Below are 72089 nucleotides of genomic sequence, written 5' to 3'. Positions count from 1 at the left end.
ATTCAATATTACTTTGCAATTTTCACATGATCTATGTTAATAAAACCTTCCTACTGATTTATAGTGTTGTCCTCAGCAATTGTGCTGTAGTGTTTTGCTGTCTGTGCTTTCAGAGACCAGATGAGCATTAGAGGCCCATTAACCTGGAATTCTGCAAGCTAACTTGCATTATAGAGCAATGTGTTCTGCAGTGTTGCTGAATATGGACATACAACTTCTAGACATACACATTTAATAGCAACCATCTTATTTAATTTGTATCACTGGGTTAAGGAAATAGAAGGTAATATTATTACATTTAACTTACTTTATTGAAGCCATGAGTATTATAAATGAAAAGGAAACATGGCTTTGGCCATACTAACTCATATACATCTCTCTTCGAGAGCATCCATGGTGCTATATATTTTGCATAGATATACAGCTCTCCCGTTATAATACAAGTCTCTGCAATTATTATCAGGCTTTTTCTTTTCTTTTTTAGCAGTCCACGCTTGTAGTTGTAGTTCAACATGCACTGAAATGATTTTCAAAAAATACCATTGAAATATGTGCTAATGTGCCATTTGGGTTTGACGAAGCCTGGTGTCTCAATATTATCTTTGCAAATATATGGAAGCAAAGGGTTCAATTTCCAAAAGCTTCTAAAAATGAAGAGAGGTGATGTTACCTATAGAAACCAATCAAACTCTCTCTATCATTTCTCTATTGTTTCCTAAAAGGATAGACAGCTTCTGATTGGTTGCTCTGGGCAACATCACCTTTTTGTTAGAAACTGTAGTAAATTTACCCCTAAAGGTGGCCATACACTACTGCGATGTATTGCATCCAACCTTCCCGGGCAACAGGATCAGATGCGATCACATGTGATGTATCGCATGCAAACCCCATTCTCTGCAGCCAGTAGGGGGTGCCAAGTAGGAGGTCAGAGAGGCAGCAGGTCCGACCTACAACTCAGGTCCTATGCGTACAAGATCACACATCAGACCCAAGGTGGATGTCAAACGGGTGCCGGATGACTGCCCGACAGTCAGGATTCCAACGGTCAGTACTCTGACATTGGAATCCTGACTGTTTAAATGCCTGACAGTTGGGATCCCAATGACAGGGCTATTCTTTCTTGTGGAGGTCCACGACCCCCATAGAGGGAGAGCAGAATCTGTGATGGGTGAAGCGAGCCACCGAGCCTGCAAGGGGCTTCTTTGCACTTGCCCCGCTGTTGTAGCACCAGCAGTCGGGATTCCGATGTCGGGATACTGAAGGTCGGTATCCCGATTGTCGGACCGCCATGCCACACCCATGTCAAACACATACGATTTGTGCCGATTTCTTTGCCTGATCTGTTGGGATCAGGTGAAATCGGCGCAAATCAGTCTAGTGTACTGTATTAACAGCCTTAAGATCTCTGAATTCCTGTTATCATGTAGCATTCCAATTTCAGTGCTGATCCTTTGTAGTGTGCTTGGGTATTATGTAGCGTTAGAGCCTGCCAAAGCAGAAATACATTGATGCAGCCTGATGGCTTAATGATATCTATACAAATATATGCAAACTGAGATCTCTGGATTTCTAGTATTATGTAATATTCAAATCTCATTGCTGATCCTATATGGTGTTTTCTTGTGTCGTTTTACAGGCAAATGTTGTTGGAATAATACTGGAGTTACTTACTACGCATAGTAAACACCTATATCATGAGCTGACAATTAGGTCCTCAGATGTTGTTGCCCCATTAGTAATGGTAGTGATCAGCCTAAGAGACTATTGTCCTACTGATGTTATTTTATTAGAATACTCCAGCTTGTTTTATAGTATCACAAGAGTGTTACTGGTTCCTATTAAATTGATAGCTGATGCTGGACATGCACTGTTCAATTATTGGCCCAATCAGCCAATAATCAGCGGATCAGGCTAATCATTTGTGTATTGCAGCAGCCACAGAGTATTAAGCACTGTTATAAAGTAGTATTGTAACCTTGGCCCTTATTCTGGCGGATCTTATATATCCGCGTGCGTTCGGGCCGCCGATGTTTTGTGTCTGCGCATGTGCAGAGGCGTCTCTGCGCATGTGCGAGCGGGGCGTACGGCCAAATCCCGCATAATATGTGAACACTCCGAACAGGGGGTGGAGAGGGGCGTGAAGGGCTATTTGTGCTCATTACCATATGCATACGCCCCGCGTTTCATGGGCGTTCCCATGCAAACGCTGGGCGTACGTATGGTAATGCGGCCGTGACGCACGTGTAGGGGGAGGACATATGACATCGTCGGATGTCAACTGCCCGCCCAGATCCCTGCTTTTGCACGGAAAAATGTCCGTGTGGTCTGAGGTTGCGGGAGCTGGTGGAGCACTCGGTCCTGCATTCGATGGTCTGCGACCATCGAATGATGGGGGAGGTTCCCTGAGATGGAGGAGGCGTATTCCGTGTAAAATACACGTGCGGTCCGTTCGGCCAGCTTCTTACCGCGTACGGACGGAGTTGGCGATCCGTATGGAAGGCGGGGTTTCGCACGCGCGGTCCTGGCCGCATAATCGGATCCGGCCGCACCGACCAGAATAAGTCCCCTTGTCATAATTGTGGTGCCAGCATAATGCTGCCAACATTATTGTCAATAATTTTACCTTTGACCTAATGATTGTATATCAGCAACGCCATTTACAGTATTGTCATTAAGTGTTCATTGTTATAATTCTGGGACAAGTACAGTACAAGTTTGATAGATAGTTTAATAGATTGACACACTGTAGTAAATACAAATAAATTAGAGATGTGCAGAACCGGATTTACCCGAATTTCAAAATGGGATCTTAATGGCTCCAAAACATGTTACAGCTGGATAACAAATAAGATCCCGTTTGAGATCTGGGTAAATCTGGGTGGATCCAGTTCTGCACATCTCTAAAATAAATAAATACATGTTTGCTTCCACCTTATTGTACACTAAATAACTAAAAAAATCTTATTTTCAAAAGAAAATAATAATGTTTCAGTATTCCCTACCTGACTAAAGTCCTATACACACTAGCCGACCCAGCGGATGCTGATATAGGTGACTACAGCCGCGGGCGGACGATATTGAACGATATTGGCTGCCAATATTGTTCATTGACGTCACAGAGATCCGCTAAACATGCAGGTCGATTAGCTATATAGCCAAATTGACCTGCATGTTCATCAGACATCAATCATCTTTAATGACACAATGGAGTGCTTAGCGTTTATGATATTGATTGTACACACTAGACACGATATTGTTAAAGATATCACTCAGAAGCCCCTTTCTGAGTGATATCTTTCACAATATCCTCTAGTGCAGTGGTCAGGGAACTCGGTCCTCATTACCCCACACAGTGCAGTGGCGTAACTATAGCACCGCAGCCCCCGCGGTCGCGGGGGGGCGCTGTGCATGTGGGGGCGCCGGGGGGGGGGGGGGGAGGCCGACGGGGAGGGGGAGAGGTGCCCCCTCATTAATGGCGAGGGGGGGGCCCAAACCAAGCTACGCCACTGACACAGTGCATGTTTTGCAGGTAACCCAGCAGGTGCACAAGTGCACTAATTACTCACAGACACATTTTATAAGGTCCGCAGGTGGAGTTAATTATTTCACTTGTGATTCTGTGAGGAGACCTGCAAAACATGCACTGCGTGGGGTAATGAGGACCGAGTTCCCTGACCACTGCTCTAGTGTGTGTGTGTATGGGGCTTATGATTCGTAACCACACAAAAAATGTATTGATGTGAACCACTATAATGGCCAATTACCAATTGGACCTTTAATTAAATTTTTGCCACTCCCTTCATTTAATATTAGTCTGATTCTACAGTTTAAGCAGTCAAAAAAAATGCATGTACTGCACCGTAATCCATCTGGTAGCGCTAATACAATTTCAATTACAGCTTCCACTTTAACAATGTTAAATCAAGCCTGGAGGATTCACATAAAGCTCCTCTCATATAAATTACACCTGAATCTGTTTTTAACACTTACACAAGCATCAGTTATTAACCTTTACAAAGATATGCAAACTTTAATTTTATAATGAGCCATCAGCGTTCTGCCCCATTAAATGTTTTATTGAGTTATCCCCATTGCCAATGGCATAATCAGATTTATTTGCATTGTGACATTATTCTCTCTATTTAATTTCTTAAGCAATATCCATTTGAAATGCTCAATGTGTCTTTCACTGTATTTTATTTTACCTTTGTTTCTAAAGGGAACTATCTGGATATTTTTGTATGAAGGTGTCAAAAGTTCCTGTATGAATCTCAGGATCATCTCAGCATTACAAAAAATGTGCTGTAAAGTAAAGGACCCCATATATTACACAGACTTGTCCGAAGGACAAGTTGGACCTAATTTCCCCTAACCCCACCCCCTGCAGCAACCTGGGTGAGTTCACTACATTTTGGCACTTGATGTGCCATTTTTCACATGAAATAAATCTCATGCAATTTATCCCATGTACCTGTAATTCCTGGGGAGCTGCAGGGGGCAGGAGGTCCGGGTTGTGGGTGCTACTTCACGCAGGGCAGGCAGTTTGCAGTGTCTGGGAAGCACTGAGCGGACACTGTGGACAGCGGTGGCAGAACGTGAATTTAAAAAAAAAGGGCGGGATTCTCTAATAACCCTGGCCGCACATTGCCAGCATTCGCATATGCACTAACATATACGATTATTAACTCAAAGGACAGCTCTTTCGTTAAGCGTTGTGCAGCAGGTCCCCCCTTTCTCCCTGGACCCTTATCCGGCTCTGCTTCCTCCTCCCTGCAGGGAGGAGGAGGTCACTGGTCCGGGCAGCACAGCAGGAGGCTGCCCGGACACAGGTGAGGGGAAGGGCAGCATGGGTGGGCGTGCGGGGCAGCGGGGGATGTGAAGGGAAGCCCATATGCTTCTATGGGGTTACTCCATCTAGAAATGGCCTAACCCCATCAGTGATGCCCCGGAGATGGGGCGTTGCTGCATATGAAAATGCGGTAAAATCCCTGGGGTTTTTACCGCATTTTTTGTTTGGAGCATCTCGCCCTGGTTTATCCCTTGTCCTTCTAGGGTGGTTTGTGTCAAGGTGTCAGTGTTGGTGAGGTGGTTTTTTACTAGTTTCTGTCCTACGTCTTTGGCTTTCCTGAAGACGATGTCTGGTTTAGGTGGCAGAATGGTTTGTGATTTATCGTCAAGGTGTAGTAGGTGCCAGTGTCTATTCATGATGGACTTGATCTTGGGGGCTAGATCTGAATAGCCAGTGATGAAAAGGACTTTGTCGTTCGTGGTCTGTACTGGTTTGGTTTTGTATTTGAGTCAATATAAATTCATGCCTATAATGAGTAAATTCTGTTGGTGTCATTTGCCTATTTTTCATTGAATGTCCCTATTTACACAGGTGTGCTCATGGCAAAGTAGGAGAAGATGGCAGTGACTGCAGTGGTGGAATGTTAGTTACTGAATGTGGTAAGCCATGAAAGAATGTATTTAATACTTCATAACACAGAGCTGAGAGTCAATGGGAAGGAATATATACAGATGAGCAGTGGGATCCTGAGGAAATCCCAAAAGAGGCCTGGTAAGTATACTTACCTTCCCTTTGACACCCCCCAACCCTAACTCTCCCTCCCTGCAACCAAGTGGTAGGATGGGCCAGGGGGAGGGTGCCATATGACCCCCGAACCATTGAGATTTCAGTGTTCTGGGGCTGGCTTACACATTTGGTAGCTTGGATATATGAACAGGCTGCTTCCTGGCCACTCAGTTAAAAGGATCGGTGCCACCAATCAGGTGGATCTATCCTTTGTAGCAGACTGTGCAGCCTGGGAGCGTCCGCTGGATTGGGTAAAAAAACAGAATCTGACTGGCTCCCTGCAGCACTGCCTACATCAGCGAAAATGTCCATGCTCCTGCATGTCCAGGTCAGGGGTGTAAGTTCAGTTGGGCTGCCACAGGCTACCACACAAGCTGCTACTACCAGACTGAGAACTGTCAACCCTGTGCAGGAAAACATGACAGCCTCCTTCCTGACCTACTGCTCCTCTCTGGGAGGGTGTGTATGGTCCAATTATGTTATACCTTTCCTTTTTTTTGGGGGGGGGGGGTAAGCTTAATATAGCCTAACCCCAATCCGCCTTCCACACCACGCAGCCTAACCCTAGGGCTCCAGCTAGTGCCTTTAGCCTAACCCCCACCCCCACCTTCAGTCTAGTGCTAACCCGTCCTCATACTTACATTCGGAGATTCCGCCAGTCAGGATTATGGCATCGACATCCTCATCTATGTTGGGATTCCAATTCCAACCTTGTGGCCTGCAAGTCGGAATAACTGCCGGCATCCTGTCCACCGGTATGTTAATCGCATCCCAACAGGAAAATTGCTGGCAATCATTTATTTGGCTAAAACAAACAGAAGATGGAGAGAGGATTGAGCAAAGTAGAATTTACATTAGTATTATAATAATAATATTCATACAGTATAGTACTTTTCGCCAGCAGAAGTCGCTCTACAGACTTCAGAGATTTAATTTTTCCCCTATTTTTTTGCACACAAATTTTTTTTTACAGTTTAGGAGAAAATACAGGATCTAGGATAAGTTCTCAAACCTTCCTCAGGCAGGTAAAAATTTTTTCCAGATAAGTGCTGACTTCGGAGCTACTGTATGTACATAGCCCTGGGCTGGTGAATTAGCCACAGTAAATTACCGTGGCTAATTGAATACCCCCCTTAGTGTGGTTCTAAACTTGAATTGTACCTGTTTCTTATTCAAGGTTTTATTTCATTATTAGGATTTCCATTTCTGTGAGAGTGTTTCCTATTTAAACCTTTTTCTAATTATAAAAACACCAATGTTCAATACTTTAAGTATTTGCTTAGTGTCATATGTGGGGTTGTCACCTTGGTGTGGTATAGCGGTCTGACAGGGGGATCCCGTTGGTCAGTATCCCGACAAAGAAGCCCCTTGCGGGATCGTCACAGGTTCTATCCTCCCTCTGTGGGGGTCATGGACCCCCACAACGGATAATAGATGGAGAATAGCCCCTGTCAGTCAGCATCCCTCTGTCAGGCAGTCATCCAGCATCCTTGTCACCTCTGGTAGGTCTAGGTCTTCTTAATCTGGGAAAGGACAAAGTGTCTATCTGGAGGGCTAGAATGGTGTCCTGTTGACTTTTACTATAAGGGCCTGATTCTGGTTCACTTGCAAAAGCAAACTCTCTATTTAATGGACAAAACCATGTGCACTGCAGGGGTGGGGGGTGTAACATATGCAGAGAGAGAGAGAGATTGTGGTGGGGTTTGTACTTCAAACTGATACTGTATCTATATTGCAGTGTAAAAATAAAGCAGTCAGTATTTACCCTGCACAGAAACATAATAACAACACCCAAATCTAACTCTCTCTGCACATGTCACATCTGCCCCACCTGCAGTGCATATTGTTTTGTCCATTAAAGAGAGAATTTGCATTTGCGAGTGAACCGGAATCAGGCGCTAAAATTGTAAATGTAGGAATGACCCACTGATGGTACTATCATTCCAATTTACCTTTCATAATGTGAGTACAGTAGGTTATTAGTGACAGGTACAGTATGTTTGGTAAATACACAAAATGTATAACACTTGTGTTATTGTATTTCTGCTGAAATGATCAGCAGACATATAGGTATTGCTTACTATTTTTAATGGTTTAATGTGAGGTATCAATTTTCTTGTTTTTCCAAAGGAAAATATAATATTGAATAATAACTAAATACAGACTGCGACTGACAAATGCCCACAGCGTTATCAAAGATGATTTTACAGTAATATGCTTATTATGAAAACTGGAACTTACTGTAAATATGCTATAAGCCATGTCAACCAATCAGGTGCTGTTACCCACTGAGAGTAAATAAGTGATTAGTTGCTGTGCATTGCAGCTAGATTTCCTCGTCGCAGAAATCTCCCTGTTTATCTTTTAAACAAAGCATTTGGCTGTTATGCAACTTCTGTTGCTTTAATGTCCATGTTCCATTAAACAACCCACATATGCTTATATAAACTTAATCAGAGCTGTAACTGATGGAGACATTCAGTCTGTCAGGTTAAAAACACACAATTTCAAAGGCCTTTTTGTACTTATTCCATTTTGAAGGTTAAATCTTGCAGTTTTACTGTAGGTTGTAATTGTCCTAGTTTCAAAGAGTGGCGGATATGAATAGGCTGCAGGGTAAATGACTAGAACATTATTAAGACACATGCTGATTTACAAAAGGAATATATAAGGCTCCAGCTCCTCTCTCCTAGTGAGAACAGCAAATAGATCTGCACCCTTCCATAAATCCAACCAGTACAAAGACAGGGTTCAGATTTATCTCAGCAACAAAAGAAGAGAAATGGCCAGGACGTGTCTTCCTCTTGTTACTCTTTTGTTTTCAGTCCCTTATTATAAAGGGAATCACAAACAAAAACTTAAATTAAAAACACACAACAGTAAAACAATGTAATATAAATAAAGTTATAAAGATTGGAAGAATAAAGCAAGATTAGTCTAGAGCCATGATCTTTTAGAAATCGAATCTTTATTCACACTAGCAAACATTCATCAGGCTGTTACCGGAAAGTCTCCTTCTGGAATTGTACTTGTACAGTATTTAGCTTAAACAAATGGAACTTTGAGGAGTAAAAACATGGCACTTGCAAAGTACCCAATAATATTTGATTATAAAATGATTCTATTATTAAACTAGGTACACACCACACGATTTGTGGCACCACCAATGAAGATAATGATATTGAGGGTGCTTTCGGACCACCGATCTAGTGCTTACACATCGAAAGATATAATTAACGATATTGTTCAACGATGTCGCCCCGGACCTCCACTGAACATGCAGTGGCAGGTAATGTAGATGAGGGGGGTGGGGGGGGGTTGTTAATGATATAGTGCAGGGGTCTTCAACCCATGGCCCGCGGGCCACGAGTGGCCCGCGGAGCTGATCTCAGTGGCCCCCTGCCCGCCGGCCCGCCATGCACAGGATTATTTTTTTTTTTTTAGTAAAAGAAAATGCTGCCGAGGGAGGTGTGAGGTTAGCAAACTGACCGTAAGACTGTAATTATGATATTTTATTAGGTGTAGTAATTAATGTACTATTTTAGTCCGTCTGTACCCTCTTATTCTCCATAGATGTTTCTATCCCCCAAATCTGTGTGTATTTCCAGATCATATAGTATTATGCTGTAGAACTCCACAGTAATTAATGTACATTTTAGGTCTCTTGTTCACTGCAGATGTTTCTATCCCCCATATCTGTGTGTACCATAGTATTAGATGCTGTTAAGCAAATATGGTCGGACAGGAAATACCCAGGAAAGAATTCACCAAAAGGTTATGTCCAATTACCATACTTTTGTTCCTGCTATCAGAGGACGGTGGTAGCTGAGGGACAATCTTCACAGGGGGTGATCCAATTCCCCTGCTATCAACAGGAAATGTTTACAGGGGGTAATCAGGACATAATGTAATCAGACTGTGTTTTGTATCTTGTGTTGACACTGCTCTGCATATCTCTGGCCCCTTCCAGACTTTCTGGGGCCTGACCCAGCAGGGGGGGGGGCAGCAGCAGTACCTGGGAGGGGGGATAAACCTGACTTGAATCCACCAATAGAGATTGAGTGCAAGCCCACTGATGGTATGGAGACGCGTGGGAATTTAGAAGTTTTTAAAATGACTGGCACACAAGCCAGGGAGAGATTTTTATGGACTGTCCTGGACTAAGAGGTTATGCTCTGTCTAGGTATCGTTTGGACTTATCTGCTTTCACTGCTGTGTGGAGGAGTGATAGTTTTGTGCTTTGGAACTGCTGCTACAAGGACTGCCATTGGACTGCTACCCGATAACATTTATATGCTACATTTGACTCTTGTTCCTGTCTTTATCTACATGTGTGTGCTGTGATAAAAATAAACCATATTTTGGTTTCATCTGCTCGGTGTCTGAGTGATTGAAGAACCCGTATCTTCACATTTGGCGGCAGCGACAGTGGGATCATTCAGACACCAACCTTCAAGCACAGAAAGCACAGAGAACAGAGGATCAGACCATATGTAAGGAAACGGAAAATGCAATAAGGTGATGTTCAGCAAGTGAGCAGGTGTCAGTCCTGTGAAAGGGAAAATGTTTCCAAGGAAAGAAAATCGATGCCTCAAGACCCCTGTAGCAGAGGAGCTCAGGGATGGAGGTTCTTCAGTGTATCGGCAGGCTGGGAAGCCGGATCTGTTATTTATTGTCAGAAAAATGCAGTATATCTGGGAGTACTGGGAAGAAGCTCAGCAGATGATCAGCGGGTGGAGAGTATCCAGCATACAGGACAAGTTGTGTTACCTGGGGGATGCATTCCTGCACTGTAAAGGTGAGGCCACCTCGTGGAATCTGCTGGGGGAGCCAGAGTTTGTAGAATTTACAGAGGAAGTGATTGCTACAGTTACCCAGATGCTACAAAGAGGACAATATTCTGAGGCTGAAGGACAAGTCCAGAATAAATTGATGCCCCAGATAGAACCAGAGGAAAGGTCTAGAAGGGGGCTACTGCAATCTGGGCAGACAACCGAGGGGTCTGCCACGGAATTAATTGTTACCGCAAGAGAAGGGTCGTTGTCAGGGGGGCCCCTAACTGCCCTTGAAGAAATGAGTATGGAGGAGCTGATAGCAGAATGTCAGCTGCGAGGTATACCCATCCAATCCTGCACTCGCGGGGAAATCCTTCAGCAGATCCTTCACGATCAGGGAGATCCTACAAATGCATTTGCTGATTATCGGGCATGGATCCTCCATTTCGGTGCACAGTTGAGTGTGTGGGAACAATTGCAATGTCTGGAGGAGTGCTTCGTGGTGGCAGAGGAAGAGGCGATTGATCGCGGGCTCCTGGATACCCCAGCATGGCAAGATCAGTGTCGCAGGGGGCGTGATGAAAGGCACCGTTTGCAACTGCTTCTCCCCCATCCTAGGGAGGAAGCTGCTCAGTGTTCTCTGCAGGGGGAGGTTATCCCCAAAGTGAAGGAAGTGAGGCCTCTGAGCCAGGCACCCCGGGAGGAGCTGCACTACAGCTTCCCTTTTGCTGAGGTGGGAGATGCAGAATTATTAACCTGCTGCCAGGGGATCTATGAGGACTGCGTCCAGGAGGAGATCACCGTGGTTAGAGGAGTATCCGACAACATCCAGGCCACAAGCATACCAGTCGCAGATGATGTCGTGCTTCAGGCTGCCCAGCATATTCAGCTGGGGAAGGTGGTTATCCTGGAGACTGAGGACTGCGCAGAGGAAGCGGCAGGTGAGACCCAGGCTTTTGAGGGGGTAGGACTGGCCTTGGATCAGCCTGCCCTGCAGCCACCAGCGGAATTGTTCCTGATGGAGGGTCCCTTCTCAGCCCTGGGCATTGAGACCAAATGCTGTACTGAAATTTGCCATGCCCCTAGTTTGGGTTTGAGGGAGGAAGGACTTGACAGAGTGGCGGAAGTGCCAGGGCCAGGGCTCCGATATTGGGCTGCCGTTTGGCAGATGTTCCTTGGGCAAGAGGGGGAGGTGGAAACTGCTCCCTGCCCCATTGTGCCAGAGGCAAAAGTATTAGCACACCCTATAGGTGTGCCCGGTGTGAAAGTTTACGATGTTGCAGAGGGGGGGTACCCAACATTTGAAGACGGGGGATTGCTAACTCACTTGTTAGTTAACATGCATAACTTATATTGTGATATTGCCCTTGCTGCTTCTGCAAACCAGCCGCCTTTTACAAGATGGGTTTGGTATGATGTCACTCTGTGGGACTCAGGTGGTAGATCCAAACCTCAGATTCTCTGCTCTGCATCCCACTACAGGTTGTTATTGGTTCCAGAACAACTTGGTACAGGAACTAAAATAGTAGGGGAAGGAATGTGAGGTTAGCAAACTGACCGTAAGACTGTAATTATGATATTTTATTAGGTGTAGTAATTAATGTACTATTTTAGTCCGTCTGTACCCTCTTATTCTCCATAGATGTTTCTATCCCCCAAATCTGTGTGTATTTCCAGATCATATAGTATTAGGCTGTAGAACTCCACAGTAATTAATGTACATTTTAGGTCTCTTGTTCACTGCAGATGTTTCTATCCCCCATATCTGTGTGTACCATAGTATTAGATGCTGTTAAGCAAATATGGTCGGACAGGAAATACCCAGGAAAGAATTCACCAAAAGGTTATGTCCAATTACCATACTTTTGTTCCTGCTATCACAGGAGGGTGGTAGCTGAGGGACAATCTTCACAGGGGGTGATCCAATTCCCCTGCTATCAACAGGAAATGTTCACAGGGGGTAATCAGGACATAATGTAATCAGACTGTGTTTTGTATCTTGTGTTGACACTGCTCTGCATATCTCTGGCCCCTTCCAGACTTTCTGGGGCCTGACCCAGCAGGGGGGGGGGGCAGCAGCAGTACCTGGGAGGGGGGATAAACCTGACTTGAATCCACCAATAGAGATTGAGTGCAAGCCCACTGATGGTATGGAGACGCGTGGGAATTTAGAAGTTTTTAAAATGACTGGCACACAAGCCAGGGAGAGATTTTGATGGACTGTCCTGGACTAAGAGGTTATGCTCTGTCTAGGTATCGTTTGGACTTATCTGCTTTCACTGCTGTGTGGAGGAGTGATAGTTTTGTGCTTTGGAACTGCTGCTACAAGGACTGCCATTGGACTGCTACCCGATAACATTTATATGCTACATTTGCCTCTTGTTCCTGTCTTTATCTACATGTGTGTGCTGTGATAAAAATAAACCATATTTTGGTTTCATCTGCTCGGTGTCTGAGTGATTGAAGAACCCGTATCTTCACAGGAGGCAGTGTAATGGAGTCCCTTTGGGTGCCGCCTACCCGATTTCCATTGGCTGCAGGCAGGGCAGAGGAGTGGATCCAGCGCGGCTGAGGGAGGAGGAGGCACGTCTGGTCACGAGCTGGGGAGTTGGGACCCGGCGAAGCTGCGGGAGGAGGAGACACAGCTGGCGGGAGCAGGGTACCCGGCACTGGAACTGCAGGAGGAGGAGGCACAGCTGGCGGAGGGGACCCGGCGAAACTGCAGGAGGAGGCATGGATGGTGGAAGCAGGTGACCCGTCAAAGCTGCAGGATGAGGAGGTACATCTGGCGGGAGCAGGGGACCTGGCCAAGCTGCAGGCATTACTGGGGGCATTGTGTGTGGGGCATTACTGGGGGCATTGTGTGTGAGGGGCACTGTGTGTGAGGGGCACTGCTGGGGCATTGTGTGAGGGGCACTGCTGGAGCATTGTGTGAGGGGCACTGCTGGGGCATTGTGTGTGAGGGGCATTGTGTGTGAGGGGCACTGCTGGGGCATTGTGTGTGAGGGGCACTGCTGGGGCATTGTGTGTGAGGGACACTGCTGGGGCATTGTGTGTGAGGGGCACTGCTGGGGCATTGTGTGTGAGGGGCACTGCTGGGGCATTAGGTGAGGGTCACTGCTGGGGCATCATATGTATAAGCATAATGGGGATCAGTGTGGGTCATAATGTGCAATGGGCATAATTTTTTATGGATTAATGTGTAATGGGCATCACGGTGCGGCATAATGTGTAATGGGCATTATGGTGTATGACATAATGTACAACAGGTATTACGGTGTGTGGCATAATGTCTAATGGACACTATGGTGTGATGCACAATGTGTAATGGGCATTACGGATAAACAGTGTAACAGTGTATATTGATTTAAGTAGCCTTTCATTCTTTGGGTTTGATCTGTGAGGCATACTATTTCATGTGGGCCTTCATGTTTATATGTCATTGTGCAGCCTTCAGTCAACTTAAGCGTGTGAGGACAATGACCATTCCTGCGGTAACCAATGTCTGGTCATGCAGGTTGCAAAAGAGGTGTCAGGTAATTGTTTTCCTGCTAGTTCACACTCGTTATAATTAGACCATGCCCCTTATAATTAGGTCACACCCGCGTGCAATTTATTCAATATCAAATTATATATGGGGGGGGGGCACATATTTTACTGTTTGCACTGGAACCCAAATTGGCTGCTGATAACTATTAGGGTGTGTGTGTGTGGGGTTATGTGCTGAGTATGGGTGGCTGTGCCAACTATCTATGAAGGACTGTGCTGACGTTATAGGGGAGCTGTGATTCTATGGGGCTGTCCGAAATTCCGTAGGCGATTTTAGTGGCCCTCGGGCTTCACTGGATTTTTTTAGGTGGCCCACGCTGTCTTAAAGGTTGAAGACCCCTGATATAGTGGGTATACACTAAACCAGGCATGTCCAACGTTGGCCCTCCAGATGTTGTGAAATTACACATCCCAGCATGCTTTGCCACAGTTTTGCTATTAGAGAATGCTAAAACTATTGCAAAGCATGCTGGGATGTGTAGTTTCAAACATCTGGAGGGCCAACGTTGGACATGCCTGCACTAAACGATATGCACAATAAAATCATGTTTCCAAACTAATATGCTTTCCTGTTAGAATTGCTGTGCAGGGCCAAGGTGGAAGTTGAACTAGCTCCCTCTAAACCAGGGGCGGGCAATAAGCGTCCCTCCAGCTGTTTATGAACTACACATCCCAGCATGCCTTGCCTTAGTTTTGCTATTTGGCCATGCTGAAACTGATGTAAAGCATGCTGGGATTTGTAGTTCATCAACAGCTGGAGTGCTGATTATTGCCTACCCCTGCTCTAAACCCATTGTTCATCTGTTGTTCTGCAATGTCTATTACTATGCCCACCTTCTCTGGCTCTCCTTTTATCTCCTTCCCTGGCTTGCTTCTCTGTCACCTCTAGCTGTCCTTCTGTCTACTGCCCCCAGCTGCCCCTCTGTCTGCCTTCCCTGGCTGTCACTCTGCCACCTTCCATATCTGTACCTTCTTCTAATGGCAAGTGGCTGCCAATCAGAAGTGACATGGATGAATGGACACACAACCATGTTCAACATCACACTTAGGGATGAGGGAAGGAAAGAACATTTACTTTGAATAAATCCTTTATTAGAATTTTATATTTTTTTACATTATTTAGTAAAAAATATTTACACTTTTTTTTCAGTTTTTTATTTATGTCTGCATGTGTGTGCGTGTTCATACTTCCACTGGTAAAGTTTTATGGCATGTACAGCAAAATGAAATATGGTGGGCTATGTTAATAACATGTGGGGAACTCTGCAGTAGATACAAGGGGCATGTGGTAGGAATGATGGAATGATGGGAAATATGGGGCCATGTGGAAAGTTTTTGAGGGCATGTGTCCCACAGCAATACTGTAATAGAGACTTTGGGTGACATTCTATGGGTTGTGATAAATAGACTTTTGCGTTTTTTTTTCGCAAAAACGTCCGAAATCGCATTTTTTTCCATTTTCGCATATTTAATGAGCTCCGAAAATGTGAAAAAAATGCCATTTTTGCCAACAAGTTGGACACACTGGAAATGCGATGGCTGCTTTTCGCAGCACATCGCATCCAGATGTTTTCACATGGAAAAGTATACAAATCGCATATTTAATGGTATGCGATTTGTATAAAGTGTGTCTATAATTCGCCCAAAAATCAGACCAGGTTCTGATGGGCGAATTAGCCAGAACCCTGCACAGATCGCAATGTTCTGTGCAGGGTTCTGGTGTAAAAAAAAAAAAAACAGTTAAAAAAAATAAAAAACGAGCGCGGGGTCCCCCGCCAGAGCATAACCAGCCCCGGGCTCATTGAGCCGGTGCTGGTGACATAAAATCAGGGTCCCCGACAAATAGGGGTCCCCTTGATTTAATGAAACCAGCACCAGGCTCAAGGTCCGACGCTGGTTCCCAAAATACGGGGGACAAAATGACTAGGGATCCCCCGTATTTTAAGAACCAGCACCGGACCCAACCAGCCACCAGGGTAATGCCACAGCCGGGGGACACTTATTATATAAGGTCCCGCGGCCAAAGCATTATCCCCGTGGCTGGTCAGCATGGGCAGGGGTCCTGGGGAAGTGGGGACCCCCCCAATGAAGGGGTCCCCCCCCTCCAGGACTTACCAGCCCATGCTGAAAGTCCGGGGCTGTCCCCGATGCCCCTGGGCGGTGGGCATCGGGCTGATGGATAGTGTAAAAAAAATAAGATAAACTATTGTTTTCTACTGGCGAACTATGAGTCCCAGCAAGCCTACCCCGCATGCTGGGACTTTGGAGAACCACAAGTCCCAGCATGCGGGGCATTAAAGGGCCCGCTGGCACTTGTAGTTCTACAGTACAAAAAATAGTGAAATAAAACACACTGACACCCTGAAAAATAAAAGTTTAATACACACATAACACACACATACTGATACTTACCTACCTTGAGCCCGTAGGTCGGTCCCTGGGTCCGGGCTCCGGGGCTCCAGGGCTGAAGAGTCCGGTTCCGGGGCCTTGGTCTTGGTTCCGGGGCTGGTCCTGGGGCTCAGGGGCTCCAGGGCTGAAGAGTCCGGTTCCGGGGCCTTGGTCCTGGTTCCGGGGCTGGTCCTGGGGATCCGGGGCTCCAGGGCTGAAGAGTCCGGTTCCGGGGCCTTGGTCCTGGTTTCGGGGCTGGTCCTGGGGCTCCGGGGCTCCAGGGCTGAAGAGTCCGGTTCCGGGGCCTTGGTCCTGGTTCCGGGGCTGGTCCTGGTTCCGGGGCTGGTCCTGGGGCTCCGGGGCTCCAGGGCTGAAGAGTCCGGTTCCGGGGCCTTGGTCCTGGTTCCGGCGCTGGTCCTGGGGTTCCGGGGCTCCAGGGCTGAAGAGTCCGGTTCCGGGGCCTTGGTCCTGGTTCCGGGGCTGGTCCAGGATCCGAAGAAGTCCACAGGGGTACCTGAGGAAGGAAATCCTACTCACCTGGTCCCCGGGGACGACATCGGCATCCTCTCCGGCAGACGCGCTGCTCCCGGCTGCTGTGGTACCCGCTCTCGGACTGGAGAGGCGCAGATATTTTCATCTTCCGCGCCATTCCTCTGGATGATTCTATTGGCCGCCTAGCGGCCAATCAGGAGCCGACTTTCTCGGCTCCTGATTGGCCGCTAGGCGGCCAATGGAATCATTCTGAGAAGAGGCGCGGAAGATGAAACATCTCTGCGCCTCTTCAGTCCAAAAGCGGGTACCACAGCAGCCGGGAGCAGCGCGTCTGCCGGAGAGGATGCTGATGTCGTCGCCGGGGACCAGGTGAGTAGGATTTCCTTCCTCAGGTACCCCTGTGGACTTCTTCGGATCCTGGACCCCGGACCAGCCCCGGAACCGAACTCTTCAGCCCTGGAGCCCCGGAACCAGGACCGAGGCCCCGGAACCGGACTCTTCAGCCCTGGAGCCCCAGGACCAGCCCCGGAACCAGGACCAAGGCCCCGGAACCGGACTCTTCAGCCCTGGAGCCCCGGAGCCTGGACCCAGGATCCAGGGACCGACCTACGGGCTCAAGGTAGGTAAGTATCTAGTATGTGTGTGTGTTATGTGTGTATTAAACTTTTATTTTTCAGGGTGTCAGTGTGTTTTATTTCACTATTTTTTGTACTGTAGAACTACAAGTGCCAGCGGGCCCTTTAATGCCCCGCATGCTGGGACTTGTGGTTCTCCAAGTCCCAGCATGCGGGGTAGGCTTGCTGGGACTCATAGTTCGCCAGTAGAAAACAATAGTTTATCTTCTTTTTTTTACACTATCCATCAGCCCGATGCCCACCGCCCAGGGGCATCGGGGACAGCCCCGGACTTTCAGCATGGGCTGGTAAGTCCTGGAGGGGGGGGGACCCCTTCATTGGGGGGGTCCCCACTTCCCCAGGACCCCTGCCCATGCTGACCAGCCACGGGGATAATGCTTTGGCCGCGGGACCTTATATAATAAGTGGCCCCCGGCTGTGGCATTACCCTGCTGGCTGGTTGGGTCCGGTGCTGGTTCTTAAAATACGGGGGACCCCTAGTCACTTTGTCCCCCGTATTTTGGGAACCAGCGCCGGACCTTGAGCCTGGTGCTGGTTTCATTAAATCAAGGGGATCCCTATTTGTCGGGGACCCTGATTTTATGTCACCAGCACTGGCTCAATGAGCCCGGGGCTGGTTATGCTCGGGCGGGGGACCCCGCGCTCGTTTTTTTTTTTTTATTTGCGCTTTCCTGCAAACGTGCGATTTTCAGACATGAAAATCGCACATTTTCAGGACTAAAGACATCGCACCACCTCGCACCTATTCGCACTATTTGGCCCGTTTTTCGCATCTCATTAAATATGCAAAAAACGGGCCAATCTTGCGATTTTAAAAAGGGCGAAGTGGTGCGATAAAAAAAACGCGAATTTAGCACATTCCATAGAATGTCACCCTTTATGTCTTCATGCTACACCTCTGGTGAGGGGCTCTCCCTGTATAATTTGTGGGTAAGATGAGTAAAACCCACATATTCAATAAGTTTTAGTAATATATATATATTCAACCACTGTATTACAAGTGTTTATAGAGCAGACAAATTTTCTGCATTAAATGTCAAAACTGGTCACAAACAGACAAGCAGAGGTGCCGAGGGTGGGGGTGTGAGTGGGTACTAATTACCCAGGCTTGCTGGTGTGGGCTCATGTCCCAGCTCCCCTCCTCTTCGACTCTCCCTACGCTGTGAGTGCAGCTGTCTCGCTGATCAAACTCCCCTCTCCTGAATCTGAGGACTAACTTTTTCTAGGCTTGTTTTAATGAGGTGTGGCCAAAACTCAGTGATTAGGACACCTCATCTTCACCGGGACCCGCCCAAACTGTTTACAGCCTGCAGAAATGAAGTTGGTCAGGATAGAACAACCTGTAGCCTATCAGGCCTGGGAATTTTAGATGAAGCACAGAAAAGTTTTCAACTACAAATAGAAGTCCTTAATGTACATTTTCAAGCAAGTATGATGTAGAAGGTTGTAGTCCAACATTTATCGAATTTGATCATCTAATGATTAACAACAGTAAAGAATAGTAAAGAAAAACTTTCTTCTGGTCATACTCAAGCCATTCTACAAAAAATTCAAGAAATCAGTACAAACATTAGCCAGAATGTCTCTTCTTTTTAATTGCTTGAAGATTAAAGTGAGCTTAAAATTGAGAAAGTCCAATAAGTCTGTTTACTTGATTCAACTATAATTCAGCTTAAATTGACAAATTTTAATTGTTTATTATGGTAAGTGAGGTATCTTGAATATGAATTGTCATGGTGTCCAGCAGCTGCGACTCTGGGCTGAACTATAGCACTTTTGCAAAGGGTAGCAGTGAGAATTGCTGTTGGTATTTATTTCAGGTAATGAACCATCAAGTGGCTCTATTCCAGACTGGCTACCGACTGAGAAATTATAAAACACCCAGACTGAGTACTGGTTGAAGAGATGCTACCGGCTGTGGAGATGCTTCTGGACCCGAGTGGCTACCAGCTAAGGAGATACTGCAGGACCATACTGGCTACTGGCTGAGAATACAGCTGAACCAGACTGGCTACCGGCTAAAGAGTTACAGCTGAACCTGGTAGTTCTGCATGGAGACAACATGCAGGTTCACTAGTAGCACTAACAAAGTAACTAGTTGCACAGGCCCAGAATGCTGCAGCTAGAGTTCCTTTAAACCCCTTGTTGCAGGGTAACTGGCAGGCTGGACTAATGCTGGGTACACACCTAAAGATGTATCTGTCCAATCTATCTGGTGAGAACAAAAATCTGGTAATGTATAGCAGCAATTGACAGTCAACCATTTGCTCCCAAACACTGGAAAAAAGACAATCGTCATTCAGAATTTTTTCTTAAATCCATTTGATTTAACAAACGTTCTAAACAATAATTTTTGTCTGTTTTCTGATGAATCGAGAAATCCAAATTGGATGCCTCGCTGCTGAATGGCTGAGAGAGCTTTCTCAACTAATCAGCAGCAGGCCTATCTTTTGAAAAAAATTACATTCTGCCGCCACTGTCCGCAGTGCCCACTCACCAATTTCCAGACATTGTGGACTGCCCGCCCCGCTGTTGCACCCACAGCCCCCGGGCGATTCACACAGCCGGGACCTCCGGCCCAGTAGCTCCCCGGGAATTACATGGGATAAATTGCATGTGATTTTTTCCATGTAAAAAAGGGCATATCAAGTGCCAAATCATAGTGAGCTATCCTGGGCAGCTGCCGGGGGAGTTCCGGGGAAATTAGGTCCGACTAATTAGGTCAGCCTAATGTAGGGATGGGGAACATTTGGCCCTCTAGCTGTCAACAAAGCAAATTGTGTGTTGCACAAGTAGTAGCAGCTGGCACAGGGTAGTCATTCCGCAATAGTAGGTAAGCAGATAAGAAATGAGAGTGCCAGCGCTGGCTGAAATATTACAAGTTGGTTCAATAAAAAAAAAATTGACATTTATTAAAACATTTATACATATAACGCTTTTCCCCGGATGCTGAGGAAGCTGGAGTGTAGCATCCGGCAAAACGCGTGGGGCACTATTTCCTCACACTTCCAACTATATATTTTACCAAATATTGGCTGACATTCCAGAGAACTCACCCCTCTACTAAGACCTGGACTTTGCATATGGGACGATTACCTTGTTCCTAAATACCAGCTGATCAAATGGGAGTTGGGATCTCTAGGAGTCTTGAGCTATTGCAATTATGGAGCAACATCAAGGGACCGGTTGGAGACACGTCTGTGTACGTGGGACGGTATCAACATCTTCTTTAACTATCCATGAATCCCATCAGCCACTACATCCATCTGGACTGGTAATATTCATAAACCATCAAAATTTATACAGTTGGGAAGTGTGATTCATCCTGAACAGTTTACAGCAAAAACAGCTCATATCTGGAGCTGAATATTCAATTTTATTATATACCTTTGATACTGAGCAATTTTTAATGTGTTTTAAATGTTTTAATACATTTCTTTTTTTATTTTTTTTATTTAACCATCTTATAAAATTTTCAGCCTGCAACAGATTTAGCATGGCCAAATAGCAATACTGTAGCAGGGCACGCTGGGATGTGTAGTTCAACAACAGCTGGAGGGCCGAAGGTTCCCCATTCCTGGCCTAATGTATAAATTAGGTCGGCCTAATCGCAGTGGTAGCCAACCCTAGCCCTCGAGAGCTACCAACAGTTCACATTTTCCAGACAACCTAGCTGCTGCACTCATTAATCACTGACACATTTTAAAAGATACACAGATGGAGCTAATTAGCTCACTTGTGATTCTGTGAGGAGACCTGCAAAACATGCACTGTTGGTAGCTCTCGAGGACTAGGGTTGGCTACCCCAGGCCTAATGTATGAGGACCTTAAGACTTTGGTGAAAGATCAGCTGAAAAACACAGAATGCAGCAACAGGAGCTTGGATAAACTATAAGCACACAAATGGTTAACAAGTGGTCTGAGAACATGCTGTAATCAGTAATGTGCACCTGTGTATTCAGCTTGGAAAGGTACAGCAGTTTGAAAACTGGTATGCACAGCAAACCATGGAGCCCCTGGGAAGTCTGCAGAGGATGATCATAGTAGGTCAGATGCTGGACCCCCCCCCCCGTGCTGCACCTGAAGTGACACTGGTAAGTGTTTTGAACGCCAATGCTGGTCGCGCATCTTGACATGAATATTGATAGTCGCACATTAGTGGTTATAGCTCAAGTAAAAAAAAAAAAGTTCAATAATTTTCAGATGTTAAAAAATAAATGTAATTGTATAATATGGAAAACACGATATTTAACCCTATGAGTGCCAAATGAATTTGTCAAAATTGGTGAGAAAATTGCCAAGCAAACGTTTTTATTCATCATGATGACCTGTAATGTTTCCCTTTTATAGGAAATATATTATTATTTTCCACAAAATGTGAGCGATGCTGGCATTTTTAGCCGATATTTTGCACATCTCTCACAGAGATGTTGGCAATCAAAGGGTTAAAAGTACTTTTTTTTTTAAATATGATCTGGAAATTGCACATTCAAACCTTGAGAACAGAAAATGAGTGAAAACAAACAAAAAAAATTCAAACACAAAATCAAATTGGAAGCAAACAAGATCAGGGTAATTGTGTATTTGTTATCTGAGCACATGTAAAACCAGCACAAAATGTTCCAGTATATTTACTCCAATTAATCTGATAAGGGAAGATGTTAGTGTGATAATCTTATATACATGGAAATGTAGTTCATGCATCCAACTTGACAGCTTTGGTTTAGTGTACCTTAAAGGAACTTTCCTTTGCTTAGAGATATTTAAGCATGTACAGTGTCATTTAATTGTATTTCCTATGTAAATTCTATTCATGTTGAGGGTTTAACAAATAAATTCACTTAACTGGGCAGTCGGGTTATTTATGTAGTTTAGCAATTAGAACTCATCATTCTTTCACAACATACATCGGCGCTGTAAGGATAACGTACAGTATGAATGGCACATCCAAAGCTGGTGCAATCACTTATCATATGCTAATTTCACAATCAAGGCAGCAATCTGAAGTGGCAAAACTGGTGATTGCTGTGTCAAGATCTATATAATTCTCCAGACAGCAAATTGAAAGTCTTGCTGAAGGGGAGAAACAAGTAATAAAGTTCAAGAACCAGCGTCAGTAAGATATTTATTGTAAAATGTTACGTACTATAGATGTGCATCAAGTAAGCAAGTAAGGTGTAAATGAGATTTTGGCCTCTCAATGGTATTACGGAGTTAAAATTCACTAACTTCATACTGTGGTACCATTTGTGTCTCAGTGGGGGTACAGACAAAAAATTGCTTCTAACTTTACTTTGAACGTACGCTAATTACTTTAATGTTCTCAATGAACTATCAGTTTGCAGTACTCCAACTGAATGAATTAAACACCTCCCCCCAACAGAGATTACAGATCTGCAAACGGAGAGTCAAAATGTTAAGAGATTATAAAGGGAGTCAGTCTCACCAGGCAGAACAGATGTTTTATGAAGCCACATTGTGTCAATTGGCTATTGAAGAGGTTACATTTCAAATGATCCCCCATGATTTGACAATTGTACACATTTAAAACAAGATGGTAATCTGCAATATTTCTTCAACAAAGGTAGTAAGTATATCATTGCTATGTACACCATTGAGATTAACATTGACTAACAGGCTGCCAAAGTTAATGTTTTGAAAAGTAGTTCAGTGGTAGGATCAGAGCAAAAATATCACACATGAAAGGGGGTTTAACACAATCCAGTTTTAAATGCTTATGAATGCTGCGGTTACTGAGCCCCCTCACAAAAGCCCCTACAGATACTGTAGTTATCTGACAGTGGGGTTTGTGTAGGGAAAAAGGGGTGACCATGGCTTTGTATACCCCTTGCTGTGAAAGTTTTTTTTTTTGTTTTGTTTTATGTGAACAATTTTTGTAGTGCCCTGAAATATATTTGTACTTATTAATTAGATCTTCTTTAAGGTATAGCCAGCCCACATTTTTCAAAAGTCTGTTCATAATTTTTACCCTTCTAGGTTTTTTATTAATGAACTGTCCTCCTCTGTTCTGTATCTAGTTCTTCTATAACCTCCATATAGCATTTTGTATAATACTTTAAATTACTTTAAAATTGTAATATCATGTGTATTTATCCAGCTAATACAGTATACACCAAATCTCTTATGACTTATCATAAGACACATAAAAAACAGGTAATGAATGTGTTGGGCCATCATAGGTGGATGTAAGGGAGGTGTTAATGGTGACAAAAAAAATCTCCTCAGTACATTATACTAAACCAGTAAAACAGGGATGGGACCTTTTGGCCCTCCAGCTGTTGATAACTACACATCCAAGCTTGCCCTGCTACAGTTTTGCTATTTGGCCATGCTAAAACTGTTGCAGGGCATGCTGGGATGCAGGGCAGGTGTTAGGGTGTTCTACGCCCCCTTGTAAAATATAAATTTGCAACCTACCTACCATATTTCATAAAGGGACAGTATGGGCCAAAGGGGTGTGGTCTCACAAGGAAGGGGTGTGGCCACACAATAGTGCCCCTAATCTAATTATGCCACACAGTAGTGTGCCTTAGTCACATTACACCACACAGTAGCCTTGTTACGCCTTGTTATTCCACACAGTAGTACCCCATATGCTACACAGTAGTACTGCTTCTTATACATTATGCCACAAAGTAACACCCCATTTTTACACATTATGCCCAAAAGTAATTCCTTATGTAACCATTTGCGACCTGCTACGGCCACTCTGATATGCTCAATGCCTCCATTAGATTCAATATGCCGATTGGGTTGTTACTTACATGGCTACCTGCCAATGTGTCAGCTGTAATCAACTGGTGACTGTGCACTAAATCCAATGGAATAGGCCTATAAAGGATTCAGTATTGAATCCCGGCGGTCGGGATCCCGGCGTTCAGAATCCCGACGCCGGAATCCCGACAGCCGAAATGCCGACAAGGGGGGGGACGTGGATCGCCCCCCCTTGCGGGCTCGCTGCGCTCGCCACGCAGCGGGCCTGGTGCCTCGCTACGCTCGGCACACTAATTTATTCTCCCTCCAGGGGTGTCGTGGACACCCCAGGAGGGAGAATGTGTCGGCATTTCGGCGGTCGGGATTCCGGCGTCGGGATTTTAACTGCATCCCGCCTATAAAGACTAATTGCTACACTACGCAGGGATGCAAGGAAAGAGCAGCAGACCCTGTAGGAGTAGCCAATGTCGAAACTTTTATACAGGAAATTAATTAGCATAAGGGCATCTGTGCTTGAATATTTGTAACCCCTAGTGACTGGACTACAAATGTATAATTTTAAATGTTTTTTTAACAGAGTCACAGTGCTTAAAAACAGTTAAAAATATTGATAGTTGTAAATACGGGTGCCAGACAGTTTCCCAACAGTCAGGATCCCGACAGTCATTACCCCGACATCGGGATCCCAAAATCAAAACCCAGACATTTGGGGTCCCGGCGGCCACCGGCTATTCTCCCTCATGGGGGTCCATGACCCCCATAGACAGAGAATAGAATAGGTGGCGAGCATAGCGAGCCACCATGCCCGCAGCGTGGCGAGTGCAGCTAGCCCGCAAGGGGCATTGTTGCGCTTGCCCCGCTGTCTGAGTCCGGCCAGTCGGAATCCTGCCATTGGGCTAATGACTGTCGGGATCCCGACTGTCGGGACCATATACCACACCCGTAAATACACACTGTAAATGTACAAAACAGTGTACACTGGTGCGTACCCCTAAGCATCATACAAAATGGCCATTAGTTATGCACGAAGAAAGGGAAGAGTGACAAAACATTGGGGCGGGGTGACAGGACAAAGAGGGGGTTTGATAGTGACAGAACAACACGGGTGGGGTATGATAGAGTGACAGTCAGAACAGAGGGGTTGTAATAGTGACATGGGAGATGACAGAACACAGTGGTAGGTGTAATGGAGTGACAAAACTGGGGGGGGGGCAGTGTGTCGCAGTGATATCTTCGTCTTCAAACTGATATCTATATTGCAGTGTAAAAATAAAGCAGCCAGTATTTACCCTGTACAGAAACAAAATGAACACCCAAATTTAACTCTCTCTACACATGTTACATCTGCCCAGGGGGCGGATTGGGTCCCGAATCCGGCCTGGGAGTGGGGGGTGTTGGCGGTGGTATGTACGCCCGAGGGGGGGGGGGGGTTTCACGGCATGTACGCCCAGGGGGGGTGGCAGTGGCGGCATTTACGCCCGGGGGGAAGCGCGTTGTGGTGGCGGCGATGGTATGTACACCGAGGGGGGTATGCAATAATGCTGGCCGGGCGGAGGGGGAACAGGAACTGGGAGCCTGGGAGGTGCTGTGCGTGCATGCGCAGCAGCCCTCCCGTGGCCATTTTGGAAGTGGGCAAAGTGCTGCGGACAGTATTTACCCTGCATTCAAAATAATTAATATAAACATGGTTTGTCCTGGTGCAAAGTGACTAATTGTTTTATTGATTTGCTGCCAACAGAAAATTAGCCAATAAAACCAAGTTGCGTCAAACCAGCACTGACCACACCAGAACCCATGGATTTATTGCAATTTGAAGTTAAAGTTAAAAACACAAGCAGTATATCCCAATAGCAATATCTATTGGGTTATGTACCAATATTTTAGATTCATTTTGTTGTTTCTTATGTTACTTGATAGAACCCGTTACCTCCTGACTGGGATGGTTATGGGGTCTTCTTCTTAGTAATGGGATGATGGGAATTGGGCAGTGGCTGTAGTGGTGTATCTCCTTCACAAAAAACTGTTGAGAGATAAATCAAGAGCACAGGGCTACCATAAGAAATTGTGGGAACCCAGTACTGACAAAATAGGCAGGGCCCTCCTTCCCTTTTTCGAACACCTGGAATGTCTGGTAGAGCGCCCCAGAAGCTCTAGATAAATATTTACAAGATTGCACTTTCATGTGTAGCCTATAAGTTTGCATGTTACCATTCTAAATTTTTGTCTGCCTAGAATTCAGGTGTACACCTTGGTTTGAACAAGCCAGAACATCACGGTGTGAGTAATAAAGTCAAAGGCACTGCCAAGCAGTCGACTTGGGTAAATACTTCAATTACCCTTACTAGTAAAGATATACTGTATGCTACTTTCTGCAAACTGCGGAACTCAGCAGTTCAACAGTCATTCATTTGCTGTGGTGCTACCATTTTGCCTTTCTATAATGAACTCTGTGGTATTTACAGTATTTTCTGTAAAAGCAGTCTAAAAAAAAACTTTTCCATGTATTATCTGATGAAACCCACATAATGTATATGGTATGACTAAAGCCATTTTATTAACCAAGGTGATTAACATATTGTACTGTACAGTTCCAAAAATATTAGCAGAATTCTCATTTTCCAGCTCACATTCTTGAAAAAATAAATGTTACGGCCTATTTGAGATCAGGGAGCAATTATATAATAGATACTAGAATTTTTTAGATTAGGCTTTAGATTTTTGCTTGTTGAACAAGCTAAATGAAATGCAAAAATCACTAAGCATGCACACATTATTCTAAGTCAAACATAAAGGTGCTAAAACTGTGTCAGGACTAGTAACCTTCAAACCTAAAACTTGCCAGCTTGCTGGAGGGAAACATATTTCCCATTACTGGTACAGTGTTATTTTTATGGTCTAATTGCTTTACTGAAGATACTCGCACTAGACAGTGGCTCATAAAATAATTTCAGTGCTGTAATAAGGGTGATCTGTATTATTATTTTGTTACTACTAACCCTTCAATTCAAAATATCTTTAACGATTTCATTAAACTTACAAGACACCTCTACTACAGATTTGGTTAAAAATATCTATGAAGCCTCCATCTGCGGCCCCATATTTAATTTTTTTCACATTTGCGGTCTGTTTTAGACCTGACTGCTAATGTGAGAATTCACAGTGGACTGTGAGGAGTAAGATGCCACCCAGATAGAAGGAGTACCTGCCGTCAGTATAATTGCAAGAGAGTTGCGAATTTGATCGATAATCAGCAACCACTCGCAAAGCCATATGCAATTTATGGACCATCAAAATTATTTTACTTTACTGGGACCATCTATGTTTTTTCTGACACACCCAGAAAACAGGTTACCACCCCCAAATGCCGCTTACTGTCAGTCAAACTGCGAGAGGATTGCGATCCACATGCACTTTCTGTTGCTAATTCCCCTCATGCATGCGTGATTCCATTGGTACACATGCTCATGGGTTCAATCATTTCTTGATTTGCGAATTCTCTAATTAGCAAGTCTGAATTAGGCCCTTTGACCATTTAGAAATACAGTATATACATAAAGTGGTTACACATCAAGGCCTAAAATAAGGAAAACAATTATTATTTCCAAAGGGTATTTGAGGGATGAAGTCTCCCAATGAGTTCCAGGGACCAAGCCCCAGTAGGGAGTAACCTGGAGCTTTCTGCAGAAAATCAAATATGCATTACAGCTCTTCTGTATTCTAAAGTGCACAGCAGAAAGGTTCCTACTGGTGCGGGACTAGAACAATGTACATTTGTGATGTAATCCTGCAATACATTTCATAAACAGGGTCCAATGGTTTATGTACATCACTGGTGTTTAGTGTACTGCGAATGCACAGACCACATCTTAAGGCCACAGCCTGATTGACAGGCTATGACTGTTTGAAAGTGGGAAATGAGCAGTGACAGCTAGCATTCCCGAAAAATGGGGACATGTATTCTGGGAGTACTGAGTTCCTTTCTGATACAGAATTGCTGGACTCAGCTCCAGAGCTGAGATGACCATTCTGAGAAGCCTTAGGGTTACTGAGATGACTAGTATAACCAGTGGCAGATCTTGTGAGTTTTGGGCCCATGTGCAACAATATGCTATGGGGCCCCCTCCTCTGCTCTACCAGAGATGCAGTGAGTGAATGGGTAGAAGAAATGGATGAACAAGAGAGAGGCTATGGGTGACAGCAGGAGAGGCAGGTGATGACTGGGAAATCAATCTATGACAGATAGATGTGGCAGGGGAATACCGAGATATAGCCGGTAAAGTGAGTGACAAGGAGACAGTAGGTGACATGGAGATTTTGATATGGAGAGGGTGACAGCGAGATAGTGGATGACTGAGGGGAGGCAGGGATGACAGGTAGAGGTGGCAGTGAGAGGTAGATTGGTATAAACAGTGGGGGATTGGGAGAGTCAGCTGGTGACAGAGAGACAGTGGGTCATTGGGGGAGGGCAGTAAGAGACAGACGGCCAGATGTATCAAGCTTCAAAAAGTGATAAAACGGAGAGTGATAAACAACCAGCCAATCAGCTCCTACCTGTTATTTTTCAAACCCAGCCTGTAACATGACATGTTTGTTAATCACTTTCTGTTTTATCACTTTTTGAGCTTGATACATCTGGCCCAGAGAGAGGCATTTGATGATGGCAGAAGGCAGGATGACAGGTAGAAGTAAATACGGACAGATTCTGGATGGCATGAAGACAGTGGATTATGCGACAGTGGGTGACAGGGAGAAAGTGTCTAGGATGAAAATTGTGAGGTGGCTGCAGGCAGTGACATTCGTAAGCTTACGTCTGAGGCTAAGTCCAGGACCTAGTCCCATTTCAGATCACCTTGGCTTGACTGGCTCATAAGTCTGTGAGATGAGCTGTGAGATGGGGTTTGAGCTGTGCTATTCCTCCTATATGAGTCTCCATCCCTGGCAGCATTCCTACCCCTCAGCACCAGCCAGCTACTCAGTCCCCTCCTGACCTTTGGCTGTAATGTATCTTGAGGTTCCTCTAGTTATACCCACACTGCAGCATGGCATTGGGCTTATTTATGAGTCCATTTGATTCATTAGCTGCCCAGTCTGGCAGCCAGCCAATCAGCTCCTACCTGCCATATCACAGACTGTGTTTGAAATATGTCAGGCAGGAGCTGATTGGTTGGCTGTTTATCACTCTCCATTTAATCACTTTTGAAGCTTAGTGCATCTGGCCCATAGAATGGCATGAGTGTAAGGAGGGTGGAGCTTTGTGCTAAAGGCAGCAGCTCTTTGTTTTCTGGCCACAACTTACCACAGGCGATTATTACCAAATCCCATTACTCCTCCCTCTCTACTATGTCCTGACTTCCCCTGGTGCGATACCCAATACTCTTCTGTTAATTTTCTATAACTTGGCTGGTCCCTCCACAACAACATGACAGCTGCAGATAACCGTCATCATATTAGTGAGCCGACACTGGCACAGAAGCTTGGAATGGATCACAGTGACACTGAGGGGGATATTTACTAAGATGGGAGTTCTGTTTCACATCAGATGTTGCTATGGGCAACCAATCAAAATCTACTTCTAGAAGATAATAGATAGTATCTGATTGGTTACCCATAGCAACATCCCATCTGAGATAGAACTCCCATCTTCGGAAATGTACCCCTGAGAGTGAGCAATCCCTTTCCCCAGGCCCCAACTCTTCCTTCATCCTCTCCATTCATCATCTAACCCTCCTCCTTCCCCCTTCCTCTTATCTGCCTACACAAATCCACTGGCACTTAGGCAATGACTATATAATGCTGCTCGTTTTCTTCCCTTGTGATAATTAAAACTTTGGTCTAGTTTTGTAATTGTCACTTTATTGGTATTTATTACATGCATGTATGTCATTAGATAGCACAATAAAGGATCACATAAAACTTCTTCAAAGCCCTTCATCCTATATCTAAAAATGTATGAAACCTGCAGATATTCTCCCCCACAAATATGATCTGACAATAGTACTGTAAGCTAAAGAAATGTTCAATACATTCAGGACTGGAATAGTTTTAAGTTCAGTCTATTGAAATGCAGAATACAGTTTTGTCATGTAGACTCCTGCAGAATATCCCCACCTTATCCTGGAGCAATGATAAATCCACTGTCCCTGTAATTAAATAATCAGACCATTTTTCTGTCTGAAACAGGCATACAGTACCTCCTGGGGGGTTTCCCATTGCCCATACCTAGCTCCTCAAGCTTCAATTTACATGTTCCACTGATTCCGCCTGTCTTCTTTTCTTATTGTCCAATTAATGGCATCAAAGACTTGTTTGCAGTCCAATGGTCATTGAGGCGCATACAATGATGAGCTCCATACACCTCTTCTTTCCCCAGGGACCAACTATCCCTTTTCATTCCGATTCTCTGTGCTTTATACCAAGTAACTGTGAAAGCAGTGGACAATCATGGAGGAGATGAACCAAGGCTGTTGCTCCTGCTCCTGGATGAGCGAGGCTGTCCATTGCTTAGGTGAGAACCATAGGGGATGGATGTGGGGAGAGGTATATATAATATAGTGTCAATCTTGTGTGTTTCTATGGCAACCTATAAGTTAAACATGGATGAAAGTGCATATGTTTTATGTACAGTACACCTGTGTCTGTCTGTACACAGCTCAGAAGTAAGTGTACACAAGAACAGATGATGTAGAATCACTCCCATGTCAGTTTCTGATCCACTCATCACATGTAGGCAGGTCAGGCCAGGGAGTGACAGTATTCCAGGTAGACTGGTAAATGCACCCAGATGATAATGAAAATGATAAAATTAAGGGAATAATGTAACAGCCTATGAACTACAGACACCGGTGGGTTCCATACAGGACCTGATTAAAGGTTCCAGGTGTCCTAGGCAAATACACATGTAGCTCTCATTGTAATGCTGCTAAACAGGTGTATGAGCGCTCAGGACAGTCATACTGCCCATGTGCATGTAACATATACAACTGGCATACATGATCTAATGCTTGTGGCATGTGATGGAGACTTTGGATTATGCTGCCCAGCTGGCGCTGTAGCACAATGTACATAAAGTAATAGTTCCATCAGTAAGTTTCATTGGCACAGCCATCTGGCAGTCACCTTAAGAAATGTATGCCTCACATTCCTGGAGAGGTGGTGTCGGCAGACATAAAAAAATACATTTAAGATACGGTTGGACCAACATCTACTGGTTAAAAACATCCAGGGGTACAAACAATAATCATACATTGTCCAAAATTAAATCAGACTAAGGTTGAACTTACCTTCTGTCAATGTCGACCATTTTTAAATAAAAATGGAAAAACTAAAAAGCAAATAAAAGGCAAAGCTAACTGGCTTGGAACAGGTAATATTTATATTGGCATTTAAAGAGGAAAAGCTGTATATATTTTATGGATGGAAAAAATATCTGTGAGTCTAAAACATGCTTATAATAACAGATTTATTGTAAAACAACACACCGCTGTGTACTCAGTTTCACAATAACTAAAATGAAGTATGTATATATATATATATATATATATATATATATATTTGGTGTCATATCAGGGCTTTGGGATCGGCACCGATATTTATATATACGTAATCTCGTCGTAAACTCTACAATAGCATATGCTCAATGTCTCAAAATCATGCGGTTTCAACTTCTGTAAATCAGGAGCAAATGCCCCAACCATTTAGAAATGCTTGTAGTGCATTTTAATTTAAATAAAATCCATCTGGACTGTGAAGACTTTAGCAAAGATTATATGTACATTATAATATCTCCATTTATAATTCCATTTAAACTGAGCTCCACAATGGTGTAAGTATTTTCTCACTACAAAACATAGACACAAATAATATTGTTTTTTATGAGTTTTGTTGGTAGTGATGGCATATCTTCAAGTGAAAAACTCCTATCTACGCACATTCTGGTTGGCTCGCAAAGCAGCGTTAGTCTGCATAAACATCCATTCGCAGGCTTGCGTGCGGACCTGGAATCATTTGATGGTTGGCAACCATGAAATGATTTCTGTAGTGCTCAAAAATCTAAGTCAGTCTCTGCTGACTTAGATTAGCGGCACCCTGCTCCGAGAACAGGGCAGGCAGCTAACATACAGTGACGTCAGCCGCCCGTCCCGAAAGCAAGTGGTTGCCCAGAGTTTTCCTAGGCTCAGCCAGTGTTTTCTAATGCCTCCTGTTCGCCTCTGGCACGCCCCCCCCCCCCCCCCCCCCCCCCCGCTGCAAGCCCCTGTGGGTGCCCACAGTAAAGACCTGCACATGCACATATGCGCACGAGCCAACCAGAATGAGGGCCAGTGCTGTAGAATAAGTAACCGCTGTCCAAGGTCCTGAAAGGCAGCATGGACCACAGAGCATACAACAGTATATAAGTGGTGTAGCATACAGGGAATTGAGCATAGCTTTATATAAAGTAGGACTGTTTTATACAGATTGGGCGTTGCTTTGTCAGATTGAGGAGTGTTATAGTTTGTTCCTTATTCATATTCTTAAGTAGCAATGTGTGGATGGTGTCGTGGCCTTCTTATACTAAATGACATAGTGAAACACACAGTACACACCAATGGGAATTGTCTAACTTGATTAATAAGGCCTCTATTTTCAATCCTGGACCCCTTTTTTCTTGAGATTATAATGGGCCTGATTCAACCTGGTACACTAAGCCGTAGCAGCTCCTGCTAGATTCCACTAATGGTGCAGGAGGTGTTTTGTGTAAATACTGTAGATAACTCCTAATGGCTTTTGTCATCTGCTTCTGCATCCAATGAGACAGTACTGGATCACTTGTGTGGACGTTAACCATTTGAATAACCCCTCAGGTTACTCAGAATGGCTAGGCTGTGTCAGGCGCCTTGGGACAATAAACATGTAGACACTGCTCTTGGCACTTTCCAAATAATGGGGACAACATACCCCAGTTTTTGGTAATTCTGCAAAGATTTTCCCTGTACACACCCAAAAAAGGCATGTTGCAGCCTATGGAGCACTGCAAGCGATCAGCAGTCACAGATCAGCACATGCACTGATCACTGAACATGAGAGCTATATGCAAACCATTGGGTTTGCATACAACGCTGAATGAGGCTTCCAGCGTTACCTAAATGTCTTCCCAGTAATTTGGTTTTACTTTTATAAAAACTGCTACTGAATGTTTTACAGATTGGTTCTTCTGCTGCTTATAATCACTAGAGATGTTCAGGTTCGGATTTAGTTGGTGGGCAAATTAGCGCAAGTTCGGATTTATTGAAACTGTTTTTATTGGCTAGCCAAAACATGTGACAGCCGATAGCCAATAAGATCCTGCTTTGAGATCTGAGGAAATCCAGGTTAACCTGAATCATCTCTAATAATCACGCAACCAAATACTCTATTGGTTGTTAGTGTAAAATGAACTATTAGATGATATTATTTAGGTAGATGATTTAACTGTACATAACTAAAAGGAAAAAAAAACAATTACATTTGATATAATATGGAGATAAGCTGTATTCACTAAATATCTGCTATGTGCAGTATTTATGTAACAGCCAATCCAATACCCCGAATCGCAGTAACCAGTTTTAAGCAAATTTCCCTAACTGCCCTTATTAAGGGGTTGACTTAGGCCAGTCTCCACAGGTCAAAATTCATCCCCGTCCCTGATGGTGGAGGTTTGCGCATGCGCATAGTCCCTCATGGGCATGTACAAACCCCCGGAGCAAAGCCTTCGGTCAGTTTTATACTCGCCAGGGTATTCGCAGAATGATTGGCAGGCAGGCAGGGGGAGGTCAATGGGGTCTGCCAAACATTTCATAGGCGTGCCCACAAAAATGATGGGCATGCCCATAGAAACGCTGGGAGAACCCGTATAAACACAGGAGTGCCCATGTCTGCTCGGGGTGGGCAGCTGACAGCACATGACTTCGGTGTCCGCTCATATATGGGACACTGACGTCATGTCCAGGCTTACTTTTATCCACAAAGAGAGAAAAAAAACCATTAGATGTGAGCGTACACATCAGTTTGCATCGTGTCACGGGGATTCAGTTGGCATGGGGCATTCGTTCGCCTGGGCAGCATTTACCTACCTACAGTATGCAGCCTAGTGAGCAGGCCTGAATTTTCCCTTTAAGTCCTGTGCCCTTGTATTATAGAAAGACACTATCTTTTTAAACAGATTCTTGGAACATCGTAATTGTCACGAGAACATTAGCACATTAGACGCGAGTTCCTTACCGATATTATCCAATGACTGCTCTCTCATTTTTAGCTTTAAGTTTTACAGACTCATGGACTTATAACCCAATTTGTGTTAGAATAGGCAGCGCACAGCATATGTGTGTGCGCATCTGACTTTCCTACTTTTGTCAAGCAAATCAGGCTGAAAATTAGGTCAAAGAACAGGATAGATTTCAATTTGTGTAAAACCTATTTAAAATAAGTTCTTGGTTGTTAAATCCTTCTCATTACTCCTCATTGCCATCAACTTTATGCATCTCTGCTGACATTAAGATGATGAATTACAATACATATTGGAGACTCTCTGCCAGATCAATCGCAGGTCTAATTTACATATGTTATATAAGCAAGTAGCAAGAGACGAATCTCCGTGTGATGCAGAACTGTGAGTAACAACAGCTTCAGTTGCAGTGTGAAGAATAACATATAACCATTATAATTGAGTGTAGACCTTGAATTACTGCTGCCTTTTTCATAGCTCTTTTATGAAAGATTTCAACAAACTGCTCTGATAAGCACTTAATAAACAGTGTTTAGGGGGTTTCAATTAAAACTCTAATTTCAATGCCCCAGAATATTTTACATAGAATTTTCTGAATTCAAAATAATTTATCTCTGTGGTTACCTTCTTACCAAGTTATCCCTACTAGGGCCAGATGTATCAAGCTTTACAACCAGCCAATCAGCTCCTAACTGCCATGTTACAGGCTGTGTTTGAAAAATGACAGGTAGGAGCTGGTCGGCTGATTGTTTATCACTCTCCATTTTATCACCTTTTAAAGCTTGATACATCTGGCCCCTAGTCTCAATGGGAAAAGAAAGTCTTTGAAATCCCTATTCCAAATGGGAGGGCATCTGACTTTAAAGAACAATAACACGCAGCCTGAAGAGTGAGAAATGTTAGGAAAACTTTTTAATTATTGTCGCAACAGAAGGACAAAAGTGATATACATACTTGCCGACTTTTTTTTCCTCCTCTCCGGGAAAAGCCCGGAGAGGAGACCCGACAGCAGCATGTCAGGGGGGCGGGACTGGCAAGCGTCACCAAGCCCCGCCCCCATGACAGTCAAATAATGTAATTTGTGGGTCCACGAATTGGGGGAGGGGCTAAAATGACACAAAATTACACAATTTGCATAATTTTAGCCCCACCCCTCCCCGCGGACCTGCGAAAACCGGTAATTTTGTGCAGCAGGGAAGGGGTGTGCGGGGACTACCTGCCCAATGTGGGAGGATTACCCAACTTACCGGGGGGCTGGAGGAGGACTCAATTCTCGGGAGCCTCCCAGCAATTCCGGGAGGGTAGGCAAGCCTTGTGATATAGCTGAGGAAAGGTTAGCAAATCTGCTGATACAGGCACCAAGCAATGAAGGTGACACTTACCACCTTCCCAGGTCAAACTCTGCAGAAAAGAATATGCTGTAGTCTCTGTTGTTCATGGACGCACAGTGCTATGCCCTCTCCACAGTGTCATTACCTTTAGAATGTAAGCTCTAACGAGCAGGGCCCTCCCTCCTCATATGCTTTTCTTAGAATATATCTCTGCCCCTTTTATAATTGCCCCAGTGTCTGCTGCTGCAACTGTCTTTTATTTACCATTTAACACAGCTTTTTTTTAACTTTTGGTTAAATGGTTGTATGCAGATACCATTTAGACAATGGTAAAACCACATATTAAAAATAAAGCATTTGGGTTTCTAATTCATGTCATGGTACAAAATAGACAGATTTACTACTGTTTACTTGTATTATCACAGAACATATGTTATCACTGACTTTTACAAGAACCCATTAAAAACAGAAAACACCACTCATTACAGAGCTGTGATAGAATGCTGCTGCATTAATCACTCGTGAAAGTGTAATAAATGAAAGCACTGGTGCCCCTTCTTGTAAATCTGTGACATTGCACATCTGACAATTTTATAAGAGACAATATAAAATTCCACTTGACCTGTTTTTATCAAATGCCGATTATCAAATGTCTTCTGAGGTATGCAAATGGCTGACAAGGATGTTGCACTGTGTTGAGAGACCTGGGGCAGATCAGTCTTTCAGGTTAGCTCTTCAATTTTTGTATTAACCTTTTCTAACCCTATTCGGAGTACAATGTGTAACGCAATATTAGACCTTGAGGGGTTTATAGTATTTCTGTTGCGAATGGTTACTGAGATCACATCCTTGTACGAATAAGTCTGTAAGCTTGTTCCCTTAGAAAGACAAAGAGGTTCCAAACATCATCACCCCGCTTAACACAATGACTGATGTGTCACTTTGGTGAGCAGCGTCTCAGTATAGGGAAAACTAATACTGTAGTATAAGACTCATGCAATGCAAAACTGTGGTGTTGAATAGCTGACATTCAACTTTAACTGCATATATACTTCACAACATTCCTGACTACAAGATCAAGCGACATCAGCCAAAACTCACTCTAATTAATCGATATCGATGGAGAGTGGCGGGGGGGGGGGGGTGAGGAATCAGCCAGTGTATACACAATTGCCAATGCCAGGGGGGAAAGGGAGCGGCGGTGAGGGAAGCAGCATGACCCTCTTTAACGAGGTCCTCCCTCATCTGAAGGTAAAGGATGAGGGAGGGGTCCTTAACTATGTGCGGCGAGCGTGCATCGTTAACAATAGTGTACACACTAGGTAATAATATAACAGTATCGCTTAGAAAGCCCTTTCTGAGCGATATTGTTCACAATATCCCCTAGTGTGTATGGGGCTTTAGTGACCCCACTATGACAGCCAGCCAATCAGATCCTTCCTGTCGTTTTTCAAACCAAGGCTGTAACATGGCAGGTAGGAGCTGATTGGCTGGCTGTTTATCACTCTCCACTTTATCACTTCTTGAAGCTTGATCTGGCCCTAAGTGACAAAACTGCAAGTGTAGCAGCCACCCACAAGTGCACAGAGAGGTCCACCGAAGCCAACACCACATTCTCAACAACTGCCTACTCAGACCTGCTCACTGGTCTGTGAGTGTTCGGAGCCCAGTTAGCAGTTAGGTGCTGACCGCCAAAAACACTTCCCCCCGCACTGCCCCTGCTCACCATCAAATGATTTTCCCCCTGCTTGCAGCACTGAGTAAGCCAGGTCTCACACGTTGCTGCAAATGCCAAGGGGAGAAGGAGGCCACTGATCAACCCAATGGGCAGGAACCCCTATGTTTTCTGGGGGACACCCACAAAATGCCAGTGGCATGCCCCCAATGGCTTGCAGGGTTTGCTGTGTTCCGGCGGACGGCTTGCATCACTTATTGAAGCTTGCTCGGAGCAGTATGAATGGTGTAATGGTTAGCTTTACTGCCTCACAGCGCTGAGGTCATGGGTTCTATTCCCACCATGGCCCTAACTGTGCGGAGTTTGTGTATTCTCCCCGTACTTGTGTGGGTTTCCTCTGGGTACTCCGGTTTCCTCCTACAATCCAAAATATACTGGTAGGTTAATTGGCTTCCAATAAAATGAACCCTAGAATGCCTGTGTGTGCGTGTACATGTGGTAGGGCAGTGATGGCTAACCTTGACACTCCAGCTGTTGTTGAACTACACATCCAAGCAATGCCCTGCATCAGTTTTAGCATGGCCAAATAGTAAAACTGTAGCAGGGCATGCTGGGATGTGTAGTTTAAATACATCTGGAGTGTCAAGGTTAGCCATCATTGTGGTAGGGAATATAGATTGTAAGCTCCACTGGGGCAGGGACTGATGTGAATGTTCAACTATACTCTGTACAGCGCTGCGGAATATGTATGCACTATATAAGAAACTGTTAATAAATAAGAAAAGCGTACTGTGCGCATGCACGAGCGTCCAGTAATCGATTGTGCTGCAAATTCTGAATGACCCCCTCTGTCACAACCATAATGCAGATACGAGGAGCATCAACTCTCTGAGGGGCAGATAAAGTGTCTGGTTTTTATCACTGGCCAATCAGCTCCCACCTGTGAAGTTACAGGCTTGGTTTGAAAAATGACAGGTAGGAACTGATTGGACGGTGATAAAAACCAGACAGTTTATCACATCACCGAGCTTAATAAATCTACCCCTGAATGCCTCCATGACCAAGTAGAATAACCATCAAAGCTGCCACGCTGGCCCCATATTTTATGTGTACGAGATCACAGACTAGATGGGGGAAATTTACTAAGATGGGATTTCTATTTCACACGGGATGTTGCTATGGGCAACCAATCAGATACTACCTATTATCTTCTAGAAGGTGGTAAATAAATACAAAGTAGATTCTGATTGGTTGCCCATAGCAACACCTATTGTGAAATAGAACTCCCATCTTAATAAATTTCCTCCGATATGTGTGCCTATGGGCTTTATTCTAGTTCACTCTTTCTGACAAAATAATTCTTAGATGGACAAAACCATGTGCACTGCAGGTGGGGCAGATGTAACTTGTGCAGAGATAATTCGATTTGGGTGAGTTATTTTGTTTCTGTGCAGGGTAAATACTGGCTGCTTTATTTTTACACTGCAAAATAGATCTCACTTTGAAGTACAAACCCCACATTAAACAACCCCTAATTAAAATTGTGCCCCACAGTGCAAGACAACCCATCACCCAGAAACAAAGAAACAGATCAGTGCTATGTACACCGTAATGCCCATTATATATTATGCCACACACCGTAATGCTCATTACACAGTATGCCACACATCGTAATCCCCATTACATATTATGCCACATAAGTGCAGTTTACCTACATGCTCATTGCACAGTGCCAGGGGTTACATGCACAGTGCCAGGGGTTACATGCACAGTGCCAGGGGTTACATGTATGCTGCTAGGGGGAAGTTCTGAGTGCACTGCACTGTGAGGTAAAGGAGGCAGGAGAAGTGGCCGCTGCTCCCGATGCGCTGCCTTTGTCTCTGCCCCCAAACTTGCCCAGCGCTGACATCAGACGGCCCTTCCAATGAAGGGGAATTACATACCCTCCAACATCTGGAGAACAGAAACCGGTACATATTTGGAAAGGGGGCATGTACTGGGAATTGTTTTACCTACCTCTCCATGCAGTGAAAAATTGCATTTATTAATATATCAGAGATGTATGCGCAATGTTCAGAACACCTGATTGCACATACATCACTGATATAATTTTTAACAAATGCAATTTTTCCCAGATTTACAATCATTTTAAATGAATGTGGGATTAAGGTACCTGGGGTTGAGTCTCACTCACTGCTGCGCTGGCCGGCCACTCCCCTCACCAGGGTCCGAGTCCCAACAGACATTATGCAGCTGCTGCATTGCAGTGCTGCCTCTGGGGTCTGGATATTTTCACTGCTGCGGTGGCCAGCAACTCCCTTCACCAGAGTCTGAGTCCCGACACAGACATCATACGGCCGCTGTAGTCTCTGTAGTCCAGATATTTCAAAGGCTCATGTGCTTGGCGGCCTTTTACTGACATAGACAGCCCCTGAGTGACGGAGCTGGTCCGCTGGTTGACATCATAATGCATGCTGTCTTCCGGGATGCTGCAATGCATCACTGGGAACAATGGCACTGGTAATTTCATCTGTACACCCCCACTGGGCCCGATCCCAGGGAGAGGGAGGCCGGTAGAACTCCCTAAATAAATTTCCCTCATCTGCAGGGGTGGGGGTGAGGGGGATGCGGCGCAGCCATCAGGTGGCTTAAAATGACATTCCCCGGCTGCAGGGAGTGCAGGGTGGGGGTGAGGGGCGATGCAGCACAGCCGCCAGGGGGCTTATAATGCATGAGTGGGGGAGAAGGGGGACGCAGCTTAACATTACTCCTGACTGCAAAGAGTGGGTGGGTGTAGCACAGCAGTTGGGTGCGTCTTACAGTTATGTCCTCTGGCTGCAGGAAAGTGAGGGGGGAGGGATTGCAACACAGCCACCAGGAACTCTGCTAATTACTTAACCCAACTGCAGGCAGGGACGGGGGTTGTCAGCTGGCGGGGTTCCGGACATTATGCATTCTTTCTCCTTATCCTGTGCAGCGCTGTTGTTAATGGGGGGGCGGACGGAGGCAGAACCGTTCCGCCTCAAATTTGAACTGACGGAACGCAGTTCCACCCCATTCTGGCCGACTTTAACCCCTGCACCTAACCTTTCTGAAAATTGCCACACAAATAACGCCGGTTGTATGAGTCGTGAAATGACCGATTGCATGTGCTTTAAAGCACGTTCAATCGGCTCCCAATCCCAACTGATCAACCCACGGGACCGCGCATTGCACAATTGTGTGCAAACAATGTGCACACAATCTGCATACAATCCATCATACAATCCCTCGAGATTGTATAATCGGGTGCAATGTCTTTTAGTTATATGGGGGCCTTACCCCTTCATAATTAAGTACACTCAGTCAGGGGCGGATTGGGAAATAAAAGTGGCCCTGGAAAATTTCTGAAAGTGGCCTCATGTGGGCGGCAACAAATCAATAAAGGGTGGAGCCAACATAACAGTAGGTGGGATTATTACATCACTAAAATAAATTGTTGACAGGCAAAACTAATGCCACCCACCGTAATGCCCACTACACATCATGTCAGGGATAGTGCGCGCCGCAGGCGCGCGCCAAAAATTCACACATTGTGGCTTTTTGCTTTGTTTACTTCAAATTTAATGCCCATTACACACTGTAGTGCCCATTACACATTCACACACATGATACCCATTACACATTATACCACACAGGGCGGTGGGGAGGGGGCTGTAAGATGCAGGGCAGTGGGGAGGGGGCTGTGAGACGCAGGGCGGTGGGGAGGGGGTTGTGAGACGCAGGGCGGAGGGGAGTGGGTTGAGCGATGCAGGGCTGTGGGGAGGGGGTTGAGAGACGCAGGGCAGTGGGGAGGGGGCTGTGAGACGCAGTGGGGAGGGGGCTGTGAGACGCAGGGCAGTGGGGAGGGGGCTGTGAGACGCTGGGCGGTGGGGAGGGGGTTGTGAGACGCTGGGCGGTGGGGAGGGGGTTGTGAGACACAGGGCGGAGGGGAGGGGGTTGAGAGACGCAGGGCGGTGGGGAGGGGGTTGAGACGCAGGGCGGAGGGGGTTGAGAGACGCTGGGCGGTGGGGAGGGGGTTGAGAGACGCAGGGCGGTGGGGAGGGGGTTTAAAGACGCAGGGCGTGGGGAGGGGGTTTGAGACGCAGGGCGGTGGGGAGGGGGTTGTGAGACGCAGGGCGGTGGGGAGGGGGTTTTGAGACGCAGGGCGGTGGGGGGGGGGTTTGTGAGACGCAGGGCGGAGGGGAGGGGGTTGAGAGACGCAGGGCGGTGGGGAGGGGGTTAAGAGACGCAGGGCGGTGGGGAGGGGGTTGAGGGACACAGGGAGGTGGGGAGGGGGTTGAGGGACGCAGGGCGGTGGGGAGGGGGTTGTGAGATGCAGGACAGAAGGGTGGGAGTAGGGAGATGCAGGGCTGGATGGAGAGGGGGGGGGGGTAGAGGGACACAGGGTGGTAGGGAGGGGACACATATATGTAAGGAGGGGGTGGAGAGATGCAAACACAGAGTCTGATAAATGACACCTCATGGCCTGGGGCAATCTGCACCTAGCAGCAGTACATTGTCACTTTATCTGTGATGAAGAACAGACATCACTTTCCACAGCCAATACTCCCAGCACCAGAATAAACAACAAAGGAGGACAGCTCACCAGTTCACAAAGTAGCTAGTTGACATGCCAATAAAACCCTAAATTATATCACTATATCCATTATCAGCAGCCTCTGACCTGTTAATCTTCATACCGTAGCATGCTCCTCTATCGCACAATCCTCCTCCAGGATGTCCGACAGTCTGACAGTGACTGGCTGTGGCTTCGTACGTGCAGGGCAGCAGGGAAGGGGGGATCCAGCGCTGCTGTCTCTGGAGAGATGTGCTCTGGGCTCATCTCCCCATGCCTGCGCTTTTCCACAGGTGTCCACTCGCAAGTTCTGCAGTGCAGGCTGGTGAAGCTGCCCACAGTGTGTGGCCGGCTGTGAAGCTCGCCACCCATCGTGCCCAAACCCATGCGGGGTCCGCAGTTTACATTTCTCAAGTGTATTTTTTGAGCACTTCCTCCATGGGGGTTGGCAGTCGGCCCGGGTGGCAGCTTTAAAGCCTAGGGGGGGCGAACTCCCCCTTTATCCGTCCTGACTCCACATACCCCCAGGCGCCCGTGCACATGCGCGGCACTGTGACTGCACATTTTTTTTTAAAAAGGGGGGACTTCAGCATGCCGGGCGGAAAGCATTCGGCCCCTTTAATCCCCTGCGGCCTGCCTGTAGCGCTCAGCTGTATATTTTGTGCTGTGTGCTCAGTGCTGCCCCTGCTGCCTGCAACTTGAAATTCGGCCTCAGTAGCATCGGCCTCCCGGGAAAGTTCCCGGTAATTATAATGGCCAATCCGCCCCTGCACTCAGTCACGGAGCATGCACTATGTTTAATATTATAAGAGCCATCCACAAACTAGAGCTGTGCATACAGTAAATCTCTATCAGCCTGTAGTTATCCAGTGCACCCAACCTATCTGATCTACACATATCAAGCTTTTTGGAGAGTTGTTTTGGTTTTTTTGTGCCAGTTTTCATAAATTCCAGCAGCAGCTCTGGTTGTTCTGTATAGAATGATATTTATGCATGAATTAAAATAAAATGATTTCAACTGAATTACAATCAGGAGCAGCAGCACTCAGACATATTAAAGTGGAGAAGAAATGTCTAAGGTTTCCGTTCTAAAACTAGGAGAGAGGCATAACTGCATAGTTCTTTCTGCATAATAATGAAACAATGCAATTTTAAACACCACAGGCTCGATGTAATAGCCTGCAAGAAGCCGGAGTCTCAAGAATTGTGTGAGAAGAATGCTTTGTTTTGTCTTGTACATGACTGCCGCTTTAAAAATTTGCACAAATTCTCACAAATATGGCCTATTTCAGATTTGACGGCTAAAGTAAGTAAGCTAAATTGCAAGAGAATTGTGAATGGATTCCACTGATCACCATCCACTCGTAAATCCATATGCAATTCCTGAAGCATTGAACAGTCTTTGCCATCTGTGCAATTGTGAGTAGCTCTGAGGCTTCCATAATCTGCAACTGAGACAAGGTGGAAGTGGGTCATCACTGGTGTCACAGACCCTTCTGCACCCTAACCTTGTATTAAATATCTAAGGGCGCAAATTTATAGCTTGCAGGCGGGCGCCGAACACCCTAGCACCGGCCCTGATCAAACTGCAAGCACCGCTGGCTTTCACAAGCTACTGTATTAGATTTAGCCCCACCTCTTTCATATCTATTTAGTGGATATTATTATTATTATTATTATTATTATTATTATTAAACATCCATGGTCGACTATCAAAATGTTTTGATGCAATAAAACCTAAACGCTCGATAATTAAAGGATAAAACTAAGCAGGTTTGATCATGTTCGAGCTGATATCACAGTACAACTGATCCAGTTCACATATGTGGGAAATGGCTTTAACATAGTAGGACCTTAATGAATGCTAAAGAACAGCAAAAATAAAGCTCAACAGAGACGACCTGACATTTTCTGTTACATCTTGGTGAAATGCATTCTCCTATAGTACTGTAGTACTATAGCAGATGCTACCTCACTCAGCTTGTTCCAGTCTATTGGGTTCTGCTATAATGGGATATATTGTTAGCAATAGTATCACATTCCTTCCCCAGCACACATTTCTTATTGGGAGAATGGGAGTAACATTAAATGAAAGCCTACCTTCCCAGATTATTATTTTATTATTTCACGCTTCGGAACCTGTATTATTGTCAAGGAAATAAATATATGACTATTTATAGAAAATAAGGAAGCCTGATAGTCAATATACAAGCATCTGTGCAAAAGAAAAATTCTAATAAAAGAGTTTAAACCTTCCATTCTTTGGATCTTAAATTGATGAATGTCCGTATTTCCAGTGTTAAGGCCCCCATACATTAAGTCTGACCCAATTCTCCTGTAAGCCGCCTGGCAGCTCCCCGTGAGGCTCACATATGATTTGGCACTTGATGTGCCATTTTTTTACATGTAATAAATCACATGCGATTTATCACATGTAAAACCGTGGAGCTGCATCAGGCGGTGAGGAGAAGCGGGTCAGGTGGTGGTTGCTGGTGCTGCAGTGGGCTTTAAAGAGCAGCAGGGGGCGGCGGGTGCTGAGTGCTAGCGGGTGTTCAGCAGGACGGGCAGCGGTGGGTATTAGAATTTTAAAATAACCTGTCAAATGACTGGCCGGCCGTCATTCATTTGACTCTCAGCCAATCAGCGGCCGTTCAGAAGGGAGGCCAGTGATTGTCTGAGAGTGCTCTCTCTCAGCTAATCAGAGGCCGGTCAGTCATTTGACAGGTTATTTTAACAGTCTAATACCTGCCACTGCTCATCCTGCTGAACACCCGCTAGTGCTCAGCACCCGCCCTGTTGCTCCTCTCCACCCGCTGCAGAACCAGCACCCGCTGCTCCGCACTGGAGCAGTGACTGGCTGTGCCCATGGGAATGCCAAGCGTTTCATCGGCATTCCCATGACAATGATGGGCGTTCCCATGTGAATGCACCCGTGACACGAGTACAAGGGGCGGGCAGCTGACATCAGAAGATGTCAGCTGCCTGCCCGCTTCCCGTACAGGGGGCATGCAAATGTAAGACACCAGAGAGGTGTCTTACATCTGCGTGCACCGACCATTGAAAGATTTGGCCCCCACACCCAAGACCAGAGGTCCAAGATAGCGCTTAAAATCACATAACTCAACTACATGTATGCTTGAGACTAAGGTAGTAAGTATGAATTTCTAACACTCCAATTTATAATTGTTTGTATATATGTTTTAATATGTGTAAATATAGTATGTGTCATTTTCAATTAAAATCATTTAAGTTCATCCCAGTGCGCTCTCTTAATCAATTTTATATTAATTGCTCGTCAACCCCAGTAACTGTTTGGAAGCGGCACATTACAAATGCTCATTACCAAATAATCATTCTTTAACAGGTTGCACCTGATTTTGCTATTATATTATATATGATATATTGTTTGTCTGGTCAATTGATTATTTGGGCAGCACTGAGTTGATTTTTTTAAATGACATCTCTAAATGTTGGAGAGAGAAAAATAGACATTAATTACTGTTAAATGACTCTCTAAAAAAGGAGACAGAATCAACACAGGTTAACCCTTTGTAAATGGAACAAATGTTCAATAGATTGGAGGATCTAATTAAGACTGAAACAAGAAATTGGTTGGATAAATTGACGTTACAGAAATATCTATCAGATAAAATGACACCAAGAGGTCTAAGGATCTTTAAGTAATTTTCCTTTAAAGATAATACTGAATATAGCAATAAATGGATTGATACTTTGGGTCAATATTAATTTTAACTGATATATTTACTTATCACTTACAGGGAGAGTAAAATTCACTTGACTAGCTCTGAGATTGAGAAAATACAGAACATAAGAACATAGAAGAGAAGACCCTACACATTCAGAGACCCTACACATACCCAGAATAGGTCTAGAAACTCCATACATTCACAACCTAGGGAGAAATATAATACATCACATACTCTACACAAAAAGGGAAGAGAGACACCACAAGAAGAGGCTCTGATAATCAATACAGACTCCTAGAAGATATATACATAGGGACTCACTAAGAACAAATCAGACCATGAACTATAATTTTAGGAGGAACCCTAGATATAGAGATATGCCAAAGGAGGACACATCTTCCAATGTGGATTATATCCCTAGTGGTGCTAGACCCAAACAGAACTCTAATCAGTAGCAGGTGGTTGCTAGATTCTCTCTCCTCCCCCCCCCCCCTCCTCATCTACCCTTAGTGTTTTAAGAGAAAGGTCTCTATCCTATCTGGAAGACCAAAAACACATATCAAGCACTCAGCCAAGAAACACACAACTAGATTCAGAAGATCAAGAAGGAAAAAAATCACTCCAAAAGTCTAAGAAGAGAGTTATCGTATAGAAAATCGTTTTTCTACATTCAATGCAGATTCGATCCCAATGCGTACTCCTGTGAGGTGTAAATTGGATAGGCAAGACTGTATAGTACAGATCATATTTGAACGCTGTAACCAACCCAGAGCCAGACCCAGATCGAATAGGGGTCGAATAGAAAGTGAAATTATTTATTAACAGTTTCTTATATAGCGCATACATATTCTGCAGCGCTTTACAGAGTATAGTTGAACATTCATATCAGTCCCTGCTCCAGTGGAGCTTACAATCTATATTCCATACCACATGTACACGCACACAGACATTCTAGGGATAATTTTGTTGGAAGCCAATTGACCTACCAGTATATTTTTGGATTGTGGGAGGAAACCGGAGTACCCGGAGTAAACCCACGCAAACACGGGGAGAATATACAAACTCCGCACAGTTAGGGCCATGGTGGAGATCGAACCCATGACCTCAACACTGTGAGGCAGTAATGCTAACCATTACACCATCCGTGATGCCCCAATCTCACCATGTGTATGTACCTTTAATAGAGGGTACACAAGGTGAGATATGTACTATTTTTCTATTCCATTTTGGTAATAGAAGCAAAATCGAACCATAATCAAATGAGCATCGAATGATTTTTCTACATTCGATGCAGATTCGATCCAAATGCGCGCTCCTGTGTAGTGTAAATTGAATATACAAATTGTCTAGGCAGGCACGACCATATAGTACAGATCTGTACTACATAATAAAAATCAAATGTGAACACTGTAATCAGTGGCGGATTCAGGGGGGGGCACCCGGGCACGTGCCCCCCCTGTCATTCATTTTGTAGATGAGGACCAGAGCTTTCCAACGAGCCCAGCCCCATGTCTCTAGCCTCCCGGGAACCAGAGATATCGCCTGGCAAAGCTGTAAAAAATTTTCCCCATAGGATAATATGGGACCCGTCAATTCCGACCCCCACCCGGTTCCGACAGCTGCCAGTTCCCCTCTGGCATCACAAGAGCTTGTGATTGATGTTATTCAATTCCAAATCGCTGGTCCTTCAATATGATACCAGGATAGTCCATATCGGTCAATCGGTTCCAGAGATATAGCGTGTAAATTAATTTATTATTTTTTAAATGTAATTTCATGGCTGTTCATGTCTTTGAGGGCAGATTACTCTGGAACCAAACGTTCCAGTTTTACTGGACCAAAATCATTCAAAGCCCACTCAAAAGTTCTTCAATATGATACTTGTCTCATGTAAATGGGTCAGTTAGTTCCGAAGATATAGCCGGTTAAATTAGATAACTGGTTAAAGGGGGGGGGAGGGGTGGTTTTCTCTCCCCCTCACACCAGAAAATGCAGGGACTAGGCTGGTGTAAAAGGGGCCAACCTGGGAATGCATTTTCTGGTGTGAAATGGGTATTATTTCAAATAGCTGGGACCTGCAGTGCTCGGAATACAGCCAGCCTCTGCCACTGTCAGTGGCTATCACTTCTGCCTGGCGGCGGCTGTCCCCCATTTACCGCGAGCATGTATTCCCCCTTGGCAATGAGCATGTAATCCCACATGGCAATGAGCATGGAACCTCTGGCAATGAGCATGGAACCCTTGGCAATGAGCATGTAGATAATCAGCATTTATGTAGCATAATTATTAATAGGCATTATGGTGTTTGGCATAATACATAATGGACATCATGCCGTGTAACTTAACGTGCAATGGACATTATGGTGTAAATGTTTAATGCGCGCCTTTGGTGGACAATGTCCCTGTTTATGAAGCATATTGTGAATTTTGTCTTAATCCGTGTGGCATTATGTGAATTTTGTCTCAATCCGTGTGGCATTATGTGAATTTTGGCTCAATCTGTGTGGCATTATGTGAATTTTGGCTCAATCCATGTGGCATTATGTGAATTTTGGCTCAATCCATATGGCATCTTATGAATTTGGCTCAATCCGTGTGGCATTATGTGAATTTTGGCTCAATCCATATGGCATCTTATGAATTTGGCTCAATCCGTGTGGCATTATGTGAATTTTGGCTCAATCCATATGGCATCTTATGAATTTGGCTCAATCCGTGTGGCATTATGTGAATTTTGGCTTAATCCATTTGGCATTATGTGAATTTTGACACAATTGATGTTGCATTATGTGAATTTTGAGACAATCCATTTGGCATTATGTGAATTTTGGCTCAATCCATTTGGCATTATGTGAATTTTGGCTCAATCCGTGTGGCATTATGTGAATTTTGACACAATCCATGTGGCATTATGTGAATTTTGACACAATCCATGTGGCATTATGTGAATTTTGGCTCAATCCATTTGGCATTATGTGAATTTTGGCTCAACTCGTGTGGCATTATGTGAATTTTGACACAATCCATGTGGCATTATGTGAATTTTGACACAATCCATGTGGCATTATGTGAATTTTGACACAATCCATGTGGCATTATGTGAATTTTGGCTCAATCCATTTGGCATTATGTGAATTTTGGCTCAATCCGTGTGTTTTTATGTAAATTTTGGCTCAATCCGTGTGGCATTATGTGAATTTTGACACAATCCGTGTGGCATTATGTGAATTTTGGCTCATTCCATTTGGCATCATGTGTAAGGGGCAAGTATAATGGGGTCTAGTATTTTGTTGCATAATGTGTAGACGTTGTATATGGTGTTGTACACTACACTCAAGGACATGCCCCCTGCTGAGTGACCACACCCCCTTTTCCAGAGCGCGCCTTCGGCGTGCGCACAACTACATCCTTCACTTTTGTTGCCATGGTGGGCCTGCGTACTTTAAATGCCAGGGCCTATTTTTAATCCCATTCCCACCCTCTCTATGCCGCTCTCTTAGCATGTACACTGGCACCACTAACACTGGCCCTCCCCCACCTAAACCCTCTTTTATCATGGTGCCCCCCCTGTCATTTTATCCTGGATCCGCCCCTGACTGTAATCAATCCAGATCCAGACACAGATTGAATAGGGGTCGAATAGAAAGTGAAATCTCACCATGTGTACGCTCCTTAAGAAAAAGGGGTCTATTTAACCTCTCCTCCAAACAATTAACCGAAAGTGGAAAAAGCAGTTATTGCCTAATGTTTAATATTGTACCTACCAAAAACCAGAGTTAGTTGACATATATGTTGATCTCAACTGATACACTAGAGATCTATGCATACAGATACTTCTTAAATAAAGAATACAGAGCTACAGTAATCATGACCAGTCACTATTTTGGTAGATAGATCTGACAATCCGAGAGTAATGAAAGAAATCAGAATTCTATCTTACACTGAATGATTTTAAAGAATTATATGGAAAGATTAATACAAAAACCTATATTAATAGGAATGCAATCAAACGATTTGCAATTCAAACAATCTGGTTTAAATGTTTAAATTAATTGTAATTTTTTTAATTAAAAAATTGTCTATATTGAATGTTGAACAATGTTAATGTTCTTATTTTAAAGTGACTCACCACTGGATCTGCTACTAACGCTAGGGCTGTTGAGCCTGACTAGATGTTGGTCCTGAAACGGTTAAGAAATATCATAAAAGACAATTCTATCATAATTAAAGCCGCCGATAAAGGCAGCGGTGTGGTCATCCAAGAAAAGGGTGACTACCTTGCTGAGGTGTATTGTCAACTTTATAATAGGAAGTTTTATTCAACCCTTAGTTTTTATCCTACCGATATATATTGCAAAAATGTATAACATTTTTGGAGATAGCAGTGAAAAATGGAGCTATATCTAAAAAATATAGAATATTTGTATTTTTTTTTTAATTTACATCCTGTTATTCCCACATACTATCACCTTCCCAAAATACACAAACCTGTCACTTCACCTCCTGGTCATCCTATTATTTCAGTTGCAGGGTCCCTCACCATGAATCTGTCTACTTTTGTTTATTCTCACCTTCAAAAAAAACTTTTCATCACTTCGATCACACATTAAGGACACCACACAGATTTTGAATCTAATAATGGATATAAAACGGGAATCTGGTCTTTTTCTGATGACTTGTGATGTAGAATTGTTGTATTCCAACATGCTACATGAAAAAGAAATTCTAGCACTTCAGTATTATTTAAATACAGATATGAACTTGAGTGACCAGAGAAGACTATTCATTTTGGATTCATTGCACTTTATTTTGACTCACAATTATTTTACATTTGATGGCGTTTTTTTTCTGCAGATCCTTGGTACTGCCATGGGCACCAGGTTCCCCCATAGTTTTGCCAACCTTTACATGAGCCAGTTTGATTAAGAGCATATATGGAATGACCCAAATGGGGCAAACCTGGTGCTATATGGGCGGTACATAGATGACATTTATTTAGTTTGGAAAGGGAAATTGATTTAGCTCCCGAGTTTATAGAATCTTTCAACACTTACACTTATGGTTTGAAATTCACTTTATGTATAGCACTCATTATGCATGAAAACTCTATAACCGCTACCAAATTTGAGATGTTGATTGCAATAGCTATCTAAACTATCATAGCTGTCACTATAGACCATGGTTGACTAACATCCCTAAAAGCCAATATCTCACAATTAGGAGACATTGTTCTGATAGTTTATCATTTAATCAACAAGCAAATGATCTTACTAATGCTTTTTGGGAGCAAGGTTATCCTGAGGCCAAAACACAGACAGAACAAATTGATAGACAAAGCCTATCAAAATAATCTTCTAACATAGAGAAAAAAATGTTATTCTACCAACCCTGTCTTTATCTCTGAGTTCAATTCAGATTCTAAAGAACTTAGATTACAAAGAATAACTTTAGGATTCTGAAAAGTGACACTATTCTAGCCTAACATAGAAGAATAACCAAAGATCATTTTTAGAAAAAATATCAACTTAAAGAGTGTTTTGGTACCAAGTCATTTTAAAAATGATTTAACTATATCTAATGTCCCTTCTGCTTCTGCTAACAGGACAGTTTGTATTCATTGTCAGAGAGTGTAATATATTACCTGTAATTATATACTGGATAGCAATACCCAATTTGTTTCCAGATGCCTAGGAACTACATTTGACATTAAACTCATATTACTTGTTCTTACACCTACTGTATGTTGTATGTCTAATTACGTGTTTGTGTGGAGCTCCATATGTGGGTCACACCACACACACTTAATATTAGATTTTTCAAACATAGACAAAATGTGTCTGTACGCACAGTATATCCCAACATGTCAAATATACTGCAAATATAAAGGTGACATAAATGTGTTGAGAATACAAAGCATTGAAGTTATTAAATCCACAGCTAGAGAGGGTGACAAATTTAATGTGCTATGTGCCAGAGAAGAGTTTTGGATTTTCTCACTGGGGATACTTTTTCCTGCTGGCCTCAATGATAATATAGAAATGAAGGCACATGTTTCCTAGCAGGGCGCCCAGCCCATTTAGCGTACTGGGCTATTCTCCGTAGTGAAATCGCTTCGCATCGCGCAGTGCGTATAGTGCTGTGCAATGTGTGCAATGTGATGCAATGTCCATAAGAAATGCACAGGAGTGCTTATATAATGAAATATCACATTGAATCACAGGGCACCAAGTGCGATGCGATCAGATATTTCATAGTAGAAGCACCCATATGATGAGATGTGGTGGGTGCTTACTATGAGAAGTGATAACATGTGATGTATGCATAGTATGATATGTGATGGGTGCTTACAATTGAAAAAACCTATGGCATTGTTTAGCGTCACCTCCAGTATCAACGCCACCCCAAAGCGTGGCGAGCGCAGCGAGGCCAACGAGGGGCGGTGGAACGTGTCCTCTGACCTTTTCATACCCCCATTATCCACATCTGCGTGGAGTTGATTTTATATAGTGTGATGAGCGCAGCGAGCCACCGAGCCCGAAGCTCCACATCGTCATGGATAGTGGGGGTATGAAAAGGTCGGAGGACGCGTTCCGCCCCCGCTCGCCACACTTCGGGGTGGTGTGGATAGTGCTGGTGTTTTAGGAACACATTCACACCTGCAAAATCATACAGCTGACACAGTAATGATGACATGTGTTAACTAATAACTAATTTACTAAAATAAATTCATTAATGCATCATAAATAATGAAGAACATTCATTCATAATTAAAATATAACAAATTTAAAATAAAAAACAGTAATGATTCAAGAACAATAAATAAAATAATAATTAATCGTCCTTGGGGAGGAGCTTCAATGCCTCAACTATGCGGAGGAAAGGGTCCTCAGCTGCCAATGTTTTTCGTCACATGAACTCTGTCAGATACGCCTCTTTGTCGCTCATTGTGCCACTTACATGCGCCCCACAGACGCTCTTCATTTTACGTATGTACCCCTGTGGCCGGGTCAATAAAATTGAACTGGTGGTTCACCGTAAAATGCTGATAACCAGCCAGCTCAAGTTGGGCGGTGCTGTATGCCCTCCAGCGGTCTGTATAGATTGTGGTGCCCGGCTCTATATTCTCCTGGATACACTCCATTATAGTCCTGGCATCACGCCTGGGCACCATTTGCAAGAAGCACTGTCCAGTCTCACGGCATATGTGAGATGAATAAAGGAATTCTATATCCCTCCAAAAATCCACTGCTGTGGAAGAATGCAGCCTGCGTTGTTTTTCCTGTTGACGGACAGCGTCTCATCAACTTCAACAATGTGGCCAGGTCCACCAATCCTCTGCTGGGGCTGCGCCATTATGTCCATTGAGCACGCCTCCCGCATCCAGCGGTTATAGAGGACAGTGGTTTTTTTTAGACATGTCCAGCTCCTGGCTGCAATATTCAATAGAGGTGAGCTCCTGGGCCCACAAATAGATCATAAGACTTGGATACGATGGGGGGAGGCATTTTTTGGGCTGGGCAGGCACTCTGGGACTTGAAAGCTGCTTACAGAGTCAACCAGAATCAGGCCCTAAGTTCTCTGCTTCCAACAAATTGTTAATTTGCAATTGCACATTGTATTGTTTAAAAGTTGACCTTTGGCCCACATTTTTTTTTGCTGGGGTGCGTCGATAAGGCACAGCACTACACGGGGCGATTTAGGGGCATTCTCTAAGCGATCTCACTAAATCGCTTAGAAAACGCCTCTACATAGCTATGTGTATAGGGGCCATAGCGATAACGATGCGTGGCCCGGTGCATCGCCATCACCCAGCGATTAATATCCAGAATGCTGGATATTAATCGGTCAGGGACAGTGCTCTCACCAGAGAACACTGGCCCTGACAAAGTGCTCAGCACACATCGCTGGCACATCTCTGTGTGCTGAGCGATCTTGCTGAAGTGTTGTGAGCGATCTAGCATCGCTCAGAACGCTTCAGCATCTCCCCATGTGTAGGCCCCTTAAGATGAATAGTTTTGCTCGGCTACTCGAAATGCCTACAAATGAACCTTTCATCCTGCTACAAACCACCAACCTCGCTATAAAATTAATCTTATTTTATTTCGCATGCAAAATTTTCTCACGTGCCACTTAGTTATCTCTAAAATAATTGTCTTAAAGTTGGTGATACCTATGTGAGATCCATAGTTCCATTTCATCTAAATATTTGTGTTTTAGGGCACATGGTAAAAAAAAGATTTTGATATTCAGAAACATAAATCAGCATCATTAAAACTTTTGAAATCTTACACAGAGTAGAAAACATTTTTGTATTCTTTGGCATCATCACAATCTGTTATCATAAGCAATATTTCTTACTAAAAGATGAAGAATTCATGCTCCACTGAAAAGCAACACTATGCTGTGTGATGTATTATTACCTAGAGTCCTACACACAGTATGGGCTGACTTGGAAGATGAGTTTTCGGATTTCCTGCTACAATCAAAAGGTAAGAAAATGTTTAAATTATAATCAATTTTAAAATGCTTCCAAGCAGTTATATTTTATGCAATGCTGCCTGATTCTGTAATGTACAGAGAGATTACAGCATAGCGAGACTGCTAACAATATAAAAATAAATGTGGTTATAAAATACAAACATTAAAGATTCTGGAAAGTAAACACAGCAATGTTTATTGCACTCATTAACATTGTTAATAAATGATGTTAACCCTGAGACCAGGCGAAATGACATTGTTAAAGGTAGACAGAAAGTACAGTTACATTTTATTGTTGCACCAAAAGCATACAATCACAGGTTCTGTGCATGATGTATCAAACTTGCTTTGCTGTCATCACTATATACTTTCTGTGTCATCACATACTACTTCTGTGCGTATAAGTTCGAGCTGCATAGCTGCAACCAAAACCCTCTTTTTTTTACAGGTTACCGTGCTTTAAAGTGTGTACATTTGGCCTGATTGAGGTCCGGTGGCACTGGCGCAAAGTACTCATGTTCAGTATATTGTGCATGCAGAGGCCTTGTACTGCACACGTGTAGTGCAGGTCCTGCCTTGTTAGACGTAGTAAGACTTCAGTTACAGTTCATTGACCGTGCAAAGAAAAATGGGGAATCTGAATTTTAGGCAAAGAAATAGACTGGTGTGTGATTTTTCAAAGTCGCCCTTCCCAGCAGCCAGGATCCAGAAACACCTCACTGGTTCAATCAGCCAGTTGGAAGAACAAGTTCATTGACAGTCTGGAGCCATTTGGGGCATGGGAGAGGGAAGCAATGGGCTCTGTTCTACAAAACGGTGGCGGGTCCTATTTGCAGTAATGGTCTGATGGAGATTTCCCGGAATCAGTGGCAGAGCTTCGGTAGCCACTATGCCTAACTTCTGGCTTCTGGGCTTCTAAGCCAGCCAGTGGCGATGCAAATGATCTGATGCTATGCCCCATGATGCATCAGTGGATCACACATGGATGCAGGAGGCATCAAACATCAGAACAGATGCCTTCTGCTGCATTATCATGTTTGAGCATCTTTCCATTCACATCTGAATAAACCCCATTGTGCGTTCTACTACAAATGTCATAAAATTGCACTTATCACACTTACTACACACTTACTTTCACAGACACTGGGTTGGACTGGCCCACAGAGGAACCTGGTAAAACCCCGGTAGGCCCCACTGCTTGGGGGCTGTACCTCTTCTTAAGGCTATGGTGTATTTTCTGCAGTACATTGTCATAATTAATCTGGTATGATGTCATGCATGCAACTAGCAGTATTTATTATATTAAAATTGATATTTGATATTGAATGATCACAAATCAACTATTATAATTGCCATCACACCATGTTACCTCCTCCAAATGGCCCCTGACTTTCAGTGACCATCATTGCAAGACCATTACGACATTTGAGCAGTGTATCCCTGGTCCCAGTGCTGCCCAACCAGTGCTTTATCAACCATTATGCTAATCAGACTGCAACTAAAGAAACCAAGCATTGGGGAACCCATTCTACTTGGTTGTGGCACCACAGTTTAACAACTTATGTAGATACACCATCCTGTTACTAAGCCTTGGAAAAAAGATAAAGGGCTACTAGTCTTTGCTCATTCTTCTCGACCTCTTTGCTGCTTTAGACATTGTGGCTCACCCTCTCCTGCAAATCCTTCACTCCCTGGGCCAATCTGATACTGCCCATTCCTGGCTGTCCTCACATCTCTCTAAAATTCCTCCTCTGTATCCGCTCAAGAATCCAACACCCCCCCCCACCACCACCACCACCACCCCCACCCAACTAACAGCAGGTATACTATCTTCTTTAGCCCCCAAGTGCACTTTTTTATTTATTTTTAGTTATCTCTTTTCTAAAAACCATACTGTTCATTCATTACCTTTTACAAGCGTATTATTTCCATCTGGGTCAGTCCTATGGTGAAAGGAGTCTTACCTTTCTCCACTCCAATCTATCCTCAATGCAGCTGTCCAGCTCATCCAAACATAGTACATCTGTCTCCTCTCTCCTGCAAGTCCTACACTGGGTCTCCTTCCTCTTCAGAACCCAATTCAAGTTTCTCTGATTCTCAGTGGCGATAGTAGGTATATGTGTCACTACAAAACTAACTAATCTGACTATAGCATATTACCCTTGTGAAGTTGATATATATGCCAGTGGTGTATGTATAATGGGTGCAAGGTGTGTTGTCAACATGGATCCCACACCACATACTCTGCATCCATTTCTTCAATAGTTAATAATCCTGGGTCCCATGTCAGTGGCAGCAGTGTCGCCATGAAATTGGTACGATAGCCATGTTCCTGGCATTTTGCACATGCACAGTAGGAAAATCATCAGAAAAATGACCACAAGGCCATTTCCCCAGGGAATTGTACATGCACACATGGTAGACTCTGGTACAGCATTAATGTCTCTTATTGACCTTAGGCCTAGAGTCTACTTAGCTGCCAGCTAGAGAGGAGGGAAAACAGATAGAGAATGCACCCAGGCCCCCTCCTCTTTAAACCCTTTGCAGTAGAAACAGTCTGGTTTGAATCTTCAAAAAAATGAAAAAAAAAAAAAAAAAAAACGTTGTACACTTATTATAATACTGTATTAAATACTTTTATGTGGCACGTATGGTGACTCATTTCCTGTAGTAAGATAGTAGTAGGAGTGGAGACTGCATTTACATTGTTTGTGGAGACTTACCTTTTTCCATTCTTTTTTATTTTGTTCAACCTTTTTCCTACCCAGATAGGTGATTGGTGCATGTCTCCATTCTCAATGGGTTTTTAATTTTTTTTTTTTTATGTATTTTATTATGTTTTCTGATACCTTGTTTATTTTTTTTCTATGTGACCGCAAATAAAATCCTCTATTTATATGGACCTTTTTCCTGTGGATAACATGCTGTAAAACCAAAGATACAGTACATTTATATGCACATAGGTGAGTAATTTACCTAGAGGGAGTGCGGTGTTGGTGGAGGCTATAACTGTTGGTGATTCTGAACTGAGACTGTGTCCATTGGCTATAGAGATTGCAGACTAAAGAAACCCTTATGGGAACATAGGGCTTCCTTTCAAGGTAAGTTGCTCTACTCTTAAGGTCAGCAAATAATACTGTTACCTGATTGGTCAGGAGAGAGTTATAGATTGGGAGAACACCACGTGAAAGAAACCTCTACGTGAACATAGGGTTCTGAATGAATGTCAGTTTCTCTATTCCAGTCTTCCGACCACACCCAGTAAGAACTCTATAGGATCATATGAGTTGATTTATCCTACTACAGGAAATTAGTCACCATACATGCCACATAAAAGTGTTTAATATTGTAATAAGTGTACCACGGAAGGACAGCGCTTGTTGTTTGTTTGTTTTTTTTAAGCTTGTTAGCGTGTAAAGAATTGGTAGTTCCTTGAAATGTACTTGTAGCTGCAGTTGTAGGGGCGCAGTACCATTTCCACTATTTTTGCTGTAGTCTGGTTAAAATGTTTAAATTAATTGTATTTTTTTAAATTTAAAAATGGTCTAAATTGTATGATGAACGATGTTAATGTTCTTATTTTGAAGTGGCTCACCATTGGATCTGCTACTAGTGCTAGGGCTGTTGAGCCTCACTTGACGTTGGACCTGAAAGGGTTAATGCCCCCCAAGTTTATGCTAAATGAAAGACTTAACTTCCTGTGTTCATACCAAAAGAATATGTAACATGTGTTTAGCAGCTAAAGCTAATGGATTGGTTGTATTACTTAGAGGAAAATAGGGTACAAAGCTTTTGTAGACCTCTCCTACTGTAGGATTATGTTGGGAGAGTCACTTCACTTTTTTCAGTCCTTAATGGTTTCTCACCCGGGAACAGAAGCTGCTGGCATTACCTAGTATTGGTAAGTAAGATAATTTACTACTTTACTTCTTGTATTATTGAACTTTTATTTCTGATAATAAACAGCTGCCAATCTGTAACGATCTGATAAATTTATGGTCATGAATCCATTTAAGAGCTTTGCATGTGGCGAGATACCATTCCATACCATTACATTGTGTATAGTTTATGTCTAGCAGTGTGGGGTAAGAGACACACAGTCTGCTGTGAAGCAGCTTTAAGATTTCTCTTCTATTTTCCCTCAATATGTCACAATTAACGATGCATCAAACTTGCCTAATGACAGTAATAGTCAACAATGCTTCACATCTTCTCCTCTGTGAATAGGAGCCCTCTATGCTAATTGCACGGTCTTGTAATGCTGGCACAGCCGCGGCAAGAAAACAATCACAGCGACCTTTTAAGTTTTGCGGCTAGTCAGATTTTTTTTCCCATGTCAGAGTCTTAAAAGGATAAATATTTTATATGTAAGTACAAAAGTTTCTCCAGCGGGGATAGAAACAGAAGCATAATTATGTCATTCACATGGCAGTCTACAAGAGCCAAATGTATTCTGAAGTGAAATTAGCTATGGTCTCCGGTTGCCACTGAGGAGTCATTTTACATTTTGGATGGCTTAAGTGCTGTATTTAACTACCACAGGCATGAACGATCAGAGATGATTTCAACAATGAGCAAAGAAATGTCACCTAGAATGTCAACATATTAACTAATAAACGACAAATGATTAAACTATGGTAGTGATGCCCAATCCACACAGCTTATTATATTTATTGCAGGATCCATTTCATTTAGTTAAATGCCTCCAATTTCAAGCTCAGAAGTACTTTTCATAATTCTGAAGAGCAAACATTACACAAATGGCGCGATTTAGATGTGGTTGGAGTAGCAGTGAATGCTGATGTTTCGGTATGGTGCACATATGCAGTATGGGTCTGTGCAGGGCGGTGTAAGGCTTCTCAGCACCCTAGGCAAAACTTCAACCTACTGCACCCCTCCCCCCCATACTGCCACTAATACCCAATTTCCAACCCCTTAAGGCATAATTGCCTAACATTCCAGAATGGCAGGGAGGCTCCCAAAAATTGGGTGGCCCTCCCAGCTCCACCCCGGGAAGGTGGGCAAGTCCCCTGATTTTCCTAGAGGCCTCCATTTGCCACCAACAGCAGAGTACAAGGAGGAGAGGGCAGCAATGGTGAAATCTTAGAAGTTCCACAGCAGCCACCTACATTAAGTACAACAAGGATCCTCATAGACATCCTAGATTTTTTTGATAGGCAGATTTGGTGGCACCCCCCCCCCCCCCGATTCCGGCACCCTAGGGAGCTGCCTAAAGCTGCCTAATGGTAGAGCCAGCCCTGTGTCTGTGACATCTGTTGCACTATGGCATCGGGGCTGTCAGTGATTGACAGTCTGATGCCATTTGGAGGCTTGTGACCCCCATTCCAGGGAAGGGAAGAGATTGGGTTCTCCATCGGAGTATGGAGATTTCCTGAGGTTAGGGTCTGCATCTCCCAACACAGATTTCCTGAAACCGGCAGAGCAGGTTCACCATCCATTCTGAATGCAGCTAAAGGTCAGTAGGCCTAATTCAGGAGCAGTCACAAAGCTGCTATTGTACGCAAATTGCTCCATGTTTTCATTCAGCCTGCACGGCTACAAGGGCACTCAGATTTTGAAACATGATCGGATTTGTGATAATGGTGCCGATGTTTCCGCACTTATAGGCCACCAGACAGAAATGAAGAGACAGCAGGACCAAGGCTGGGAGCATCCTTTAGACTGTTATCTCTCACGAGCAGGGCCCTCTCTCCTGCTTTTCTAAGATTGTGGGGCAGATTTATTAAGCTTGGAGAAGAGATAAACTGGAGATAAAGCGGAGAAAAGGTAAAAGGAGATAAAGCACCAACCAATCATCTCCCAACTGTCTTTTTCAAACACAGCTGATTGGCTGTGCTTTATCTCCTTTTACCATTTCTCCGCTTTATCTCCAGTTTATCTCTTCTCCAAGCTTAATAAATATGCCCCTATATCTGTTACTTTTATACTTGTATCAGTGCCCGCTGCTGCAACTGTATTTTATTTACCAGATGCTTGTCCTAATTTGCATTTGTGCTGTAACTCACTATTTTGTGAGTCACATCATTTGTCTTCAACTAGCACATCAGTTGAGAATGGGTCTGTTAGCGATGGAGCAACACTGGCCTCTAGGTCACATAATAATACTATAGGTTACAATATTTTTAACTGGTCACAGTACTGTATATTGGTAATAGAATACAATATTAGTGACAGGTTACAGAAAAGGGATAATAGGTTACAATATTGGTAACAGGTCACAGTATAGAGGTAATAGGTTACAATATTGGTAACAGATTACAGTGTGGGGTAACTTCAATATTGAGAACCGTTTAGGATATGAGGTAATACTGTATGTTACAATATTGATAACAGGTTACAGTATAGGGATAATAGATTACAATATTGGTAACCACTTACACTATAGGGGCAATAGGATACAATATTGGGAACAGGATACCGTATGGTGTTATAGGCTACCATATTGGTAGCTCATTATAGGATAAGGTAACAGGTAATTGGGGTAATACGTTACAATATTGGTGTCAGGTTACACTATGGAGTAATAAGCTACAATATTGGTAACAAATTAAAGGATAGGGTAACAGGTATAGGGGTAATAGGTTACACTGTGGAGTAATAGGCTACAATATTGGTAAAAGGTTACAGCAGGGGTAGCCAACTCCAGTCCTCGAGAGCTACCAACAGTTAACGTTTTCCACGTCTCCTCACAGAATCATAAGTGAAGTAATTAGCTCCACCTGTGGATCATTTATAATGTGTCAGTCAGTTAGGAGTGCACCTGTGGACCCAGCTAGGTGATCTAGAAAACATGAACTGTTGGTAGCTCTCGAGGACTGGAGTTGGCTACCACTGGGTTACAGTGTAAAGCTAATAGGCTACAATATTGGTAATAGGTTACAGTACAGATAGAGCCACACTCGGCATGTCAGCTCACCAGATGAGTGTGGACTCATCTGCATGTGGCACACTATTACTGACAATGCACCAGTGACCATGAACGATGTAGCAAATTCAATGATTATAAGCAATGACATCAACTTTCTCCATTTATGCAAATAGTTTGTAAAGGCTTTTGCAGCTTGTACAAGAGTAGCATCACTTGTGTATTATAAAACAAATAATTTCCTTCAATATTTTATGCTGCATGTAAAATTAAACATTTTTATAACAGAAAAAGAGAATATTCTACTTCATAGGATTAGACTACGTGGCTGCTGGTTTATGTTGTAGATAAAATAAAATAGAGCATATTTTATAGCATTAGATAAAACTCAAAAATGTCTGACATCTGTATCTTCCACTGGTGAATTTAGGTCTGTATTAAATATTCATGCGCGTACCCAAAGCTTGCTGTATTTTTGGCCTGTGTAAAGCACATTTTTTAGTCTTTATATTCCAAATAATGCAAAGAGCAAAGATTGTTGCTGGTTATATTCATAGATTCTCAGCTTTTGCAAATGACCTAGATTGAAATGTGAGCCACATAGTTTGAAGCAAACTAATCTTGATCCATTAGTGACACTGATGTTCTTGGTGTCATATCTATCAGACATAAGGAAAAGGTATATAATAGCTGCATGCATTAAAATTCAACTTACATTTAAAAAGTATAAGGCAGAAGCGGTTTAAATTTTAGAAACATTCTAGTGCAGTGAAATCCCTCTATTGCGAAACTAAAATGCATTAAATTAATAATCTCGGCAAGGAATTTTGTGTCCGTTGGGTTATTTTATTTTTTAAAAAAAGTTAAAAACAAGGTTTAAGAATTTCCACCTTTAAACTGGTTTTCATTACGTTTATTACAGTATATTACTTTCTGCAGCAATTTTCCACCACAAAAAAAGAAAAATACAATGTACAATAATATGTTTGTTCATTTCTGTTTGTAAAAATAGGTTTCTTTATATTATATAGTCAAAAATGAATACCCATTTAATTGGAGAGTGCCATTTTTGGGAAGATTTCCACTTTCTTATTTGAATGGGTGCCAATTCTATAAAAGTAAACACAAAAAGTATTTACTAATGCTGGTTTCACACTGCAAACCTGCTTTCAACCCATTTTTGTGAACATGTCTTAAAACGGGTCAATAGCCAGTTAAACCCCTTTCATATTGCATGTTGTAAATGGTATATTGCAGTTTCAATACCGTTTTTGTACCTTTCAGCTTCAACCCGTTTCAAGCAACAAGTTCAAGCAGTGCTTCTTTGCAATGAATCTCCTTTGTTTATTTCCTGCTTGTGGGCAGGGATCATGCAGGGAGATAACTTATCACCCTTGTGTGGTTATGATTTGTAGCAAATACCGCTTCTGAGCTGTTCAGACTGCAGGGAAAACGGCACAGAAACGTGTATGATCCTGCTTTTAACACGTTTCAAAATACCTGTATTCTGTAACCGGTAAATTGATAATGGAGCTTTCACACTGCAGCTGTACCCTTTTTAAAACAGTAAAAAAAACTAGAGATGAGCGGCGGGCACTTTTTCGGGTTTTGGTTTTGGATCTGGTGCTCCCTTCGTGTTTTGGATCTGGATTGGTTTTGTCAAAACCACACTTGCAGTTTTTGGCTTTGGATCTGGATTTTTTTGGGGGGGAAAAATGCTAAAAATTGCTATAATAACAGATTTTGGGCCTGTTTTTGCCCCTAAAGTATTATTAAGCTCAACAACATTAATTTCCACTCATTTCTAGTCAATTTTGATCACTTCATATAGTCTGTCACACTGGACACTGGATATAGTCCGTCACACTGGACACTGGATATAGTCCGTCACACTGGACACAGCCCGTTACACTGGACACTGGATACAGCCTGTCACCCTGGACACAGCCCCTGGACACTGGACACAGCCCCTGGACACTGGACACAGCCCCTGACACACTGGACACAGACCCTTGTATTATGCACACTGCAGCCCCTGTACACTGAGTGTACAGTCAGCAGCACTGCAGCCCCTGCGTGTGAGCACAGCAGCACCTAGTTTACAACAAAATAAAAAATCAGTCACTAAATAAATCACAGCACAGGGCACAGGGCACAGAACACGGAGCACAGATCCCAACCACCCTCTTCCCTCTCCTATAATGGAGTGAAGATGGCGGGGCACGCGTGCATCTTATATAGAATCCAGATCCCGCGAGAATCCGACAGCGCGATGATGACGTTTTGCCTCATTTTCGGTCCGGAATTCAGACGGGAACTCCCGAGCCTGCTCGGATCCTGACTCGGATCACCATATTCTGATCTGATGGATCCTGGAGATCCGGGCCGGCTCCTCTCTTAAAAAAAACGCCAATATACCGTGTTAAAGCTGCAATGTGAAAAGGGTAGAATTTACCAAGTTTAACTAATTTGTGTTTGTTTTAACAGCTAAAGTAACTTTTTTAAGTCTGTAATACGACTGTAATATAGTTTTTGTGACATCTTCTGTCATTCTCCTCTAATAACCCATTGACCACACAAGTGGCAGAGAATGCATTCAATAGGCATACATTTCAATCAACTTTAAAAGAAAGAGTAATTTATACAATTCCGAGCTATGCTCCAGTTATTATCTTCTGGAAAGAAACAGCTTTATGTCCTACCAGATGGTAATAGTGATCTCATCCTTTACTGAGGCACTAGGTGATTTACCAAGATGGCCCCAATGTCTTCTGTGTGGCACCATCTAGTGTTTAAATGCCATGGTTCTACATGACTGTCTAGTATCTGCTCCGGGTAAATGATTTATCACCTGAATACTGTAAATATATGACCAGATGGTCTGCTATATGATCCTCTTCACCTCCACTACCTGTTATTGATATAGTGACTACAGCAGTACATCTGACTATATCAATAACCTTGCAACTCTAGTTACGTCTCACCATTTTACCCACTTCGCATCCTGAGTCCGCTGGTGTCTACTAATAACCACTAAGGGCCAGATGAATCAAGCTTCAAAAAGTGATAAAATGGAGAGTGATAAACAACTAGCCAATCAGCTTCTATCTGCTATGTCACAGGCTGGATTTAAAAAATGACAAAAGCTGATTGGTTATTTATCCCTCTCCAATTTATCACTTTTGAAGCATGATCCATCTGGCCCTTAGTTATTACCAGAAACAGTACGCACATATCAACCCGCCAACCTCTAGCAGCATTACTGCTCAGTCTTCTCATGGTGGTAGAACCTTTGAGGCTTGTCTGGAGGGAAGGTGGTAGATTATGGTCCGTTATTACTGAATCCTCACTTTGAGTACTGATTAGATTAATGTCTATTTTACCTTCAGTTGTATTTCTTGTTGCCCACACACTGTGGAATCCCCATGTACAATACAACTTCCCTCTAGCCTCAAACATCATTGAGAACTCAACTCTTTAGCTGTCTTATCATGTATCCAACTCTAATTTCAATACAAAAACATTGCAAGCAGCGCTTTTACATAGCTGTGTGCTTGTTATCCCCCAGTATTATTTTAGTCCAGCTTTATTACTATGGTTGCTTAAAAATGTTTCTTATATAACTGGGCCATGTAAGTACATTTTAATAACTTATGATTTGTTTTTGTATAAACAGTGTATAAATGTATTAATGGTGGTTAAGTAGGTACTTTACATTGTACTTATTTTATTTATTATATTTAAGCATCAGCACCTTTGGTATATTTGAAGACAAAAGCTGTAATAAAGAGAGAGTGTTTAAGAGACAGACAAAGCAATAAGAGAGCCCTGCCCATAGCTCACAGTTCAGATGATGCTTTACCATGGCTGGTTTTCTGTGGTTGCTGTTACCTATATTGCAAATGGTGTAGAGGGGCATGTGATTGATGTAATGACAATAACCGATCCTGTGCTAGATTAGAAGCACAGCCGCTTCTTTTTCCTGTGGTGTCCCATGCTTATGGAGATGAGGAGTTTCTCCTTACTACAGAGCACACACAAGGCCCTCAAAGTCACCCCATTGTGCTATACCTCTTGTGCCCTTACCATCCTGGCACACTACAATACCCACACTATATGCTACTGGCTGCATCTTGCACACCATTTACAGCCTGTAACTATATTTAACCCTGTGTCTAACGCCACCTGCTTTTACTTGGTTAATGAGCCAACAACCTGATTTGCTGTGGACTAACTACCACTTGGTCACATACTGTGTGCCAGCTATCTATCATCCAGCTTCTTCCACATTGTATGCTGCTAATAGATTGTGAACGTAATGCCTCACTCAGAGACCGATGCTGTGTCACTGTTGGATACAGTATAGTAATATGTGGCCACTGTGCTCCATGTGTCTATAGGCCAGATGTATCAAGCTTCAAAAAGTGATTAAAATGGGGAGTGATAACCAACCAGTTCATAACTGTAATTTTTCAAACCCAGCATGTAACATGGCAGTTAGGAGCTGACTGGCTGGTTGTTGACCACTCTCCAATTTATCATTTTTTTAAACTTGATACATTTGGCCCTTAGTCACACAACACATGTACCACAAAGGTCTTGCTGTGACCATTTCGGGGGTCTTACATCCAACTGTAATACTGCAAGACCTTATGGTTACTCAGAATGTTGATGATCTTCCGCTATCTGTTCCTTCGTTGCACCTTTGTACACAAACGGCAGATCTGAGACACTACCAGTGGGCATCTCCGTACAAGTCCCTGCGGCTGTGACATTTGCATATTTTCAAAGCAAATAGGATGGCAGCGGCTATTTCTGAACCAGGGCCTTAAAACACCAATGACCTTGACCAATGAGCAGGGCCCGGAACGCTGCCAAAAACCTTCAGCATTATTACAAGCTCTACAATTTCACTGAAGTTTCAATGCATCTACCTAATTGATATGCAGATTTACATGAGGAAAATGTTACAGTGACACTTATATCTGAAGGAGAGACTGGTGGAGCAGGAAACATATGGACAATTCTGGAATACAGTGGCTGTTAATCTGGGCTGTGACTTTGATTGTCTGAACATGCAAATGAGGAAGCAGACTTTGCATAGGTTTCCCAACAATGAGGAGGAAAGTCAACTGAACGGTGTCATCCACACTTTTAGAATAAATCTACAGCAGCTGTTAATTGATAATAAATTAAAGGCTATAAAAATAAATACATGGAAATAGGAGTGTAAAATGGAATGCTCCCTTAATCACTGCTTCATGTGTCCATTTTATGCTATGAAATGTATACCTATTAAGAGATAGAGCGAGTGATAGGTGTATCTCTATATGCAGATATAACCTGGTTACTAGACATGTACTTATGTCCTCTCTAACATCTTTCCATTATTTTCTAAGAAATCAATATAGAGCCTAATATATTGTTGAATACAAATTGGACATATAGGGGGTATTCAATATGAGAAATACCGGCACTCACATATTCAATGCTGCCGTTAACAACAGCATTGAAGGGTGTCAGATACGACTTTTTTTTGGTCAGAAATGAGGGCGGATTATGGAATTCAAGGACGGTTTTTGACAATCCACGGATTTATTTTGCGATCCATGGACTTTCTGACATTTCACAGCCGGAACATTGAATTCTGGCTGTCGAGTTACTGTTGGATCAAACTAAAACGGCTTGGGATTCTCAATGTCGGGACAATCCAACAGTAAGAATCCCATATTGAATGCCCCCATAGTATTCCCATTTGCCTGTAAATGTATAACTTCACCCATAGGCAGAGATATATAGATATCTTTGCAGTATGTGTGCCCCTTTTCTAAGCTGCACCTGCTTGGCCATAGTATGGCTGTGTGAACAGGAGACTGTACTTTATGCTGGAAGACAGATTAGCTATATCAATATAAGTAAAATTGTTCTATATTTGGGACAATTTTAGGCAATTTCAACTATTGCCCCATACATTTGTAATATATTGCCCCCATTCCACATTTTGCCATGGTTAGAGAAACTTTTGCTGATTCCAACCAACATATGGTCAGAATTAAGGCCTTTTGACCTGAATTCCCCAATTACCCAAATGACTGTTGATCATGGACGAGCGCCGATTGCTATTTTGGTTTGTCAGAACACATTATTGCAGTGCTGGTGTATGACCCACATTTAACAGTTTATGGGATACCTAGATCAAATTCACAGTTTTTAGAATTTCTGTCTGTCTGTTGGAGGTCAACTCTAAATCTACTGAACTGGTTTTGATAAAATGTCACTATTCTATTTGGTATATATAAGGACTAGTATAGGCTATATTTGTTCCTATACTTAATGGGGTGAGTATTAAAAAAAAAAGACTAATTATGCCACGTGGCCTTTAGGTGAGTGGTGGTGGAAAGTGTGGCCAGCAGCCATCTATGTGGCTGAGCCATTTGAACTTAGCGAGAGTGGTGGTAAGCTTGGCTGCCACCAATCTGTAACACTGCTGATTGCACCGGCCACAGCCACACCCACGATCAGCGCCTACGCATTATATCGTTATTCCCTGTGAAAATGGATTGTTGTTGTGTCAAAATTTTAATACAATAATTTGGATTGAGCATTTTATACATTCATTATTTTAATGAGTTAGATTTAGAAAAAGCTCTAGAAAAAGATAATTTAGTTGTAAATAAGTTCATGGTAAAATACATCCCGCATGCAGCACATATAAATGTACAGTAGACCAATGCCCACAAGTTTGCCCCAGACTGAGAAGGAGAGGCGAATAAGATAGGCAGAACAGGGCATATTGGGTTATGCTTAAACCTACAATTAATGTTTTTCTATGCAAATACACTAAAAGTAGCTTTTCTACCTATTGTATACAGTACACCTTTATGTATACCCACTACAGTTGGCAACAATAAAAATAAATACATTGAAGAGATACCTTGTGGGAAAAGTGGGTTTCCAATCAAGTTGGTCTGATATCAGAAATGAGAATGACTATAGGCCTGACTCAGAGGTGGGCACAAGATGCATTTGCAACTGCATCATTGTACACAGCGACACTGAGAAAATGCACTCATGTCGCTGCCTATGTAACTCTTATAGAGACCACCGCCGGCTATGTCTCTAATCTTCGGGCCAGCTAAGACCCACATTGGTCACACCATCAAACACCGGAGCAAGTCTTTGGCTCGGCTTCATTTGCCACATCTTTACAAAAGGTAATAGATGGTGGCGTAGACACAGGAGGGTGGCGTGGACCTAGGGTGGTGCGAGTTATGCTACGTAAATTCCTTAGCGTAAACTGTGGCTGCAAAGATGAGGAAGTATCGAAAAATCACATCAAAGCACATCAAGAATTTTTCAGACCCAGCGAAAAAGTGGGATAAGGTTTTGTGGTCAGGTGAGACAAACCTTTAGCTTTTTTTGCCCAATTCAAAAGACTACTGTATGGTCCTGATGTGCAAATTCGTAATCTGTTGGATTATTGAATGACTGCTCATGCATTCGAATCGCAGTGCACATATGCAAACTAAAATATTTAATCACACTTATTTAATATTTAATCACACTTTTCTCGCAATTTGACAGACAGGAAGTCAGGGGTGGTAGTCGGAGTGCCAGGAATTTTAAGCAAGGGTGTGAGACATCAGTGCCGGCCTCAATCAGTCTGTCTCTGTCGCAGAGATGTGGAAGGGTAAGACTTAAAGTACTCACATCTGCACAGACTCGAAAAATCCTTTGATGGTGAGTGGATTGCCTAAGGATGTGCGAAAGAATACCGGATAGAGATATTTTCACTTGCAAATTTGCACAAGGATGGGAATTCTTTCTGTCTTGGTGGTGGCACACTACTTGCAGTAATATACAACTTTGCAGGAACTGAGCAACTTGAAGTACAGATGAAAAATACAGAGAAGTACCAGTATGCTAGAAAACCTAATGCATATAAGGCCCATACACACTGGGCGACTTTGAGCTGAAAGTCGCTCAAAACAGCAAGTTTGAGCGTCTCTCAGCTCAAAGCCGCCCAGTGTGTATGGCCCGGCAATGAGCTCCCGCAACATATCCGGGAAAGCCGTTCATCTGCTGGTAACACCAGCAGATCCATGGCTTTCAGGACAACTTTGCATAGCGCTCTGCTATGCAACACCGCCCCCCCCCCCCCCCCTCCGTCGGCGCCGGGCAGGGGGAAAGCTGCTCAGTGGGTATGCACTGAGCGGCTTTCCCCACAGTGATGAACGCTATCATCGCTGTCCATACACGCTGGGCATAGTCCCCCAGTGTGTATGGACCTTAAGAAACGTCACCTTTAAGCAGTGGTTTCCCTACCCCAGGTAATGCCGACTGATCTTGTGACTGCATATAGTGTATGTACTGTTCAGATATAAAGTGATTAATATGTAAAGGTGATCATTATTACCGTCACGTTTCCAGTAATTATGTGATACAGTCAAAATATGATTAGCAGAAGAATATAGATAGAAGATAGCAGTTTAAATTAGGAAGTTAATCAGCATTCATTTATATTTTTTGAATGTGATTTTAATTATTTGCTTTTGTCATTTACTGAATTACACTTGTGAGTTTGTTCAACTATTTTTCAATAATACCTTTTATATAGTATATGAAGATGTGAACGTGGCATGTATTAATTGTGGTTCACCATTTACATATTCCAGTGGATTTATATGTGATGGGGACCAAAATGCTATTCCAACCTCTACTTTACTAAGTGGTTTACGCTGGGGACTCCCCTAGGAGTCTAAGATCCCGAGTCTGAAAGCTGAGGGTCCCCTCTTTCCATGGGTACAAGAATTTTAAAAATCGGCCTTTGGGAACTGGTGATATCTGACTTCAAAGCAGTGGACCCCATCCAAGCCTGTTAATTGCTGTTCCCAGTCAGATATTTCAGGTTTTTTCTGAGGGTATTTTCCAAAAGCTGGGACTCTCCCCCTTTGAGGGACACTAGTAGCTTGTCTTTACTGTTCCCAAAACCAAAGATATCAACCTTCCAGCAGCTGGTTACTGCTCCAGCTCCACACACCTGGTATGTAGTTTTATATTCTCGTTGGCAGATTGCTCTGCCTCCTGAACTCTGATCCCCTAGTCCCCAATGCCATTTGGTAGGTGAGATTCTCTAGTTTTTAATTCCATTAAAATCTAAGAAATCTATTTCCGGGAACTGGACATATCTGCAGTCAAGCAAGCTGTCCTCCCACCAGAAAATTATGAATAATAAGCCCACTCCACTATACAGCCCTCCTGTGCATATTAAACATCCTCTACCACCCTGGAAGTTATGTATCAGTTCCCCTTCATTCAGACCAATGCCCCCTTCTCCCACCCCATCTCCCACCATCTGTGCAGTAAAGGGGTAATTAGTGGAAATTACTGATCCAGACCCTACATGCAGAGCAGTTGATATAATACCCCCTACCACCCGTGGGACATCAAAGCTTTCCCCACCCCTATCGCTGGAGGATCGGTAGGCGCTCCAATACATTGCTATGCCCAGGGGTCTACACTGCTGTTGATGTCCCTGTATGTATGTGTATATATATGTATGTGTATGCATATATATATATATATTGTATCATAGACGCCTATCTCTTATATAATAGCCCAGATCTGTCACTCCGTGAGTGTGTGTGTAAAGCTGGGCGGAGTCAGGGTGAAACTCTGCCCAGCGTTATACACACAGATCTGGGCTAATATATAGGAGAGAGAGGTGGCAAGGAGGCAGTGGGGCACAGCAACATGTACAGACAGTACATATGGGCTGCTGTGTGTGCCACCGGGTGCCCGGAATTTTTCTGCTGCCGCTGTCAGGGGGCAGGAGGAGGAGGTTCCCCCGGACTGTCATTGGGTGGCTAGGCAGGGAAGGGGCGGGTCTTGCCCTGTGAATGGTGGACGAAGCCTCCGTTCCCTCCACACACCCCTCCCCACAGTTGCGCATGAGAGGGTACCCATGCTACTGTCGGCCCAGCTGGCCAAAGCTCCACCTATCTGTCCCCTGCTGCCTGCAACCTAGCACAATTGCTAGAACATTCCTCCTCTTTCCCCAACCGTGTCCCAGGAAGCCCCACTGGGGTCCATCTGCAGCTGTGTCCCCACACTATGATCAGCTCCTCCCCCTGTTGATTCTACAGATGAAGTATCCCTTCATCCATAACTCAGCTCACGGCTGAGGTAAGCTCCTCCCCTCACTTCTGTGCCACGTACCGCAGAGAAGAGTAGGGATGCCATAAAAATGTAGGGTCAAAGCTATGAGAGAGGGGGACTGGCGGGGTGCTGCACCAGAGGCGCCGATGATGCCTGTAGGTACAAAGGGAAATCATCATTGTTGCTTGAAATGAGGAGGGAGCAGGCACAAGTGCCGACACATTGAAGCAGCGTTACCAGTGCTGTGAGGACAGATCAGCTTTACCACAAGTGCCAGCCTATTATGAAGGTGTGTTGTGAAAGCATACTATGTAATGCTCTCAGAAGACCACCCGCAGTATCCCCGCACCTGCCACTGCCCCACCCACTCCATCCCAAGCACGCTCCCCAACCCACCGCACCCTCGCACCTAATGCCCGCACACACCCCTCCCACACCTACAGCACCCCCATACACACTCCCCCATGGCAACCCTGCACCTGCCACTCCTCCACCCGTCATACTAATGTACCCATGCACCCAGACCTCCTGAACACACATTGCACCCCTGCACCCAGTCACAACAACACTGCACCCGCCCATCCCCACCCGCAGTACCCATGCACCCATCCCTCCACCACCTCTGCTCCCACACCCACAGCAGGGATGCCGCCATATAATCAAACCATATTTCACGCAATAAAACCATTCACAGGTTGAGGGGGCGGAGCTCCTTACAACCATTTGAATCACCTAGTGTTAACATAGGCGTTTATGATGGGAACCGCCCATTGGAGCCCATGTTAAACTTTAACATGAGATTCCCCCAGAGCATGTGAATGATTGACTGGGGGAAGACCCGGTGTCTGGCATCACCAGCCAATCCCCC

The sequence above is a fragment of the Crinia signifera genome, chromosome 7, assembly GCF_055691185.1.
Source record: "Crinia signifera chromosome 7, ASM5569118v1, whole genome shotgun sequence".
NCBI classification, from domain to species: Eukaryota; Metazoa; Chordata; class Amphibia; order Anura; family Myobatrachidae; genus Crinia; species Crinia signifera.
Note: the sequence above shows the minus strand (reverse complement) of the source record.